Consider the following 60716-nt stretch of genomic DNA (forward strand, 5'->3'; position numbering starts at 1 on the left):
CCTAGGCTAGAAGGAAAAATCTTGCATAACAAAGTTTCATTCCCGGAATGCAATCGCCATTCTCTCGGCCGAAATGACTTACGTGCTCCACAGATCCGTCCGACCATTGTAAAGAGTGAAGGCCGGTTGTGTGAAGCGCCGAGGTAACCTCCCTTCCTCCACCGCACGCGAAGGGTGATCCGGAGATTTGGTGTAACGCTCTTCCCATTGTGTCATTCCCAAGCCCCTGTGGGGGTAGTCTCCGCCACGCCTTCCATGCATTGTCTTCCTGGAAGAGACATATTCACTGGGGGAGTTCTCGGATCTCCGCTCGTAATTGTCATCCTCGGATCCTTCCGAAGAGGGGTCGAGAGATCGAGGAGTTCTCCTTCTCCTCTCGTGACGCCAGCCTCCTCTTTAGGCCGTCAATCTCTTTACGCATGGCCACGGCATTCCTCTCATAAGGAACTCTACTTCCTCCTTGCGAATGACTAGCACTTCGATGGTGTGTGTAGTATGTACACTTCCTTCTCGGTTCTCGCATGATCGGGGACGTAAGGAGTGATCCTCACGCCGGGAGCCAACGGACTCCGCACTCGTGGTGGTTCCGATCCTACCATGATGCCCTAAACTTCCTTAAAAACTAAATTCCCTGATGGCGCCAATTGTAAGGACACAATTCAAATTCCCAAACCACGACTAGGAGGAAAATGGGCTTGAAAGGCCTTTCTTCACAATGAATTTGTAGAGGATGGGTTTCTAATTTAGATTTTAAGGATGGCTTTAGACAATCACAAAAAGAACGGGCTTTGGGCCCAATGGAACAAAACAAAGAATCGTTTGCAAAGAGTAATATTGAGAATTCCTCCTGAATTGCTTTCCGAGGACAGTTTCTAATAGTATTTCTCAAGTGTGGATACAAATAATGTTTATCATACACTTTTTCTTTCTCAAAAGGCCTCCCCTTTCTTCGTATGCCTTCCCTCCTATTAATACTCCTCTTCTTCTCTTCATCATCTTCCACTTTATGGCCGCGACCCTTATTTTTTGGATACTTGTCCCATCCATTCTTCCCTAAAGTCCGCTGGGACTTGGGACCAAGTTCCAAGCTCTATGCTCAGGTCCCATCCTTCCATCTCTATTGTCAGCGTATCAATTACAGGGTCTTTAATATATGGGCGGTGGTAGCAGCTTTACTTTAGACATTCCACCGCTCTTTCTGCTGTCCTCCACGTATACTGTGTATCCTCGGCTTAACATTCCGAGGACAAATCTACTCCTCGGACGGTATGGGACACTTAAACACTCCACGATCATTTTGATGTTTTCGGATTTGGGTTTCTAGCCCAAAAGACCTTGTTGGGCCGTCCATTATAAATTACTGGGCCCAAGACCCCTACAACCATCATTACCCATATATTGAGTAGAGAGCTTTTTAGAAGAGAAAACCCTAGCCTCAAACCCTTGAGAGTGTGAGATTGTCATACCCACAATTCTCTACACCATCCATTGTGATGTTCCTCTACTCCTACCTCTCTATTTCTAAATTCTTGGGAGATTGATAGCCCAAACACTTGCCATACCCATACTAAGTATCCAGTGAGGTTTTGGTGCTATTGGGAAGCATTGGGAGAAGCCAAACTTTGGCAGATGCAATCGGGCGCATTGCGGGATCCGGAAATTTAGACAAGACACGGTTCCGAGAAACCTTGTTGGAGTAGGAACTTGGAGGGCTTAGGTGCACTGGGTAGACTAGGCTTGGAGGGTCTTTTACTATTCGTGTATCCCAACTTATTGTATAGTAGATCGATTTACCGCTTGAAAGGTGGTGGAGAGGTTTTTCACCGAGTTCTTCGGTTTCCTCTTCAATAATACATCGGAGTGTTATCTTGTGTTTGCATCTCTCTTCCCAACTCTTTTAGCTTTCATTTTACTGCTGTGATTTGTTGAATATGACTTAGAGTAATTGTATTGTTTGTTTGCTCACATTTACTCTATTCCGCACTTAGTTTAAATTAGAGTAAAATCAACCGAGCTGTAATTTTTTATTTTGGGGTCTAAATAGCTCTTATGTTTTTAACACAAATTCAAGCTTTCAGAAAGAAAACTAAAGTCTAACTTTTACGGCAAGCATAAAACCCTTATATATGAATGATCGAACCAATTTAGGTCCCCCCCCCCCAAGCACTCTCAACCTCTTTGGTATATCTAGCGGCTATGGTTTCCCCTCGCATCCTAAACGTACACTTTCAAATGGCAATGGAAGTGTCTTATAAGCATCAAATATGTATTGTATTTTTGGGTTCCAATAGGGAAGAGTGGTTTCATGAAAGTGATTTATTACGGGTTCAAAAATGGGGCTAACTACTATGTCATAATTGCCCCAAACAACAATTATACCTCTTGGCTTTCTTAGAAGGCATGTCACAAGAGAGAGCAGAACTTGGGGAGGTCAAATTGTTAGGACATATGTGGAACTTGTTAGAACATATGTTACTGTATATTGGCTAATCCTTTGACAAGACGCACTTTACTTGTAATTAGGTAGATCTAAGATGGTTTAAGTCTTCAAAAAACATGTTCAAGTCAAGAGTTGAAGCCATGCAAATCTGTCTAAGAAATAAGTGAGGAAGTGCTATATTTTAAAACTCGACAGCTAGCTCGATAGATTGTATTTATCGAGGTTTAAAAGGCAGTTTTAGCCCAATACTCGACAGCAACTTGATAGATAACCTATCTATCGAGAATTACAAAAATCAGATTTCCAGATCTGCTTTTCACCATATCCAAGTTATTTGTGTAGAGTTTCTTTTCTCACAACCCTAGACATATACAAGAATTATTTTAAAGACCGTCACCAGGTTGTTGCACAAGGAATTAGAGCATCCCTTCGTGCATCATGTGACCGGAGACAAAAATTGACCTAGTTCATCTTTTCATTGAAGAAGCTACTGCGTCTTTGTGCCAAGGGTTTTGTAACCAATGAGTTTCTTGATCTTCATCGTTTAGATGAACTGAAGAGCTTTACAGCCAACATCTTCCTCAAGTTGGTGTGTTAGTCACGTACTTGGATTTGTGCAAAGGAGTAAATCGTGTACTGAGATCCGTGCATCAATTGGTTAGTTACATACTTGGAACCATGCATTAAAATAAGAGATTGTCACTACATTATAAGTCCAATTGTGTATTGGGATAAGGGTTCAACTGTAGGTTGGTATAAGGTATTGGGATTCCTTTACTTATAACCACTTATTTTGATAATAGTGGATCCTTGGGAGTGGTGACCTTAAATTCGCCTAGTTGGACTTTACCTCAGTAGTTTTTTCCATTCATAAACAAACCACCTGTGTCAAATTTATTTTTTGTTGCATTTAGTTATTTGGTGATTTGTTTGTGCTACCACGCTTATTACATGTAATTAAATCTAATTAATTAACTTGACATGCATTCTTAGCCTATCACAAACCAGTGGACAGCTTGGGCCACAGTCACCAAATCAACTAAATTTTCTCCTCCAATTAGTGCCACTAATTCATCATCCGTGATAACTAAAATTCATCATCCGTGATAGATGACGGAGTATGGAGATATCGAACACGAGGGTGTGGCATTGCAAGAGTCAATTGTGCCATTCTCACATCAGTTCGAACTACTTGCTCATAATGTTCAGCAACCTAACAATAAGAATGTCATTGCAATTCGAACCGTGTTAGTTATTACACAAACTTTTTCTTTTTTCTTTTTTACTGGAAAGGTAGATATTATACATACTTATTACAGTTTATTATTATATGTCTAATACTTTTCCTAGTCTTCTTACTAAAAACCAATTAAGATATGTTGTTAATTGGGAAAAACAAAATTGACAATTTTTTATGCAGAACCAGACAACAAAAAGTTTAACTTCGAATCCCCAAGTTAAAACTAGAAAACAAAACAAAACAAAACTGTAATAATGCCAAATACTTATTAGTCAAGGTGACCATTTTATTTTTTAAATTGATTAATAAAAACTGGCTAAGGTGGATCAAACTCCAATTTCATAACAAATATAAATAAAATAAAATAAAAAAGACTAGACTACAAAGTATGAGAGAGAGAGAGAGAGAGATATAGAGAGAGGAAAGAAGGGACTAATTGCAATAGCAGCTTGACCATTGCCAGTGCCAACATTCCAAGCTAGAGAGTGGTGACTGGTGAGGGATGAGAACAGCAGCCATAGAGTACAAGTCGCTTGGATAAGTTGGCCTAGCATCCAAGTAAATTTCAGTTTTCTTATCATACATGTTAAGGATAAGATTGCCAGCCAAAATAGTGGTGTCGTGTAGTTGTGTTTTACCTGCATAATAGCTGCTGCATAATGCTGCCGTGTAGCTGTAATGTAGCTGCATATAATTCAAATTTAGATCTGATCTGTGTGGCAGCTATAGATAGATATTTCAGTACTTGATTTGAATTTTAGATTGAGATATGATGAGATAGGATAGGGTAGAGATATTTATATTTTTGAACTTCTTGTATTTGAATCTCATACAATTGTACAACTCTATAAATGATAAGTCCCAAATCAGATTAGATTGGGTTTTGCAAATATATCAGATAATTACTATCTTTACAAAACAAACCAGCCATTCTCTGAATTAAGCTCGGTGTGGAGCCTATAGACCTTGTGAATATCGAATTTGCTAGTATTTTTTTTTCTTTTGTAGTAGTCGGTAATATATCCGAAATTTCTGACGCATGCGCTTATGCACTTGCATTTATCTCAAAATAAATGAATCAATGACTTTGGATTGGATGGATGACTAGTGAGACTATGAATTTGACACGAAACTTACATTTGTCGAAGATGGACAGACAGAGGTGTCGCATTCATATATGAGTCACAGAATATACATTCGTTTAAGATATAGAGTTAGCTGACAAAGTTTTGTTCTCATCTTTTCAAACTTTTTAATTTGGTGACTAAATAATTGTTTCTCATTAATTAAGATCAGTCCAATAGAATAATTAAAATAAAATATATATATATATATATATATATATATATATTTTACTTATTGGCCGCTTAATTAAAACTATTACAATAAATATATATATATATATATATATATATATATAAAATAAAAACTCTATTTGTTAAAATTTGGAAGCCTTTCAATTTAGGGGCCTTAGGTAACCGCCCTACTATCATTCCACCTTGTTTCCCTTGATAAATTCACTACTAAGTAGTGTGTAGCATTTTTGTTATTACAATGGACAAAGCCAAAGAGGCAAATCCTCAGCAGACTGGGACTTGCACAATTGTCCTCCAACAAATGACCCCAGGGATGAACCAGTGAAGTCTCATCAGCTTGCAAAGCCTTTTAATGACTATTTATGATCATCATTGATTATTACATATGTGAAGTATATTTAATGCATTAGCATTATTACTATTGTTGGTGTAGGGTCCTTGGGCCCAGAAATATATGTGGGGTGGTCCAAGGGTATTCTTCGAGCTAGAAGCCCAGTCTGAGGACACTAAATGGTCTGAGGATGTATAAATATTAACTCATAAGAAAATACAAAGTAAAAAAAGAGATAATGTCTGAATAAATATGTCCGAGGAAGATTGTGTCATCAGCTATGTGAAACCAAGGTAGGAGAAGGGTTGGTTAATATCCACAGGCTATGCTCTAGAATTTCCTATAGGTTAGGGTAGTCACAGTACACATGGAGGATAAGAAGAAGGAGGGTGGAATATCTAAGATAAAAGTTGTTACCACCGCCCCCGCATTGAATGCTCTGCAACTGATATTCTAGCCGCATTAATAAGGAAGTGAGACCTGAGCATCATAGTGGAACTTGGCTCCTATCTCCACAGACTTCAGGGGAGGTGGATGGAACAAGTATCTAAAGGAGCAATCTAACTGTGACGTGGAGGGTGAAGAGGAAATAAAGGAGGAAGTATAAAAGAAAAAAGGGATCTTAAGCAAAGGAAGAAGAAGGGGAGGACACGGTAGACCTTATGATCCATAATTGTAATCTATCTTGGGAAGCAGAAATACAAATTATCATCGGCTTATGTCTGAGGAGAAGATTTCTTTCGTATTCATATAAACAGTTCTTCATATATGCCACTGTGATCAAAGTCCATCATTCTTTGTTACCTAAACATCTTTAGAACCTAGATTTTAAGCCCACTTTCTCTACAAATTTCATTGTAAAAAGGCCTCTCAGGCCCATCCCCTTCTAATTGTGGGTCCGGGCCCGAATTGTGTCCTTACAGCTGAGTTATAAATATTAACTCCAATTAATTAACCAATTACCCAAATTGATTAATTAGATCAAATTACATACAAATCAAATTAGGAAAGATCAACATGTCTTTTTGGGACACCCAAAAATACAATGAACAATTATGGGAGCCTAATACAACTTTTTGGCACACTACTTAACAATAATTTTTGGACTATGATCGTTATCCTCTCACACTCATTTACTCTCAACAATTCAGTTGGGAGCAATTAGTCTTTTTTTTTTTCCTAGGAATATATATTATCACAGTTCACGAAAAACTTTTGTTGGGCACCTATAAAACTTTTAGTTAAGACATGAAATAATGTATGATTTTGAAATGGTAAAGATCCAATACACACCATAATAACCAATGGGTAAAATATAATAATTATCTTCCAGAGTTAAGTCATTTAACCTTTTTTTTTTTTTTTTTAAAAGAGTCATTTAACTACATTAAATGTTCTCCCTTTTTTTTTTTTTTTTGCAAAACACACATACACACACAAATTTTCTCCCTTTTAAAAAAGCTGTCATTCATTCATAGAATTTTTAATAGTATTCTGTGTAGTGTGCTCTTTCTTTTTGAAATATTAATTTTATTTTCAGACATATGTGAGTAATTATCTACGGTAATATTTTCATATAGATATGACAATAAAAATATTTTGATTTAGTTTGACATCCTTCAAGATGAGATTGCAAGAAGGATAACCAAGTGTCATACTTTAAAGAGGTCGGATGACTAATGGAGGAATTGGAAGCGTGCTTTGAAAGCAAAGCACTTTGATGAGTCAAAAACTGCAACACAAATAATGGCTGAGGTTACAAATATAGTCACTTGCCAAGATTATGCTAAGCTTGTTTACTCTTGGTATAGAGGAAATGCAATAAAAATAATGCATGTGAAAAGATATGTATTTGTCATTATTTTTTTTTCCAAGGACCATTTGATATATTCTCTCATATTTGCCCATATAGATAGTTTATACTAATGCAAATATATGGTTTATTGTATTCCAGGAAACTAAAACAATACATTGGAATATAAAAGGAGGCCAAGCTTTGTTGTTGGAGTGACGTTTAGCATGCCTCAAAGAGGGAATATTTAAAGTCTTAGTTTTTACTGTATGTCATTTACATTTATTTTATCTTTGTCTTGTCTTAAGTACCAAAAAATATTGTTTATACTGTTATTTGGCTATTTGAGATTTCAAACCTCAAATTGTAAGGCTTTATTTGGGATTTGGATCAATATTATTAATTGTTTACAAATACTTTATTACTTTGAGTTTTGAAATTGTGGATTTTAACAACATTTCAAACATGTTATATTACTAATTTTAAGGGAACAAATTAATAACCAAAAATATATTTTTGTAATATTCAATAATTTTTATACCTTTGGCAGCGGTTTTTATAAGTGCTCTTATATGAAACCTATAGTAGCAATTGTTTTCTCTATTGCAATAACTAATTTACAACAAAGTGTAAGAACGAGAGAGCTAGCAATTTTTTAACTTTATAGCAGCATTCTATAGAGCTGTTGCTAAAGAATCTCTAATAGCAATTCTCAAAACTACTATTAAAAATAATTTATGCCGGAGATAACAGGAGTATACTAGCATATCAAAAAAAATTTAGTAGCGGTTTACAAAACTGCCACTAAAGAATCCACTGGAATAGATAATTAATTCCAGAATAAAGAGATGAGTGTACTAGCGGCTTTTGATTTTCTAGCAATAATTCTAGGAATTGCTGCTATAGATATTTTCTATGCCAACAATTCTTAAAACCATTGTTATAACTTATAATGACGGAAACTTAACAGCGGTAATTTAGGTTATAGTAGCGGTTCTAAAAACCACTGGTATAGAACTATTTGACTTTTAGTAGCAGTTTTTAATAGTTTTAGTAGTGGTTATAACCACAGCTAAAAATCAAGTTTTTTTTTTTGTAGTGTCTCCACTTCTCTTTCTTAGAATCATTTGCTTTACCTTAAATAACCAATTTATTTTCCTTTCAAAAACATTATCAATTTATTTTTCTCACCAATTTATTTTCTCTTTTTTTTCATAGAATCATCAATTTATTTTCAAGATAAAAGAAAATTAGAAAATATCAACAGGACATAAAGAGAAGGCTATATTAATTTATTATGATTGACCATTACAATATATATATTATGCAACAATAATAAACAACATGCCCCACTTTCCCCAACACCTTACCTTGTCTTTACAATGAAATTCAAAGGAAGAAAACTAAAGTTTAACTTTTCCAACAAGCATAAAACCCTTATAAATGACTGATCTGATCAATTTAGGTCCTCCCCAAGCATTTTCAAACTCTTTAACTACACTTTCAGATAACAAATCAATACCTTGATCCTTGGCTGTAATTACTGCAGACCATGACATTAACATTCTCAAGAATCCCTCAAATGACAACTCTTTTGGCATATCTAGTAGTTGTGGTTTCCCCTCACATCCTAAACCTACACTTTCAAAAGGAAATGGAAGTGTCTTATAAGGATCAAATATGTATTGTATATTTGGGTTCCAATAGGGAAGAGTGGTGTCATGAAAGCGCTTCATTATGGGATCAAATAAGGGGCTAACTACTATGTCATTATAACCCCAAACAGCAATTACACCTCCTGGCTTTTTTAGAATGTGTGTCACAAGTGAGTAGAACTTTGAGAGGTCAAACCAATGGACAGCTTGAGCCACAGTCACTAGATCAACTGAATTTTCTCCTCCAATTAGGCCCACTAATTCATCATCTGCAATGGATAATGGAGTATGGAGATATTGAACATGAGGGTGTGGCAGTGCAAGTTTTAACTGTGCCTCACTCACATCGGTTCCAATTACCTGCTCATAATGCTCAGCAACCTATTAAGAACAAGGTCATGCAACTCTTATAGCCTTAGTGATTATGCATACTCAAAACAACATATTATTATGTCTAATATTCTTCTTACTAAAAACCAATTAAGGTTGTTAATTGAAAAAATAAAAACAAACACAGACAAGAATATAAATATAAAGCACCCAATGAATCCTTCATGTGAAATCAAATAACAGGACCTCAATTAAACCCCAATATTCCTAAAGTTAAACCTTGGGTCCCAAACATCAAGTAAGAAAATTGTAATGCCTAACGCATATTAATTAAGTCACCATTTTATTTTATTTTTTAGGTCAATTTTCAATTTTTGGAAATCAAATGCAAATTTTATGTAGCTAAACTTTCACAAGGCCTGTCTACGAATGATTCCATCCCTAACACCCACGTTAAAAAAAAAAAAATGTAAATTGCTCAATCGAAACTGGCTAAGATGGATCAAACTTCAATTGCCAAAAAAAAAATATTATGGGCCAAACTATAATGTATTAGAGAGAGGGAGAGAGAGAACAAAGGGACTAACAGCGATAGCAGCTTGACCATTGCCGGTGCCAACATCCCAAGCTAAAGAATGGTGAGGGGTGAGAGCAGCCAACATGGAGTACCAGTGGGTTGGATAAGTTGGCCTAGCATCCAGGTTCTCTGACCTGAGTTCTTTGGCTCGAGGTTCTCTGACCTGAGTTCTTTGGCTCGAGGTCTCTTCTATACCTTTTTCTATACCTTCTTTCTTCTACTCCCGTTTCATTTCTAACTTCCCTTATCCAACCTCCCTAATTAATCACTCTCTCTTGTATTAATCTATTTTAATTCCTAGAAGTTTTATTCTTTCTTGTCCCAAGACCTTCCCTCCCACTCTTAAACTCCTTCTCTTCTCCTTTCTCCTTGTCTTATCCCATAATCTTAAAAATCTTACAATCAATTTTGTTTGAACTCAGGAGAAGGGTTGATCTAACCCTCTATCTTTGAAGCCATAAACCAAAACCCAAATCTGGTAGAAGCACTAAGTGCTGAGACCAAGAAACTGTGTAGTCCTAATAAGTGCCCGTTTGGTTGGGCTTTTAGGACCCAAAACGTAGCTTTTTCATAAAGCTGGCAGTGGCTGGGCGTTTGGTGAAGCCTAAACGCAGATTTTAGATAAAAGCTGCGTTTTAAGGCAAAGGCAAAACTCAACTTTTCTGAAATGGTGGTCTGAGGTCCATATCTCAAACGCGCATCAAACGTTTTCAGCTCAACGGATAGGTGAGACCGAAAATTACCGAATCACCCTCATCTCTTCTCTGCTGATTCCTCTCAGACGCTGATTCCTCTCATCTCTTCTCTGCTCTGCCTTCTCCGTGCTGCTACCGATCTCCCTGTGGTAAGTCATCTGTTCTTCTTCTTCTTCCTCTTCTGCTTTCTTCTTCCTCTTCTTCTTCGTCCTCTTCTTCTTCGTCCTCTTCTTCTTCTTCCTCTTCTGCTTTCTTCGTTTTCTCTGATCTGTAATGTTTTTTGTTTTAATTTTTTTTTCTGATCTGAGACAGGAATCTTGAAGGTACGCATTTGATCAAAAAGGCACCAAGCAAGACTGATCTGCTACCAAAATCCACCATGTACCAACAGTGATCCGAAATTTTTTTTTTTTTTTTTTAAGATCTGAAACAGGGTGTATTTCATCTAAAAAAAAAATCAATATTGCAACTTCTGTCATGTTTTTATTATATTGTTTTACCATTGCATGTTTTAATTTAGACAAATTCCAAATTACACTATGCTTGTAGCAGTGACTTGAACGGTGCCTGCTACAAGTCTATGCTTATGGCCCCTTAGTCTCACACTCTAACCGAAACCTCTTCTTCTATTTTTTTTTTTTAAAAAAAAAAAACTATCTTTATTCTGTGATTTTGGATAAAACTTGGTAGCTTCATCAACTTTTGATTTCATGAAAGTATCTGTTTGTAAGCAATTAGCAAATTTGAAACAGTGTAGGGTTTTGATTAATCAAAATTTTGGATTTATGTTGTGTGTTTATTTGTTTATTGGTTATTGGATGTGGATGTGGATGTGGATAATTTGTTTAGTTTGGGTTTAGATCTCAGTTGGGTCCTGTTATTTTGCTATTTATTTGTTTCATTTCTTAAGACTGGTATTAGATGATAATTAAATGTTTAGGATTGCATAGCATGGTCGTTTAAATTATCATGTGAACATTTGCTAGGCTTATGGTTGTGCAGCAACTTGTTCTGCTTGTGAGTTTCATGAAGTGATGGAATTTGCGGTGTTAACTTTGTTACATGGTATAATGTAGTTTGTATATCATCTATATCTGTCATTTCTCTTTTTTCTTTTTCTTTTTTCAGTTTATTGGTGTCTGGTTGATTTAGCAATAGCAGCTGCAGCAGCAGCAGCAGCTGCAGCTGCTGGGGCATGCGTGTATTTGAGGGACATTCCCATGCCAATATTAGGTTTCTTTAATTAGGTACTCCTCCTGTTAGCCCTGAATATGAGTATATGACCCATATCTTCCTTGACTTTATTTCATTATATTTATTTGTACTTTGTTAATTTGTTTTGGGGACTTTAGTTTATTCTTACTTCTGAGATGTTGTCCCATGCTGCCCATTACCCCATTATCAAATAGCTCAGGTCATCTGTCTGCCAAAAGCATTTTCTCCTCCTAACTAAACAAGCAAAAGAGGATAAATATTAATAATGAATGAGAGAGGGAGAAAAAAAAATGGTTATATAGCTAGGGTTTAAAAATGAGTAATACGGTAAAAATGGTCTTTAAAAATTGGGGTTAGGCAAACTATTGTGAGTCAACCCCAATCGAAAATCATGCCTATTCGGTTCGATGAATTCGCTTGAATCTTTTAAAATTAGAATATGATCTATGTGTCGTATTTGTGTAGAGTTTAGGGATTAGGTCAAATCTGCCAATATGATTGCTTCATTATGAAGCTCATAACGGGACAATTGTACAATGTAAAATTTTGCTCTTTTTTTTTTTTTTGGTTTGAATGATGACGTGTAATCTTGAGAGTAAGTCACTTTTCATCATGACAACCCAACCAAGAGATCAATTTATGTGGCCATGAAATGCTAGCCAATTTAGGATTTGATTAATGTAGGATCTTGGGAGACTTGTTAGGAGGATTTGGGACTGGTTTTGGAAATGATGGGTGGTTGATTTAGCAATAGCAGCTGCAGCAGCAGCAGCAGCAGCTGCTGGGGCATGACAACCCAACCAAGAGATCAATTTATGTGGCCATGAAATGCTAGCCAATTTAGGATTTGATTAATGTAGGATCTTGGGAGACTTGTTAGGAGGATTTGGGACTGGTTTTGGAAATGATGGGTGGTTGATTTAGCGACGGCGGCAGCCAGCGGCTGATGCTGCTTCTTCTTGATGGGTCATGCCCAGCTGATGCATCAGCTGCTTCTTCCTGGGCATGCCCGGCTGCTTCTTCTTCTTCTTCTTGCAGAGGCTGGAACCAAGGCTGCAGCTTCTAAAATTTTTTTTCCCACATATTTAAAAAATATGAACTAGTTACTTGAGCAAATTGACACATATTTAATTATTTTCACTCATTTATGTGTAAACTTATTTTTTATGTTATTGATTGTGCGTTTTTTGCATTTTTTACAATCTTCTATTTTTTGCATTTCTTATGGTTGGTTAACTTTATAGATGGGAAAAAATACCACTTCCAACCCCGAGGTAAAAAAGGCTAGAGCAGATTGGGATATTAATCCATCGTGGACAACTACTTTTTGTAATCTTTGTGTGGAACAAATTCAAGCCGGGAATAGAACAAAAGGTGCTGCCTTTAGTTCCGAAGGTTGGTTCAATTTGGTGACCAAATTTTGTGAGGAGACCGGTCAAAACTATGATAAGGACCAATTAAAAAGTAGGTGGGATGTATTAAAAGGTGATTGGAAAGTGTGGGAAAAATTGAGGAATCTTGACACAGGTTTAGGTTGGGATGCAGTGAAGGGAACGATTGCCGCTCCTGATTGTTGGTGGAACCTGAAGTTGAAGGTGAGTTGAGTATTTTATTAATATGTAGTTACTTGGAGATAGTTTTTTTTTTTATATATTATTCTTATATGAGTGAAATTACAATTACATTTTGTAGGAATTACCCAAAGCTAAAAAATTCCGAGAGAAAGGTCCACAGAATCTAGAACAACTTGAGATAATGTTTAGGGATGTTGCAGCAACTGGGGTAGCTGCATGGACCCCTTCTTCAGGTACATTACCTCCAACAATGCCAAAAGAGGGTGCTGGTGATTCAGATGGTAGCTCCGAATTTAAGGATAACCAATGTGACATGAGTTTAGACATTGGTAGTTTGCAGCAAGGAAATACTAGTCAATCACGTAGTTCAGGACAAAAGCGAGCTAGTGAATCAATACCCTCACAGAAGAAAAAGAAGAAGATAGGAGGAGCTGCAATGTTGGACAATCGTATTAGTGAGTTAATAACTGTATGTCAGAATAGGTCTGAAGGTACTTCTCGAGAGTCACCAAGTTCAATTGATAATGTAATGGCGATTGTGAAAGCACTTCCTGGAGTGGATTTTGCGTTTGTCGTTGAAGCTTCCATTCTCTTTCTAAAAAAGTCACGTAGGGAGATGTTCCTAACTTTTAAGGACCCGAGTCACGGTGAAGTGGCTACAAGCAATAATTTATAGGCAGCGAAGTGACTAACACGATGTGGTATTAACTATGTTGTATTAGCTTTAAACTAAGTTAGCTATGTTGTATGAACTATGTTGTATTTGCTATGTTGTATTAACTTTAAACTAAGTTATGTGATATTTAGTATTAGCTTTGGACTAATATATGTGTAATGCAAACATATTTGAAATTTTCATTACAGTGTTATGTACTTGATGTTGTGAATTGTCTTGGTATGTTGTGAATTGTCTTGATTGAATATTTGTTATTTTGTTATGTAGCTGAAACCAATATGGATGATTATAATGGTACTCATGAGAGTGGCCATTTTATGGAACTATTAATGGATGGGGATTACAGAAATTATTGTGATGATCATGATGGTAGTGATTATAACAATGTTGACAATAATAATGATGGTGATAATAATGATGGTGATAACAATGATGGTGATGATGATGATGATGATGATGATGATGATGATGATGAAAGTAGTGACAGTGATGATGACAATGATAGTGATTCTGACAGTGATGATAGTAATGACAATTCTAACGAGGAGTTTTACCAGCTTGTGACAGTTACCTGTGAAGCAGTTGTGACATATTTCAATAAGTACATTAGTAAGACTCCTTGTCATGATTCTGAACAAACGGGGTGGGATTGGCTGAGACGCTGTATGGAAGGTAATGAGACTTTGTGTTACAATATGTTTAGAATGAGAAAGGAGGTGTTTCATAATTTGTGTCAAGTTTTACAACGTGACTTTGGACTTCAACATTCAAGGAATATAAGGTTAGAAGAGTTAGTGGCAATCGTTTGCGATACTTGGTCATGGAACATGTAACCGAATGGTTCAAGAATTATTTCAGCATTCGGCTGAAACCATAAGTAGACATTTTGAGAAGATGATCACTCTGTTAGGTGCTCGCTTTGCAGAAGCATATGTAAAGCCTTCGGATCCAACTTTTAGTGAAGTTCCAACCAAAATACAAGACCATCCAATTTATTGGCCACATTTCAAAGTATGTGTACTATTGTATATTTGAATAAGTGTTATTGTCTATAAGATAATACAATGCACGTGGAACTGAAAACTATTAATGTTTTTATTAGGATTGCATCGGTGCGATTGATGGCACACATGTGATAGCGATTGTACCTACTGAGAAGTCCATTCCATACTTTGGAAGAAAGGGATATCCAACCCAAAATGTGATGGCTGCATGTGACTTTGATATGTTATTCACATTTGTTTTGCCTGGATGGGAAGGTGCAGCACACGACACCCACATTTTTCTTGATACTATTCGTACACAAAGTAACAACTTTCCGCACCCACCACCAGGTTTGTAATTGGTTAATCAATTGTTCATTATAATGACATATTGTGTGTGTGTTTAATACAATTAAATTTCTTTGTTTAGGGAAATATTATGTAGTTGATTCTGGATACCCAATGATGCAAGGCTATTTGGCACCATACAAAGGGATATCATACCATCTTCAGGACTTTCGAAGGAGAGGTGGAGGCCCTAGAACTAGACATGAAAAATTTAATCATGCTCACTCATCTCTTCGATGTGTGATTGAGCGCACTTTTGGTGTGTGGAAGAATAAATGGAGAATTATTAGAAACATGCCATCTTTTCCATTCCATATCCAAATACTTATTGTATCTGCTACTATGGCTCTTCATAATTTTGTTAGACTAAATGATAGGGATGATAGGGAGTTCATAAATGCCAATGAAGATTCAATTTCTAGAAGAGAACGTAATAGTGAAGCATGTAGCAGTTATGAGCAAAACTCAGGAACTTTAACAGATCCTGCAATGGTGGTTCTTCGTGATTCCATTGCAAATTCTATTTGGGGGGGTAATAATTAGTAGTTGTATTTTTTTTGTATAATATCATGTAGTACAATTTATATTTGGATTATTGGTATGTATTTTATATCTTTTTACATTTTTATATAGCACAATTTAAACTTGGATTATTGGTGTATATTTTATCATCTTTTTACATTTTCATTTTGTGCTTCATGATGATGAAAATTGTTTAGATTTAATTAATATTAATAAGAAGTCATTAATGGTAATAACAAATAATTATGCCACTAAAAAAGAATAATTGCCCAAACATTATTAAAATAATACCAATAATATAAATTTATTATTATTATTATTATTTAGTAAGTATATGAAGTAGTTGAATTATAAGTATGAAATAAACTCCCTTATATATACATTGTCCTTTTTGGTAATTTGTCCCTCAAACTGCAACTTTTATAGTTTTAGCCAAACACTCAGCTTTTTCAAAAAGCACTTTTTAACAGCTTTTACCAAACACTCAGCTTTTTGAAAAATCACTTTTTCATTATGCACTTTTTTTAAAAAGCCCAACCAAACTCACCCTAAACCCATTAGACTCAAAGCTAATGAAAGGGTGGTTGTGGATTTGTTCAATACAGGATTGGTGGGCGTGTTATTGGTGGATAGAAGTGTAAACAAGAATGTGGTAAGGGCAATAATTCTTAAAGCGTGGAGGACTAGTAGAGGGGTGCAAATAATTGATCTGAAAGAGATTATTTTTCTATTTAAATTCGCCAGCAAAGGAGATCGAAGAAGAATTCTAGAGCTGAAGCCATGGAATACTGAAGGGTACCCACTAATATTGAAGTACTGGAATCAAAACCAGACAGATGAAGATGTAGATTTCTCAAGCCTCCATATATGGGTTCAGATACACGGCCTCCCAATTGAATACATGTCAAAGGAATATACTGAGGAAATAGGTGGTTTGGTGGGGAAAGTAGTGGAAGTTGATTTCACAGGTGATGGAAAAATATGTATAAGTCAATTTTTAAGGGTGAAGGTAGAGTTTGAAGTTGCAAAAACATTGAAAAGTGGCTTTTACTTGGATAGAAGGCCTCTTTCAGAATTATGGGTCAGGTTTAAATATGAAAGGATTGCAGATTTCTATTACAAATGCGGTAGGTTGGGGCATTTAAAGGCCAAATGTATATATATGGGAGCAAATTCAAAGAAAGCTTTAATGCAACCCATTTGGATATGGCCCCTGGCTGTAGGCAGATCCAATGACAAAAATAACTTCAAGATGGGTGCAGTTTATCTCTGAGGACGATCAAAAATCAGAGGAAAGGAATGCAAAAATCCAAAGGGCTGAAGTTCCAGGAATGGTGACGCATGAGTTCCACGCGAATGAGGGTCCAAGCAATGTAGAACGATCTGACAAGGTAGGTCAACTGCTGGAAGTCTCGAGAAATCACCCTACTGACTTTCAAAATCTATCAGAACACGTTACATCCAAAAAGATTTCTCTAGATAATTTTCACAGCCTTCCTTCTCAATCTCAACCAAAAGCCCTCCGTAGTCACAAAAACCAGGATCCACTCCACCAATTCCTAAAATTTACTACCATAAATACCATAACCCCAAAGGAAATGGAACCTAAACCAACATCCACAAGACTCAACCAACCCTCTGACAACTGATCATCCCCAAGAAAAAAATCTCACCCTTGTTACCAAAACCCAACAGTCTCCTTGCAATAATCTTGAAAAAAAAACAATCCTACTTCATTAATATCCCAAACCCCAGATGAACTAGTGGATTGAATCCCTGAATCGGACATCTTTTATATGGGCTCTCTAAAGCCCATAATAACATTTTGTCCCGGGTAGCATACTGCAATGCAAGGGCTAGTAAAGGCTCAATGGAAAAAAAAGCCACAAAAGGTTAGTGAAGCTATTAATGGGCTGGAATGCAGCCAAATAGAATTTTGTTGCCATTTACCATTAGATAACTAACATTTTCGTTAGTTGTCACTGTTTAAAAGAATGTAGGAAACTAGCATCTCGAGTTTTATAAACTCGAGATCCATGAAAAAATCGAGCTTTTAAAACTCGATTTGCAGTGGTCGGCAATACCATTACGTGGACAAACTTTCCACGTGTAGCCACGTAGAAATCGAGTTTATAAGACTCGAAATCTACACGGCCATTTTCAAACCCCCCGCTGAAACAATCACACTCTCTCAACCTCACTCAAACACTCACACTCTCTCAATCTCTCAAACGCTCTCTCTGAAACACTCTCACTAAAAATTCAAACACTCTCCCTCAAACACCCAGAGCAGTCACCCTCAACCCCTCGGCGCTCAACGGAAATCACCCTCACCCTCAAACGGTCTCCTCTTTCCTCACAACCGGCTTCAGGCGATCCTTCAACGGAAGTTTGCAGGTATGTTTTTGAGCTTTTTAAATAATTATTCCATCTGGGTTTTTCCAAGTGTTTGAGCTCAATCGCCAGGTGGGTTTTTCGGTTTTTTGTTGAAATTTTGTTCCTTTTTTGTTTTGGGTGTTCAATTGTGAAGAAATGTGATCTGGGTTTCTCTTATTTTAATTGGTGAAGGTTGATTTCCTGTCTAATGTTGGTGGTTTTGTTTGATCATATGGGGAATTGATGGTTAATTTCTGTTTTATTTGGCTGATTTTTTTCTGGGTTTTGGTTGGATTTATATGAGATTGGTTTTCGTATTTTTATTGGCAATATGTTTAAGCTCTGCTATGTGGACGAAGTTGGGTGTTTGATGGATATAAATTATCTATTATGTTCAGATTTTATTTTAATTTTTTGCTAATTAGCTCTGTAAATGACTCTGATTGTGGTTTTGTTTATGTCTCCTCTATACATTGGTTTTTTCTTTGTTCTTTTTTGGACACATTAGGGGATTTTTTTTTTTTTTTTTTAATCAGATGTTTGTCTGGGATTTCCTGGTTTTGTGGTTATTTTTATTCATTATCATTTAGGACGTGCGTGGCTATTTTTCATCCAAGAAGTCACTGTATAGCTTTGAAGTGTATTTGGATCCATTCCTCCATAGATGACAGGTTATTCGGATCCATTCCTCCATAGATGACAGGTTGAGCTCTTCAATTCTAAAAGGTCGTTGGGGGTGACCACAAATTCCGAGTCACTAGGCAGTTTGAGAATAGGTGCTCTATGGACTCTTGGGCTGCATTACACATCATGCAGTTTAGGTCTTCCATTGAAAATATCAGGTTTAGCATCACTTATTGTTATGGGATTTTTCCAATGACTTTTAATTGTCATGAATTTTGAGTCTCCACGACTTCTTCCATTTTACTTTAGGCATAGGACCACTCTCAATAGTTGTGTTGGCCAGTCCGATATACAGTTCTTGTTGAGAAGTCTCCACTCTAATTAGGGGTCTTGTAGTGCTTGAGTTAGCAGAATCTTCAGCATGTTTTTTTGTAGTTGCGATTCAAATAGCTAGTACACTTTGTCTATTCCATCTTCATGTTTTTGTCAAGATGAGCTCAAACACCCACTTAATCGCCTGGCTCGTGTTAAGGTTGAGGCAGTTTATATCCAGGTATGTAAAGAATCCACGAGGAGTTCCAAAAACATCCAATCCTACTCCAACATTAAGGTTATAGTTCTTACCCCATTTCTAGCTCTGTCAGTATGCTCCATTCAAATTTTCTATCATTGTTCTGTTGATGTACTCCATATGTCTAAGTCCCATGACAAGTTTAGGCTTGAAAATGCTATCCCAAGCTTTATGTAGAATCCTCTTATGTCTTCTTTCTTCCCCACCAGAAGTCCCCAATTATCTTGTCGATTTGTTTATAGGTTGTTTCAGGAAATCCTATTGTTGACATCGTATAGTTCAGAACTTCAGATAATGAATCTGATCAAGCTTGGGCTGTCTAGGAAATTTTTCTTCACTTACAATGCCGTACCTTTATTTGTATCTTTTTTGACACATGGGCTAGAGTATACTATAAACCTTCATTCTTGTGTCTTGTTTTCTCTATCTTTGTGTGAAGATTCATATGAATACCTGAACTAAATAGGAGCTGATGTTAACAGTGAAACAATAGGGAACTAACCGCGAAGAATGATGCTAATAAGCCTAATATTAACATCACTAGTCACAAACTGGCTCAATGCGCAAAAAAGTTTGACATAATTTTTTTTTTTGTTAAGTGAAAACTGAGAATAGTAGTTGAGACTCAAAAGTAATAGTCTTAAACCCATCTCAAAATAATGTGATTATATTGGAATATATAATATATATGATGTAAGTAAAGAATTCTACATCTTGATTTTTTGTAAGGTTTTTTTTTTTTTTTTTTTTTTTGCAAGGAAACATATTGCATTTTACTTTTAATTTATTATATATGGCAAGATATTTTTAATATGTTATAATATAGTGAGATATGCATCAAAGCAAAAAACAATAAAAAATTGGAGAAAGTATAATTTTTATTAGAACGTGAAAATGAATCTTGATTATTTTATATGAAAGCTAACATTATTTTGCTTTTTTGGAGAAGTTAATGAGCAATTTATAAAAGCTTTTTCTTCCATTTTATCACATAAGAACACTATTAAGCAAAGCTATAATGATTTATATTTTGATAATCACTAAACTCGTATATGAGAAGCAACCATTACAAATTTTTCCTCCCCAAAACATATATTGATTTCTTTTTTCTTTTTCTTTTTTTCCTTTCCACACAATTTTAAAAATGTGAAAAATTGAGGAAAATCTAAATGCGTGGTAGCTCTAGTCAATCATAAATAGCATAAGGGGGGGAGGGGGGGAAGGGGGAGACAAATCGTATACATGATAGAATTGCTTATACATATTCATATGTGTTTTTATATACCATGGAATCACTTCATTATGTTGAGTTACTAAAACATTTATACATTTTACAAACCACATGTACATTAATTGATTTTAAGAGAATAGTAATGGTTCTTCCAAATCAACTTTATACATTTTGCCCCCACACTATTAATGATCTCACAGTTAAGTATCTGAATGTTTGCAGTATGGAGCCTCGGATTGATGACGAGCCACAGGTCTTGCACCCTGGTCCACTTGACGAGTCATTGTTGACGCGACAACGATATCATCGATCAGAGGACATTTGGAATGGCGAGGTGAAATATCTAGTTCTAACAATTGCTTTAATTTTTACGTTGTCTTTGACTTTTAGTTAGCAAGTTCTTTCAAAACACAATTTGTAGTTGTAATAACCGCTATAATTTTTATGGATTTTGCAGGACCCGGGCCCACTTACGTGCCGTGGTCGCACTAAGGAGATGGCAAGCATTCAGATGGAAGATAATCGGGTGATTGACATTATCAAGTTGCTAAGGCTGGAAGGATTGTTTAGGGCCCCTTCCAGAGAGATAGATCATTGCCTAATTTCGGCCCTAGTTGAGCGATGGCGGCCGGAGACGCATACGTTCCATCTTCCACATGGTGAGATGTCAATCACCCTACAAGATGTGGAGGTCATTTTCGGACTTCCTATAGACGGTGAGGTCTTGGTTGGGCCGACTGCTGTGGTGGATGGGGATTGGCGAGATCTGTGCATGGAGTTGCTTGGTTTTACTCCGGCGAATGACAACAAAACTTTGGTGGGGCAAAGAATTCTCATCAGCCGCCTTGTTCACGCCATTGCAGTGCCACTGCCTCATGACGCAACGGAGATGCAGATACACCAGTATGCTCGGTGCTATATTTTAGCGCTGCTAGGGGATAAGCTTTTCATGGACAAGTCGGGAGATAGGGTGCATTTGATGTTCTTGGCGTTCCTGCGTGACCTTCGTGATCCGCCACAGTATAGTTGGGGTAGTGGTTGCTTGGCCTGGTTGTACAGAGAGTTGTGTCGGGCAAGCGAGAAAGGGGCATCGCAGATTGGTGGGGCGTGCACATTGGTCCAGTATTGGGCATGGGCAAGGTTGCCATTCTTGTGCCCGAGGATAGAGCCCCCACCTGGATGTGATTATGGCCCATGGCCATATGCTCCACTTGCATTTAAGTAAGTATTTTTCTAATATTGTGTGTGCAATGTACTCTTCTTAGTAACTATAACATGGGTATTATCTTATCTTATGTTATTCGCTTCTAACTGTAGGTGGGTGCGGGTGCCAAGCTCGAAGAGTAGGCCATCCGGCATGGCCTTGATCCACTATCGCGAGCAATTAGTTAGAATTCAGCCGGACCAAGTATGGCAAACAAAAATTCTGTTTGGTTATGTTAATTTTTGTTTTAATAAACTTGATGTTATGATAATTGTTTTTTGTTTCTATTGTAGATTGTGTGGCAGCCATACGAGGCAGATTTCGGCCACCTTCCTGACTTTTGCGTTGCAGGAAGGGATACGTGGACGGCAAGGGTGCCACTTGTGTGTTTTTGCATAGTAGAGATACACCACCCAGATCGTGTCCTTCGTCAGTTTGGGTTGGCGCAAGAGCGGCCCGACCATGTTATGTACGATGAAAGACTGCATAGAATAGACTTGCGTGGGAAGGTGGAGAAGAATTGGAGGGAGGAGCATGGACCGTATATCCTTACATGGGATGCGAGACAACAACGACTTTGCCATGCACCTCCTCAGACTGGTGAGATGCCTCGCGATCATGACTATTACCGCTGGTACCGTCCAGTCACTCGAAAGTATGTCGACCGCAACAGCGCAAAATTAGATATAGCGGTAATGTGTTCTAATTAGATATATCTTAGTTGAGTATTTGGGTAGATTAATAAGTACTATACTATATTATCCATTCTACAATTGATACGTAAATGTTTCAAATCTAATTGTACTGGTTCTTTTTCGGTTTCAGATTGAAAGCCATTTAGCGCTGTTGGAGATGCTTCCTGTAGGCAGCCGAGCCCACAACCATGTCCGACGCGTCCTAAATGATCTGGCTGGGCTTGGTGGTGGTCCTGCACCAAATGGAGAGGCAAACAATGGGCATGAGACTGAATCAGCAGATATTGCAATCCCAAGCACAAGCGCAGCACCTGTACGTACACCGACCCGTGCTACTGCAGCTAGGGGCCGTGGTGGGCCTGCTACAGCAAGCCCAAGCACAAGCGCAACTAGGGGCCATGGTCGGCCTGCTACAGCAAGCCGAAGGACAAGTGCAGCTAGGGGCCGTGGTCGGTGTGCAACAACCGCTCGGGTTGTAAGTAGTCCTGAGATACCTGCACCCATCCCGCACGCATCTCTCCAGCCTGAGGTCCCTCCACCCATAGTAGATGAATCTCCTCAGCCCGAGGTCCCTTCACCCACCCCACCTTCACAGCCCAGTTTCGATCTCGGTATTCATTCTCAGTTGACCCCTCCTATGCACCCCGAGACACCCTCAAACCCATCCACTAGCTCTACTGCACCCACTTTGCCCATAGACCCACCCCGTACTGAACCCATGACAATGATCCCCACTCCTAGCCTGTACACAGAGCATCATTACCCACCTACCTCATCCTCATCTGACTCTCTAGGACCTGCAGTTGGGATTGACACTCTTCAGCCAGATACTGATGTACCGGACGAGCATCCCCTTCATCAGCCCTCACCCCCACGAGGTCGACCGCAACGTGCTAGAAGAGCTCCCACTTGTGGGACAGGTGGACACAAAATAGGACACAAAGGCAGCTCTATGGTACGATACCATTAATTACGATGTATAGGCCTATTTTGCAGTTCATTTTATCTTATCATTACACCAAATATTGACTGTATGCATCTAATGTCTTTGTAGTACGATGATGAGCCTAAGGATGATGCCCCGCAGCCTCCTCCCCCGCCCAAACATTACACGAGGGTTAAAAAACGCAAAATTGGTGAACCTTGAAAAAGAGTTTTGTTACAGAGGTAATGTCTAATGTGATCTTTATAGCCTATTGTATAGGACACTTTGGAAAGAATATTTTTTTTACTCCTGTACATTAAGTCAAATCAAACTCTCACGCTCTGTAATGTTGGATGTGTTTATTATGCATTGCCAAACCATTTGAGATGTCCTTTTGTCATCCTATCCTTGATTAATGCCACCTCCACCTTCCAATGCATGCCTTTGTTTCTCATTCCATGTTCTCTCATTGCTACTCATTCTTCTTGACATGAATATGCTGACTACCTTCCTTTTATGGGCCTATTGCCCAGCATTTTACATTATGAAGCGGTAAATCATAACTCCTCTTTATCAGTTTACAACATTAAGTCAAATTTTATGTATGTTTGGCAAAATTCATATTTTTCCATTTTCGTGTTACACTACATGCTAATTTGAAACTTCAATCTTAGTATGCTATATCTTGGACAATTCTAAGGTGTTTGTGGTGATTGTTGGTTCTGCAGTTGTTTTTGTTTTTGTTTTTGTGGAGGATGAAGTTGAGGACATGTCATTGTCACTTCCAACAATGGGGTCTATGCAGATTGCTGGGAGTGCTGGTTTTGGTCACAACATTGAATTCATGGCTCAGGCATACCTTAGAAATAGGTATTCAGAGATTGATATAGAAGATGAGAGTTCTAATACCAACAAAGATCACCCTCTTCCAATATATCTCAAGGTAGTACTCTAACTGTCCCAAGTCCTTGATCTAAGCTAAACTCTTATCATGATTCAACTAAATTATTTAAAATTTCATTTGAAAAAACTATTATACTTTGCTTGTATTAACCCTGTTCAGGGGAAGACCCCAAAAAAAAAAAAAAATATATATATATATATATATATATATATATATATATATATATATATATATATATAAGTACCCGAGGTCCTGAACCAGCAGCTAAGTATTAACCTGTGTTTCTGAATAATTTTTCAAAATAGTGGTCATATCATAAATATTATCTTAGAAATTTAGAACCAAAATTTAAAAATATCAGTGCAATTTCATTTCGAGATTTGGCTCACTTTGCAATTTTTCTGAAATATAACAGCGAGCCGCTCATGTTTATTCTGAGGCCAAGCGGGTACATGCCTTTAAGGACACACGTATCATCAGATTTAAGGTGAGCCACATGAATTGATTGATAGTAGTTTTATTAGCATGCTTATACATGTGCATGCATTTCTTTTGGTTGAGATGAACATTGCTGATTGTTTATCAGATAGAGACTATGAGATGTGGTGAAACTAGAAGTTGGAAATGCGGGGCATTCTGTTGCTACTCTATGATTTCATGCATGTGCATGCTGCTACTTGTTTGGCCTTTGTATGTAACTCTGCCTTTGTTGTCACTTATGGCCTTAATCCTTTTATGAGGCTGGTCCAAGCCCCAAAAAGGAGGGAGGTGGTAAGTTGGCGTCCAGAATAAAACTTAATCACCATAGTTTATGCATTATATGTTCGTGTCATTTCTGTAATTGGGATATTCTTATATGCATTTCGATCCCTTATGAACTAGGTTAGGACTTGGGAATTATAATTTAGTCATTGGTTGAAGGTCTGATGGTAATAGAACTCTGTGATGTGGATTATACCCAACTTAATTATGGCTGATTTTATTTTTCATTATTGTTTTCTGTTGTGTCCTTTTAAATTTCAATGTTAAATAAATTACATGATGTAAAACCTGTTCATGCTATTATCCAAGTTCAACTTAAAAAAAAAAAAACGAAGTTCAAGTTTATTCAATTCTAATTTTCTACTAATTCTTGCAGTGAGGAGGACAAGCTAAAGAAGCTTGGTGACCTTATGAATGAGAGCCATCACAGTTGTAGTGTTTTATATGAGTGCAGGTATAAATGTTCAAGTCCAGCTTCTAGAATGTGAAAGCACACACTTCCAATTATTTCTCATCATTAGTGAAAAAACCTCGTACAAAAATTGGAATAATTTCTCATATAAATTTGCAGCTTATATGTACTCAATTACATGTTTTTGGTGTTGACAATTTTTCCTTTTTTTTTGTTCTTTAAAAAATTTGAGCATGCCACAAAGGCTCTTCACAAACATCTTCTTAGCAGTTGGCATTCTCTACTTAGAGAGAGAGCGATGTGTCTTTGTTGCTTTTGCAGGACTTGATTGAAAGCATGCATCTTTATTACATTAAAAAATGTTGTATTTAATCTACTACTATTATGATGATGATTTTGTCCCCTATTGTGCACTCTGCAATCTGCATTAATCATTCTTTTATGAAATATGCTCCTTTATTTCACAGCATCTTGCTGTATTTACTTTTGTCTTATTTTTGTTGTAACTAGCTGTCCGGAGTTGGAAGAACTTGTACATACATGTCGGGAACATGGTGCACTTGGGGCAAGGCTTACAGGAGCTGGATGGGGTGGTTGTGCGGTTGCTTTGGTGAAAGAGAGCATTGTTCCACAGTTTATCCTCAATTTGAAGGTAAGTATTCTATGTCCTAAATGGAAATTTCTCCCTGTATAGTTAGACGAAGCAATTGTTGAGAATGTGATTTGTTACGTGTATCAGGAACGCTTCTATCAATCAAGGATTGACAAAGGGGATATTAACAAGAATGATATTGGCCTCTATGTTTTTGCTTCAAAGCCATCAAGTGGTGCTGCTATTTTCAAGTTTTAGTATGAAATTTGGGGATTATAAGAACAGCCAGGTCTGCTATTAACTTAATTTATGTTGAGAAACCTCATGAAATTCTTGTCTAGTTGATTAAACTCTGATCTTATCATTTTAAAAATTGTTCTTGGAATGGAATTATATGGACCTCCTTTACAAAGAGACAGATTAATCTTTTCAGAAAATAATTACGATCTGGCCTACAAAGTTTGTTCACTAAAAGAAATATCTTTCATATAAAAATGTATCCATTTAAGCAGCTAGTCAATTTCAATACTCAGTTTTATAAAGCTTCACTTTTCTAAGTACAATTATACTTAGGGAAATCAGCAAAAGCTAAACCCAAATGCATGGACTAAGCTTATTGTTGTTGAATTAATTCAGTGATTGTGACGGAACACTGGAAAACGATACATACCATGTTAGCCTTGCGGCAATGCATTAGTAGTGTCAAAGAATTGCTGGTGCGATCTCACTAGAGACAAACCAAATCAAGATATTTCCTTTATCTTTTTTGGTGGTCCATTAACTGAATAACTGGTTTTGATCCAAAAAAACGTTGTATGTATGTATATTGATGGGGGGTGTAGGGCCGTTGTGTTGTAGTTTTGTTTATTAACTTTTAATATTAGTGTTTTGTGTATTGTTGTTGTGTATGTATTTGAAGCAAATGGTGGAGGAGGAGAGGAGGAATTGGAGCAAAACGATGGCAGGCCAGCATTCAAGGAGTTCGAGCTGGCAGACCTGAGAGCAGTGGCAAATGGGTTCAGTAGTGAATTGATAGTCTCTGAGAGTGGAGAGAAAGCTCCCAATGTGGTTTACAAAGGGAAGCTTCGAAACAATGGCCTTGTTGCCATTAAGCGCTTCTCCAAGCTCTCTTGGCCTGACCCACATCAGTTTGTGGTATTGTTTGTGTTTTTATGTTTTGTGTTTTTTGAAAACAAGCTTCAAAGTTCATTTGTTGAAATGGGAAATGGGTTGTTGTTGTTGTTGTTGTCATTGTAGACAGAGGCTTGTGGAGTAGGGAAGGTTCGGCATAAGAGAATGGTGAATTTAATAGGATGTTGTGCTGAGGGAGATGAGCGGCTTTTGGTGGCAGAGTTCATGCCTAATGATACTCTCTCCAAGCATCTCTTTCACTGTATGCCTTTTTCTCCTTCACTTCAATCTATTTTGTTTATTCATTTATTTGGAAAAATCTTAGTTTACATTTTTACCATTTGAGTGTCACTATAAAACTAAAGAAGTTCCATTTTGCTCATCCTCATGCTTGAAAGTGGTATGCTAGAGAAATATTAAGTCAAATGGTATCTTATTGCTCTTAGCAAATGGTAGGCATTCAAAATTTTTTTTGGGCTTGGAACTGGTACTGCAATTTGCTATAAGGAAGTTTAGCTGTCGGAGATGTCTTCTGGTCATTTAATTTTTGCCTTTTCTTTTTGTATTCTTTCTATATAGATGATGGAGAACATGCTCTTACAAGAGGGGGATATTGTGCGAGTGAAAAATGTTACTCTTCCAAAGGGAACATATGTCAAATTGCAACCACACACAAAGGACTTTTTGGATATTTCTAACCCAAAAGCTATGTGAGTTAGTTATTTTTATGTCATTAGTTCTTATTTAGTGTTAGATGTGGTATATCTTGATTCTTAAGTCATTGTTGTCCTTGTTTGGCAAAGAAGGGGATTCATGTGGTTGTAATCCTTCTTCTTCCTGTATTCATCATGAATGTAATGTGTCATGTCATGTACACATCTATGATAGGTGCTGTCATCTTAATTCAGTCCATGCTGTGAATTAGGAAGCCCACTGTTGATTCTATATGGAAGAAAGTAATTAAAATGAGTGGCTCTTATAAAGAGGACAAAGAAACAACTTAATAATAAATATTACTTTATTGTTCTGTTCTTGTGATGTCCTCCCCTTGTTTCCTGTGATATGTCCACGGTCTATTCGTGTAGTGCTGATTTCCTCTTCCATATCATTCAATCAACTACCTATAAAGCTATTTCCTAATTATTTTATGGTTTCTGCGAGCTATAAAGATGTTTTTCATGCTGCCATTGTACGTTTTGTTTATTGCATATGCAAGGGTAGATGTTATTATATATGATTTTGCTTTCTTTTGTCATGCGGCTTAGAGACAACATTAAGGAACTTTTCTTGCTTAACCTGCGGGGATAGTATTATGGTGGCATATAACAACAAAAAGTATTACATAGATATTATAGAAACAAAACCTGCTAATGCAATAAGTATCATTGAGACGTACCGTGAGGTGGACTTTGCACCTCCCCTCGATTACAAGGAACCCGAAAAGCCTATTGCACCTGTTCCTCTAGGCAAGGCACCAGGTGAATATTTTTCTTTCTACTTTACCATGTCTTTCTCGTTACTTTGTGGCTTCTTTTACACTTTAATTGAGAGTGAATGTGCAATGTGGTTTCCCTCTTTTCTCATGTCATACAGATAGGAGGTATTCAACATATCATAGGGGACAGATAAAAATCATCTTGAATTCTTGATTGGGTTTCGCCTATTATTGGTTTTTAAAGTTTCTCTTACTTGATAGTAATCACATCATGTCCAATCTTTTATGATCACTTGATAGATACAGAGAAGGCACTTCGCACTTGATGTTGAATCTTTTGTATTTAAGAATACTCCATAGCAATAATGGGAATGCTCCATAGCAATAAATTATTCTTTAAAAAAAATAGTTACATAGTAATACAATGTCTATTTCTTATTATACAACTCTTTTAAATTTTTATTTATTACGCAAGACGAATAACATCTTTTGTTCCCGCAGGTGAAGAGGCTCCACTGAAACCGAACCTAAATTCAGCCCTTTCACCGGATCGGGGAGACGCTTGGATGGGAAACCTTTGAATTACCAGCCTCCATCAGTTGCTCCCTCACAATCCAAAGACAAGCAACCTAATGTTGCAAATGGTAATGCAAAGCCTTCTCGGGATCTAGTTCACAAAGCACCAATTGTCAGGCTCAGGGAAAGCTTGTGTTTGGATCAAATGTAAGCCGCAGTCCTAAAGATACACCAAAGGTATACTTTTATTCTTATGTCTTCTCATTCATACTTAACCGGCTCTAAAAAAACATAAAAAGCCAAACAAAAAGCTGCTGAACTACATGTTCTCCTTAATGTTGCAGGAACCTGCAAAAGAGACTAAACAAGAGCAGTCATCAAAGAGTGAAGAGCCAAAGTTCAAGGCTTTTTCTGGGAAAAAGTACTCATTGAGGGGTTGATGAACTTTCAAACAATCAAATGCTCTTAAGTTATTTTATTCTCCTGTCACCTGTCCTATATGGATTAGGGATACAACGGGAGTTCTGTATTTATCTGAGATGTATTATCAAAAGATGAAACAGTAGGTTCTCATTTTGAATGAAGAAATGAAAAGCATGACTTATTTCATTTGTTTGTGAGACTTTTAGAGCAGGCTTGCAACTGGTGTTTACAGAACTTTTAAACAGGCAGAAGTCGTCCTTGAAAAATCTCCCCCCTCCCATCCCCCCTGCCATCCCTGCACTTTAGCCATTGGTGGCCCAAAGTTACCCCTGATAGGCATTGTCGTGAGCTATTGCAAGTCTCATGAGTTTGTTCTCATGAGAGAGAGTGATGGGATTGCAAGTCTCATGAGTTTGTTCTCATGAGAGAGAGTGATGGGAAGGCGTTCGAGGGAGAGAAAGGGAGGATATAATCCATTATCGGGCGATGGTAGCCTGTCTTGAACTCTTATGATTGACAGTCGTCCACAGAAGCACCTTCTCCTAGGACTGCTTTGATTGCAATGTCAGGTACAGGCAGCCATGAGGGCCTGCCCATGGCTTTTCCCAAATGCTCACACATTTCAGCTAATCTAACTGGGTTTGGTGCAGTTCCATTGATAACACCTGGCATTTTGGTTTGGAAAAATAAGTTCCATTATTGAAGAGCCTCAAAACCTAGTGTTGATGCCTAGAATACAATAACCTAGTGTTTTTCTTTTGGAGATGTTTTTTCCACTTTATCATTTGGTGCATTGCCAATTTGTGGTTAATAATCACAATCTTGCGGAAGACAAAATTGAGATAAATTGATAATTAATCAATAATTTCGGTGGATTTTCAACTAGACCAAATTAGACCAAAATAGACCAAATCAGACCAAGTTAGACCAAATTAGACCAAAATAGACCAAATCAGACCAAATCAGACCAAGTTCGACCAAATCAGACCAAATTAGACCAAATTAGACCAAAATAGACCAAATCAGACCAAATTAGACCAAATCAGACCAAATGGACCGATTTAAATAATCGAGATACCTAAGGAACTCGAGTCTCTAAAACTCGAGTTCCACTGGGCAAATATTTCTCCAACTGCTCTGTTTCAGGCAGAGAGGCAGAGAGGCATGCCCTGTTTCAAAAAAATTTGCCCAGTGGAACTCGAGTTTCTAAAACTCGATTTTCACTGGGCAAATTTTTTTTTTCCCAAGGAACTCGAGTGTCTAAAACTCGATTTTCACTGGGCAAATTTTTTTCCCCAACAGCATGCTCTGTTTCAGGCAGAGAGGCAGAGAGGCATGCCCTGTTTCAAAAAAATTTGCCCAGTGGAACTCGAGTTTCTAAAACTCGATTTTCACTGGGCAAATTTTTTTCCCCAACAGCATGCTCTGTTTCAGGCAGAGAGGCAGAGAGGCATGCCCTGTTTCAAAAAAATTTGCCCAGTGAAACTCGAGTTTCTAAAACTCGATTTTCACTGGGCAAATTTTTTTTTTCCCAAGAAACTCGAGTGTCTAAAACTCGATTTTTACTGGGCAAATTTTTTTTTCCCAGCAGAAAATGCTCTGTTTCAGGCATTGTTTTACAATGTAAATGCACTCAAATCACAACAAAAGTCATTCTCAATATATCACCATTCTAAACATGTCCAACCACACTTAATTTGCAATTCTAACCATACTACTCAAATCACAATCTTCATAGAGGTACATTGGATAGAGAATTACAAGTACATTCAACAACAATCAAAAAGTTCACATAGAGCCAATACAACGTCGTCCATGGAAGGATGCCTGAAAAACGTAGAGTATTTACGTTAGGAGACAAGATAGTAAACATTAGGTAAATATCGAATGAACAACAATTATTTAACCGATGCATAAATTTTTGCCAACCTACCTAGTGTGGAACATGGCCGCTTGTGGAAGCACCGCGGGACTGCGGACATTTTCTGCGGTTATGCCCGGAAGCATGACACAGTCCACATGTCTGCTTCGGTTGACTCTCTATCAAATCTGCGTCCTCCCTCCGCCATCCCGGTTCTTGATCCTTATTCCTCACTCCATCCATCTCATTTCTTATTCGTGACTTCACCGGTCGACCTTTGGCCCGCAACAATGCCGGATTAGGCAACCACTTTGGCCCCATGGGATCCCTCCATAATGACTGTGACTTAGGAACCACAAATGCATGCTCATAAGTGTTAAGGGCATGGTTCAAACCATAACATGGGTTCATATACGTGGTCAAATCAATATGTAAATAGTCACATACTCTAATTGCATGTGAACACGGGATCCCTATATTTTGTCATTTCCCACAACTGCATGTTTTTTCCCGTAACCGAACTTCATAATTGTGGTTTCCCCCTCCTGCGCTAGACACGTTGAGTTGGGTAACTACTTGAAATATTAGCTCTACATTGCTAAATGGCTTGAGATAGTGTTTCTCAGATTTACGCTTATTTCCATCCCACGTGGATAAGGCATATTCACTCCATTTCTTACCCTCTGACAACTCATAATGGTATTCTTTGCGCCGGTCGTGGAAATATTGAACAAGTTTGCTCCAAGTGAACTCAACCAACGCGGCAATAGGAAGGCCCCGTGCACCTTTCAGCACACCATTGAAACACTCTGATATATTGGTTGTCATTGCTCCAAAACGTCTCCCACCATCGTATGACTGGGTCCACATGTCCACATCCTCGCTCATTAGGTATGTGTATGGAAGATAATCTTGATTCTTTTCCTTACCATCCCTCCCCGTCACCTTCTTCTTCTTCCTAATGGCCTCAATTTCCACCTACTTAATGGAGTCCATTATGGTAGCAAATTTAACTACCTGACTAGCATATCCCGCTTTCAACGCCGCTGACTTTAGAGTCGAGTTCTGAAAATGGGTGTTGAAGTTGCTAGCAACATGTCGAAGACAATATCTATGAAATACCCTTGCTTTTCCATCATCCCTTCTAGGCCAGTTTGCAATGTCGTTTTTGATACCGAGATGTCGGTCAGAAATTATGCAAATGTCGTCGTCAGGTATCAAGTGGCCAATCGTTTCTCTGAGGCATCGTAAAAACCACCTCCAACTGGACCCTGACTCACAATCCACAACAGCAAAGGCGAGAGGGAATACCTTGTTGTTAGCATCGGTTGCCATTGCGACCAACAACTTTCCCTGATATTTACCATACAGGATGGGTCCCATCAATACCGATAACCGGCTTGCGGTATTTAAATCCCGATATGCATGGACCGAAAGACCAAAACACATAATGCAACAATACGGTGTGATCTTCATCGGTGGGTGTGACACGATAGCAAACCGGGGTAGTCGGGTCCTCGATCAATATACGCCATTAGCAACTTTTGCAGCCTTTGGTAAGATTCTTCCCAATCTCCAAACATAAGCGCAATCGCCTTTTGTTTCGCATCCCATACCTTGTAGTAAGAAGGCTTATGGCCATTATATTTCGCCTCTATCAGAGATCTGAGATGCTTAATTTGAGTGGTGTGATCCTCAAGTAACTTGTTATGGATTTCTGCTGCAATAACAACTCATCATTCTACCATCATTTCGCACCCCAGTTGGTATACACGTGTGAGGACCCACATACACGGTGACCATCCATAGATTTTGGAGCTCGGGCTTCATAACTGCGTAGACATACCACTTGCATGACTCATGCACGCATTTCGCACAAAAATTTTTCCTCGTCGACCTAGTGATCTTAAAGTTTTTGTTTTCCTTGAGGGCACAAATTGTTAATACGCGCTTCACCTCCACTTTACTCGCAAAAGTCAACCCTTTGCACAAATTCATCCCCTCTCTCCAAGTAGACACAAATGGCATCTCAATATGCGAAGGATCAACCATATTTTCCCAAGTATTTGCAGAGAATGACAACGCAGGAGGTGCGTAGGCAGGGATTGTGTTTGTAATGTTTTGGACACTAATAACATTGTCTGCATCAGGTTCACCGCCGTCCAATGTCTCATCGTCATCAATGTCCCTCTCAAAGTCCCCAAAGTCCCGAAAGTCCCCTCTCTCAATCATGTCTTCATAGTCATCTTTATCGGCAAAATCTTCACCGTTAATGGCAAGATTCTCATCAACATAGTCGTCATCATCATCATCATCATCATCATCGTCATCATCATTGTTAACGACAGTAGTCTCATCAACATAGTCGTCGTCGTCATCATCATCGTCATCATCATTGTTAACGGCAGTAGTCTCATCAACATAGTCGTCGTCGTCATCATCATCATCATCTCCATCGGCATGAACATCATCATCCTCTACATGTGTAGAATACTCATATTGAGCATCCGGAAGCGCAACTTGTAAGCTTTTAGTTGTTTGTTGGATATCCTCTTGCCATCCTGCACGCGGCTCCAACTGTATGTACAACTCAATGTTACTTACTTCAGCTATACTCTCCAACTTGTCAAACATGATCTTCACATGTTTGTCTTTTTCTATCAGCATATACTTGTAATTAATCCGGTGCTTCATGATTTCATTTGGCATACGATAAGTAATTTGCATGTTGTACGCATCAGGATTCTTACCCAACTCTTCCATGACAAATATCTTCAATTCATCAAGGGTTTTCAACCTACGATCAACTTCGGCATAATAAGTTTTCATACCCGGCCCCTCAAATGGCAATCCCTTGTTCGCATTGGGATTCTTAAGCGGACCACCATGGTATATGATTATAACAATATCGTGCATTGTGAACTGTTCAAGTCAAGTCCTATGTTAGTTAAATCACATAGTCGTAAAGTGAGGGAAAAAAGTAATGCAATCTTACCAATGAACATATTCAAGCCAGGTTATAGAGTGCCCATTAATATCTAAAGGCCAAGACGTAAACCTTCTAATCCTAGTGGATGGAGAGACGGAATTATCTATTACTCCATTGTGTGGTGACCTATAATGCCTAAAAGGGTTCTGAAAGAACTAGGTGGGTAGAGGAGCATGATTACATACCCATTCACTACATTCATTCACTACCCATTTCATACCCAAACCAATGATAAATAAAGTCAAAAAAACTTGAAAGATCATGATAAAAATAAAAGCCTAGAAATGATGAATAAAATTTTGATAATTACATACCCATTCCCATTCATTACATTCATTCACTACCCATTTCATACCCAAACCAATGATAAATAAAGTCAAAGAAATTTGTAAAATCATGATAAAAATAAAAACCTAGAAATGATGAATAAAATTTTGATAATTACATACTCATTCCCATTCATTACATTCATTCACTACCCATTTCATACCCAAACTAATGATAAATAAAGTCAAAGAAATTTGTAAGATCATGATCAAAATAAAATGATGAATAAAATTTTGATAACAAAAACTATACAAATAAATACTCAAAAAATTAACACTAACAAAACAAAGTTCTATAATTCACAATATTGATAAATTAACTAAGTTATGTTAACTATCTACAAAATAAATGGTAAAACTCTTTAACCCACACCCATAGACAACATACCCAACTATAATGACAATCAAATTATGCAAACCCTTACCTTAGATATGAATTTGCCGAGAGGGAAGAGCGTGAGAGTGGAGAATGTGGTTTTGTGAGAGTGAGTGGTGTGAGAGAGTTATGGGTGAGTGAGTTAGTGAGGGTGAGTGAGTGAGAGAGTTAGTGAGGCTGAGATTTTAGGTTTTCTCTGTGTGTTGAGCAGTGAGAGTGGAGAATGTGAGAGAGTTAAATGCCACGGGCTGAGTTTTAAATAAACATGCCCAGAGGAAATCGAGTCTATGAGACTCGAGTTACTGCATAAAACTCGAGTCTCTAAGACTCGAGTTATATGCGTATAAACTACATAATTTATAATAAGATATAGTCAAACTCGAGTTTATAAAACTCGAGTTTAGGTAGACTTAAAACGAGTTTTAGAAACTCGAGATCCAGGTGGCATTTTCTCCACCTCAGCAAGCCCAAAGTGAACATAAAGCGAGTTTTTGAAACTCGATTTATTATGTAAATCTCGAGTTTCAAAAACTCGAGTTGCTATTTTCCTACATAGTTTCAAACTATGCCTAACTTACTATATTCATGCCATCCACATGCCTAATCTGCACATTCCCCCCAGCCAAATATGTAAGATTAGTGGAAACAAAAGGAAATTGGATATTGAAGAAGACCCATTCTTGGAGAAGCCAATGAAACTAATCAAAGTAGGATCTGGCCTACTTAAAATCAATTCTCAATCTCAATCTCAATCTCCAAGATCCTATGGAAATGAAAGACCAATAAGAAAGAGAAAAGCTCAAGGTGCTGGCTAGAGAAATACATGACGGAGACAATCAAAGCTTGACATAGGAGGTAAGATCTCTTGATGATGTTATTGTGTATTCTATTTCCTCCCTTGAATCCAAAATGGCTGAGGAGGCAGGTCTTACCATGCCCCCACCCCAGCCATGATTGTCTTAGCTTGGAATTGTCGAGGTTTGGCTCGGGCCTCGACAAAAAGATCTTTATGAGCTATAATAAGGGATATTTCCCTAGATGTGATTTTCTTGTCTGAAACAAAAATTCCTACTAGTAAAGCTAGGAAATTTTTGGAGAGAATGGGGTTCTATAATCTAGATTTTGTGGATCCAAAATGAAAAAAAGGTGGATTGATTGTTGGCTGGAAATTAGGAGTAAATATGGAAGTGGCGTTGAAAGCAAGAACTTAATCAACAGCCTTGCATTTTCTGACCTAGTAAATGAACCATGGCTTCTTTCTCTAGTTTATGGGCCCTCAATTTATAGTGAAAAATGTCAGTTCTGGGTATCTATAAGTAAAATGGGGGAGGTTTTCAATGGAGCTTGGCTTTGTATGGGCGATTTTAATCAAGTCTTGTCCCAAGCAGATAAAGTGGGAGGAAAGCCAGCTGCTAATCTTCTAGTGGAGGCCCTTGGTCAGTAATAGAGGAAAATGGGCTCATTGATATGATATTCTCAGGCAATCCATTTACGGGATCAAATAAGAGGGAAGTCTAGCTAATATCAAAGAAAGGCTGGATAGAGCCTTCGCAAACGACAGATGGAGATTTTTGTTCCTAAGAGCGATTGTCTATCACTTTCCTGCCTCAACTTCAAGGAACCCCTATGTATAAAGTTTGTAGAAAAATCAAGGAGACAAAAGAAGAATTCAAAAGGTGGAACTGTGAATGGTTTGGTAATATACAAACCAGAATCCGTGAAAGCTGAGATCAATTAAAAGAATTCCAGAATGTTGAGCCCACTATAGAAAACCTGAGAGCTGAAGCTAGTGTTTGTGCAGACCTCCAAGAATGGCTTAGAAGGGAGGAGATATTGTGGAAGAATAAATCTAGGAATAATTGGCTTACCACAACTGATCTGAACATTAAATATTTTCACTTGTCCACAATTATCAGAAGAAGAAGGAACGTCATTGATTTTCTCAAAAAGCAACAAGGCCGATGGATAATAGGGAAAGAAGAAATTGGCCAATGCTTTGTGGATTACTTTATCAACCTGTTCTCTACTTCCAACCCCCATGTTCCAAACAATTTGGAAAATCTCATCTCTCCAAGTCTGTCAGAAGAGGAGGTGGAGATGTTAGCCTGTATGGAGATGTTAGCCTGTATGCCATCAGTAGAAGAGATTAAGGATGTTGTTTTCAGTCTAGGCTCTCACATGGCCCCAGGCCCTGATGGTATGTCAGCTCATTTTTATAAATGTTACTGGAATGTTATAGGGGGTGAAATTGTAGAAGCAGTAAGCAGTTTCTTCAGTAACATTCTTAAGGAAATCAACCACACTTTTATAGCCTTGATCCCTAAAGGTAGTAATGTAGCATCGGTGAACCAATTTAGGCCAATAAGTTTGTGCAATGTTCTTTATAAGATTATTTCAAAGCTTTTAGCGAATAGACTCAAAAAGGTTTTGCACAAATTGATCTCCCCTTGGTAAACGGCCTTTCTTCCTGGGAGGAAAATTCAAAAAAACACTTTCTTGGCTCAAGAAATTATCCATGAGATGAAGAAGAAAAAAGGGAAAACAGGTTAGATGGGACTTAAAATTGATATGGAGAAGGAGTATGATAGAATAGAGTGGTCTTTTCTCAAGAAGGTGATGACAAAATTTGACTTTTCTCAAATCTGGATTCAATGGGTGATGCAATGTGTTACTACTACTTCTTTCTCTATCTTAATCAATGGGAGTCCATTTGGGCATTTCAAACCTCAAAAATGACTGAGACAAGGTAATCCTCTCCCACCTTTTCTTTTTGTTCTTGCATCTGAGGTGCTATCAAAACTTATAGAAAGGGAGGCCATTTCCAACAAAATCAGTGGGTTCAAATTGGCGAGTGACTTAACCCCTATTACCCACCTGCAATTTGTAGATGATCTATTCATCTTTGCCCAAGCAAATGAGGAGAATATGAACCAGATCAAAGTCTGTCTGGACACTTTTGAAAAGTAGTCTAGACAAAAAGTGAATTTCTTCAAATTTGTAATTATTTTCAGCAAAAATATGTCACAAGCTTACAAAAGGTGGTTGGCCAATTTGATAGGCATAAATGCCTCAAACAAAAAAGAGAAATATCTTGGCCTTGTAATGGTTTCGAGTAGAGAAAAGAAGGCTGCAGTAGAGGAAATCATAGAAAATGTGAAATAGAGGCTTCAAGGCTGTAAAATGAAAACTCTTTCCCAAGCAGGAAGAACCACCCTTCTATCCTCAGTAGCTACAGCTATGCCCTCCTATCAAGCATCGTCTCTACTCCTCCCCAAAAAGGTATGTGAAAAACATGACTCCCTTAACCAGAATTTTTGGTGGGGTTGTAGTGATGAGAAAAAACATGGGCTCTATCTCAAAAGTTGGGACTCTATATGCACTCCAAAAGCATTAGGTGGTCTTAGTATAAAGAAAACTAAGGATATAAACTGACCTCTTGTAGCTAAATTAACTTGGGAGGTGGCTAGTAATGCAAAGAAGCCATGGGTAAAGATGTTTCAGAAGAAATATGTGAGGGGTAAGAATTGCATGAAGATGCCTATGCCCAAATCCATCTCTTGGTCATCTCAGAGTATCTTTGGCTGCAAAGATGTGGTAAAAAAGGGCTTTGTCATAAAATTGGAAGTGGGTGGAATACTTGGATCTTGGATGATGAAGAATCAGATTTCACTCCTAAAGTTAAAAGTGGAGTTGTTCTAAGTGAGCATTTGGTGGCCAATCTCATAGACCAAGACAGTCACCAATGGGATAGGGGTAAGTTAGTTGAACTCTTTATTCCAAAATCAGTTAGTAGAATTCTTGGAATTCATCTATCACACCAAATCTCCCAAGATCAAATATTTTGGTGCCTCTCTCCATCAGGGGAATTTACAGTTAAATCAAGCTACAATATTCTAAGATCAATAGCTAAAGTCCCCCATCAACATCTGAATAGTAAAGACTGGAAAGATATTTGGAAGCTGAAAGCAAATGCAAGACTCAAACACTTGTTATGGAAACTATCTTGGGGAGTTCTTCCAACTTGTGTAGTTATAAACAACAGGTTCCCCATTCCTTCCGTTGATTGTTGTTTGTGCAAAAATGCCCCGAAAACTCTTGATCACATTTTCGTTCAATGTGACTAGGCATCCCAAATCTGGCTCCTTGCTCCATGGCCACTCAATCTTCAGGATATGGGTAATATTTCCATCTTTGACTAGATAAAGATAATTCTAATTCCTAAAGATCTGCTTGGTGTAGATGATTTTGATGGAAAGTATTTCCAGATCTATGCTCTAATAGTCTTAGACCAAATTTGGGTGACAAGGAACAAAACCAGGTTTAAAGGAAAGAGTTCCAATCCTTTAGAGCTTTCTAGACAAATTTTGAGATCCTATGAAGAACATAAACAAGCCTGGAAAGACAATCTACACAGCCATCTATGGAAAGCAATATGGAAGCCTCCTCCAAATGGGTGGGTCAAATTAAATTTTGATGTTGCTGAAAGAGAAGAAAAAACTTCTCTAGCTATAGTGGGCAGGGGTGACAAAGGAGATCTGATTTTTGCTTGGGCTGAACAAGTTGAACCGGCTCTGGTGGGCGAAGCAAAGGCAGCACTTTATGCCATTAAGAGAGCCATTGAAAATGGGTTTTCTAAAATCATTGTGGACGAAGATGCTTGGAATGTGATAGATCCATTGAGTAATGCTGAAATGAAACCTCATTGGAGTATTGTACAGGTGATTACAGCTATTTTGGATTTTGTAAGGTGTTTTGATGCTATTTCCTTTTCTTTTATGTACAGAAAGGGCAATGTTCCAGCCCATCTTTTAGCCCAATGGGTAGCTTTTGTTAACTGGGTAGGGTCAGTTCCCATCTCTAGGGTCCCTCTCCTAGATATTGAGGCTGTGGAAAGAGATGGTTCCAAGCCCTCCCTTCTTTTGTACTCTGATATCAATAAATAAAATTTTTATTCAACAAAAAAAAAATACCTATTTTAGGAGGAGGGAAATAGATGTAGGCTAGTTGATTATCTCTATTTTTGGGATTTCTTTGGACTTGTTAATTCTTACTAGTTTGGGTGGCACGTGCAAGGCCCGTGCAAACTATTAAATGATAAAATTAAGATAGACTTTGTATCTGAAAAAGTATGAAATCATGCAAATAAAAGTGTATATCATACAATGTTAATCTCATTTGTATAAAAAAATATACTACAAAAATTTAGGGTATGTGTTTAACAATATATGAATATCTATTTTACTATAATAGTTTCTTAGTATCTATTTCACTAAAGGAAATATTTTTACACTAAAAATTTCTATGAATGATAACGAATATTATCATCTTCCAACAATAATTAACTGGGTTTTGCTAAAACATTGTCACAATATTTAAATTTTCGCAATGAATAATGTCATGTGCTCTTCATCCAATACCTACAACCATCTACAATGAAAATTTTGTGTTATATTCATACTTCCTTCTTTATCGCCTTACATTTTATGAGTCTAGGTATGATGTGTAGCTTACTTAGTTTTTAATGAACACCCATTTTAAGCAAGAAGAAGAAAAAAAAATCACAAAAGATTGTTTCATCGAATTTTCCATTAGATAAAATTATATCTCTAAAAGATTTAAACCTAGCGAATCAATGTTCTTTAGGTAACAAATAAAACACCCTACATCACCATTCCAATTTTCAAGGTATTATTACCACCTAAAACTCAAAATACTTAAAGAAAATTTTTGGGATATCAAAATTTAGTCGAGGTGTTTTAGACGCTACATTTTATTTTATGAATCATAAGATTTCAATAGGGTTTAACTAAGATAGTAAAGTATGGGGGTATTTTCTAGTTTCCCAAAGATTAAGGAGAAATTGTTTGATTTTAAAGTTTAGGGGGGAATTATGAACTATCTCAAACATAAATGATGGAAAGTGTTTTTATATTTAGTTTTTACTTTTTTGTGTTAAACTATGTATTTTTTTATACTTAAAATAGTGCATTAAAAAAAAATACAAAAAGTCAACTCAAGAAAATTGTGCGTAAAACAGTGAATTTTAACTCAACAAAACGTCACAACACTTTAACAATACCTTCATTGTTTTATTACAATATGAATCTATTTCGACTTATAAAGAACTGATAGCTTAATAGTTATGAAAATATTGTTTAACATGTCACAACATTTCACAATGCCTTTATTTTTTATTGTGGTTGGTTTCAATATGATATTTTATTATTTTATTTTAACTTTAAAAAAATGACACCTCAATAATTGTGAAAATATTGTGATAAGCTCCTCGCTATTTTTATATATAGAAATTAACACAAACCATACAAAAATGAGGGCTTAAAGGCATCCTGTGGGAGTGAATGAGTAAATGACAGAAAGACAATATCTATTGATTCTGCTATGAACTTAAAAAAAATATATTAAAATGCAAAACTCACCGTTTATATTTCACCAAAATTCATTTTACTTTTGTTCATTCTAGTCCTCTAGTTTTCAAGTTTATTAAATTAATACTTTTTCATTAACTTTTGTCATAGGTTGCTGCCAATTAAAGTGTAAAAGACAAAAATACCCCGAAATACTTAGAGCATCCACAGCAGTGGAGCTAAAATTTTAGCAATTTAGCTCTATAAAAAGTTACTTTATCTATTTTACCTATACACTTTACAAAAAATGCTGCAGCAGTGGATCTATTTTAGCTTTCAACACAATAAAATAATATAAACATCACAATAAAATAATATTTCTATTACAATAAAATAATACACCCCACAAAACAAAAAAAACACCACAAACCAATCCACCACCACTGCCAACCAACCAAGATCAACTGCCCACAACCATCCAACAACAACTAGCAAGCCAAAAACCACCCACAACCACTGCCAAAAATCCAAATTAGCCAAAAACCACCGCACAAATCATAGAGAAACCCACACCAACAAACCCACACAAATCATAGAGAAAAACCATCACAAACCACCACACCAACACAGCCACAGAGAAACCCACGAAATCCAGCCACGCCACGAAATCCGCGGCGTTCTTGAGTTCGATGAAGGCGGTGCCGATGGAGCTTGGATCGGCAATGGAGCTTGGATCGGCGGTGAGATGGAGGACTAGGCGAGATGGGTCAGCGGCATGGGACAGTGACGTGGGCGATGAAGATGAGGATCGGCGGTGAAATGGAGGATTGGTCGGCGAAGATCAACGATCCAGAGCAGATCGGCGATGAAGAAAGAAGAGAAGCAGAGAAGAACAGGTCGGCGAAGTAGAGAGTAGATGAAAAAAAAAAAAAAAAAAGAGAGAGAGAGAAAGAAGGAAAACGAAGAAAGAAGAGAAGCCGGAAAGAGTGAGAAAAAGAAAGAAAGAGAAAATATTTTTTAAATGAAAGAGAGAAAGAAATTTAATAAAATATATATATATATTTTTTTTTTTTTTACCTTTGAGCTACAGTGCACATCTATTAGATGTGCACTGTAGCTGGAAGCAAAAAAAATTTTGCTATAGCTCCACTGCTGGAGCATCATTTTTTGTGTTTGAGAAGTTAAAAAATAGCAATATACCTATATAGCACCACTGCTGTGAGTGCTCTTAAGGCCACCTAACTACTTTTCAAAAACAAAAAAGTCATTAAATTTAATACAAGCATCTACACTTTTATATTTATATATATATAGAAAAAGACAAAACAAACCATCAAATACATTCAGCCTACTTGTATTTTAAGGGTAAAAGGGTTATTGCAATTATTAAACAAACAATAAACAAAAAGCAAGCAAGGTGCTTGGCAAAGCACTGTTCACAGGCTCATTCGCACTTTATATAGGTAATAGAAAAGGTAATTGTATGGGGAATGGTCCCAGGCCCATTGAGCCTTGGGCCCAAGCCTTATGGTACAGCTCATGATCCCATTCCTGCTGGATCCCTGATCTTGGGTCAGACGCACTTTAAGGCCCAAGCTGAGCTCAAGTATCATAATAGGTCCATCCTACCCTAAACGTATTAGAAGCAAACCCATGCCGATCAATTATACTTCGATCGGGAATGTGCTCGCCGAGAACAGCCTACGTTCTCGAAAGCCCGGTATTGCCTTGGAGAGTATTGCTGTCGAGCAGTCTTTTAGAGGATGGAACTAGTTCCAATGTCATTACCACCATTCCCAATAGAGCATCTTTTTATTAGAAATGATGAAATTGGACCCCATCCACACGAGTAAGATCAGGAAGTAATCATAACACGTCCACCCATCTCAAGCTATAAATAGGGGAATAGAATGATAAGTGGAGGTTGGCAATTCTAGAGAGAAGAGAGAGAAAAAAAGAATGATAGTATCAGCATCATCAAGAAGGAGAGCAACCCGGAGGGAAAAAGAGAGGAGTTCAAGAAAACTGGAGAGAGTCATTGGGTCGCCTGGTATGGGACTACCTATAGTAGGAAACACTAAGCTCACTATATAAGTAAGTTGTGAGCCCAATTTTAGGCCTAGCTGTTAAAGATATTTTGGGGATACACAATTGGCGCCGTCTATGGGAATCTCCTACATAGTTGTAGTTTTGCCGAGACTCACATACAAGGAGAATGTCCGAGAGACAGATAGGAAGTTATGCTAAGAGTGACTCTAGAGGATCTTCTCAGGGATCCGGTTGGAGGGAAATGAGGCAAAAAAGGCGCGAAGACAAGGAATATGAACAGGGGGAAGAACAGTCTGGTCTTGGAGAAGGTTCATTTCAAACACAGCGGACATTATCAGGTGCCTTAGGGCATGAGCGTTTTGACAGAAGGGACGAGCAGCTCGAACACTTGCGAAGGTTGGTAAGGGATTTGGAGTTAGAAGCAAGAGGTAGGTGCCGAAGAAGAGACCACAAAGAGCGTGCAGAGGGGTTGGCTTGTATGAGAGGTGGCTATGCAAAGGCGTCCCATCAATTTGGTTCCCATCGACGCCAAGATTAGTCTCGGGAGTATGCCGACTGGGACTTATTATCTCTTGAAGGGCGACAACCCCGCAATGCTGCCATGGATGCTATGACTCGAGCATTGCATAGAGCTGCTCGATCACCGTTCTCAGGACATATCAAGCATGCACCAATGTCGAGTAGATTCGCTAGGCCTCCATTTAACTCCTATGATGGGAAAAAAATTTGGTAATGCATGTAAGCCATTATATCCAAATGATGTCTTTGCACAGTCATAACGACACGTTGATGTGTAAGGTGTTTCCTTCAAGTCTCGGGCCCACCGCTTTGAAGCGGTTCAATGGGTAGAGGAAAGGCTCGATTCATAGTTTTGCTAAGCTGATTCAGGAATTCGGTGTCCAGTTTATGACCTGCAGCCAAGTGCCACAGCCCATAGACACACTGCGGTCAATGAAGATGGGAGCTGGGGAAACTCTTCACAGCTATACTAACCGGTACTGGGAACTATACAACGAGATCGGATGGGGTAATGAGAAAATCGTAGCGAGCACTTTCCGGTTAGGATTGCCAGAGGACTTCGAATTACGAGATTCGTTGACAAGAAGACCTCCCGAGGATATGAGGCAGTTAATGAGGCGTATAGAAGAGTATAAAATATTAGAGAATGTTTGGCAGCAGAACAAAGGCAAGGCCTCGGTCACGAGCTAGACTCAGCAAGAGGGCTTTCAGTCAAGGTCTCGGAAAGATTTAAGAATTGAGAAACTGGGCGCGCAAGCGAGGGAAGTAAACATAACGTTTAGGGAGCCAGTTTACAAAATTGTGGACCAAATTAAGAACGAGCCATACTTCCGGTGGCCAAACAAGATAGGGGTGACCCATCAAAGAGAAATTAGAACTTGTACTACACTTATCATAAGGACAAAGGGCATACCACTAAGCAATGTAAGGTGTTAAAAGATCATTTCGAGCAATTAGTAAAGGTGGGGTACTTAAAAGAGTTTGTTATCGACCCAAGAAATCAGGAGACCACGCAAAGTACTTGGCCTCAAGGGAATCCCCTTCTGCCTCCTTTAGAAGTGATAGAGGTCATCCATGCAGCTTCAAAGGGAACCCTAGTGACTAGGAGGAGGGGGTACTAGCAGTGGTTCCGATAGAGAGTTGTCCAGATGATCAACCCTCTAAGAAGAAGTTGAAGTTTACTCGGGAGCCCATTGCCGTCAATGATGACACTTGGAAGGGACAATCTAGCCGCACGATGACACTCTAGTGGTTACAGCTCAGATAAATGGTTTTATAGTGAAGAAGGTATTGGTGGACCAAGGAAGTGGTGTTGAAGTGATGTATCCCGACTTGTTTAGGGGACTGGGATTGAAGAAATAGGATATGTCTAATACGACACACCCCTGGTGGGATTTGATGGCCAGATGGTGATCCTAGAGGGACAGATTTCGCACCACGTCAACATGGAAGGCAAGGAGGTAATGATAACCTTTATAGTGGTCAATTCGTTTTCTCTATATACGGAGATTCTTAGAAGGCCATGGATTTATACGATGGGGGCAGTTCCGTCTACCCCTCATGTTAAGGTCAAATTCCGCACCGAGCACGGTATTGCTATAGTGAGGGGAAATTAACAAGTATCTAGGCAATGCTTGGTGGCAGCTGTTAACCGGGAGATTAAACAAAAGGAACTAGCCGAAGAGGTACCCTTATAGCAATTACAGGAATCCTAGAGGGGATGGGGGCTAGCTATGCTGAGTATTTAATAAGAGTAAGGATACTATAGAACGAGGATAGGAGTTTCCAAATTGGAGACAGTATGAAGGACAAAGATAGGGTGGAGATGTTGTTATTGCTTATACAAAATGTTGATGTATTTGCTTGGAGTCCATACGAAGTACCTAGGGTAGACCCCGAGTGTATAGTTCACAAGCTTAACGTAGATCCATTATTTCCCCCAAGAAGCAAAAGCCGAGGAAGTTGGCTAAGGAACACATCGAAGCAGTTAAGTAAGAAGTCAAGAGGCTAAAAGAGGCAGGGGCAATAAAGGAGGCTTTCTTCCTAGAATGGTTGGCAAATACTGTGGTTTTGAAGAAGAAGATTGGGAAATGGAGGGTTTGTGTAGATTTTCCCGATTTGAACCGGGCATGTCCAAAAGACCCTTTCCCTATGCCAAAAAGAAATCAACTAGTAGATGCAACGTACGGGCACCCGAGGATGAGTTTTCTGAATGCTTTCCAAGGTTATCATCAAATTGCCCTGGCTGCTGATGATTAGAAAAAGACAGCGTTCATCTCCCTTAAGGCCAATTATCACTATATCGTGATGCCGTTTGGGCTAAAGAATGCTGGAGCCACTTATCAATGGATGATGACAAGGATGTTTAGGAATAAGATTGGGCATACAGTGGAGGTGTAAATTGACGATATGGTGGTTAAAAGCAAATAGGAGAAGGAGCACATTGATGATCTTAAAGAAGTGTTCGAAGTACTTAGGCGGCATAAGCTACACCTCAATGCTGACAAATATGCTTTCGGAGTGGGGGCTAGCAAGTTCCTAGGGTATATGATCATGTACTAGAGAATAGAGGTCAACCCCGATCAGATTAAAGTTGTAGAGCACCTTAAGTCGCAGAGCAACCCAAAGGAAGTCCAGGTGCTGACCGGCATCCTAGCTGCCTAAACTGGTTCATTTCCAAATTTGCAGATTAGTGCCGTCCATTTTATCAGCTACTGAAAAAGTGGAAGGGTTTTTAGTGGAACGAGGAGTGTGAAAGGGCTTTTCAGGACTTAAAGGAATATTTGGTATGGGCACCTATGTTGTCAGCCCTAGAGCCCGGTAGGGATTTATTCATGTATCTTTTGGTATCCGAGCATGCCGTGAGTACCATGTTGCTGAGGGATAAAAGTGTGCAGCAACCAATATACTATATCAGCAAAACATTGGTCGATGCCGAGATGAGGTATTTGCCTCTAGAGAAGTTGGTGTTAGCATTAGTACATGCTACAAGGAATTTGTCAGGCTCATATCATCTATGTATTAACCGAGTATCCCTTGCAGTTGTTGTTGAAGAGATCTGATTTCATGGGCATAATAGCCAAGTGGGGTACTCGGCTGGGCTCTTTTGACATTAGGTACAGACCGAGGAGTTCGGTGAAAGGTCAGGTTCTCGCTGATTTCGTTGTAGAGTTTTCCCCAAGAAGGGAGATGGAGATAATTTGCCATGTGGAGGTCCAACCGTTGAAGGTATTCATGGACGGTGCGTATAACGCACTATGGGCTGGGACTGGAATTGTCATCATCACCCTAGAAGGGATAAAGCCGGAGTATTCTTTTAGATTAGGTTTTAGGGCTTCCAACAACGAAGCTGAGTATGAAACCCTACTTGCCAGATTGAGAGCTGCCCTGAACTTAGGAGCCCGGGATGTGGAAGTTTACTCGGATTCTCAGCTAGTGATCAATCAAGTGCAGGGCAACTTTGAGGCCAAAGACGTACGGATGATGGAGTACTTAAAATTGGTAAAGCATACTATAAACCAATTCCAGAAGGTGAAGGTGGTTGAAATAACCAAAAGGCAAAATCGACATGCCGACTCACTGGCAATGTTGGCATCTTCTCTGATCGAGGAGGTACCCCAACTGATCAAGGAAGAGGTGGTGGCAGAGCCGAGTATTGATGCGAAGACAAATGTTTCAATGATAACAAAGCCTGAGCCATGTTAGATGAATCCAATCATAGACTTTTTGGCTGAAGATCGGCTACCAGCGGATGGGAAGGAAATGGACAGAGTGCGTCACATGGCTTCACAGTACTAGTTGTCAGCAGATCACAAGTTATACCGGAGATGCCGACTCACTGGCAACGTTGGCATCTTCTCTGATCGAGGAGGTACCCCAACTGATCAAGGAAGAGGTGGTGGGAAAGCCGAGTATTGATGTGAAGACAAATGTTTCAATGATAACGAAGCCTGAGCCATGTTAGATGAATCCAATCATAGACTTTTTGGTTGAAGATCAGCTACCAGCGGATGGGAAGGAAATAAACAGAGTGTGTCGCATGGCTGCACGGTACTAGTTGTCAGCAGATCACAAGTTATACCAGAGATCTTTTAGGGGACCTTATTTACGGTGCCTACCCCCGAGCGAGGTTGGAGAGCTCTTGACTAAGCTCTATTAGGGGGTATGCAGTAGCCATGTAGGAGGACGTACGTTAGCCCACCGAGCGATGACTCAAGGATTCTGGTGGCCACAAATGTACAAGGATGCCACCGAGTATGTTCAGAAATGTGAGCAATGTCAGAAACATGCCCCTCTGATCCATCAGCCTGCAGGGAGTTTGAATCCTATCAGTAGCCCATGGCCCTTCGCGTAGTAAAGGATAGACATTGTGGGCCCGTTCCCTTAAGCTACAGGGAACCGAAGATTTGTCCTAGTAGCCATGGACTACTTCACTAAATGGGCTGTGGCGGAGGCATTAGCTAATATTCGGGATGTATATGTTAAAAAGTTTGTGTGGAGAAATATAGTAACAAGGTTTGGAGTACTAGAGTCTCTAGTATCTGATAACGGATTGCAATTTGATAGAAAGGCCTTCCGCAAGTTCTGTAGCGATCTTGGTATCACGAACAAGTATTCCACACCGGCATACCCATAGAGTAACGATCAAGCTGAAGCCACTAACAAAACAATTGTGAACGGGTTGAAGAAACTACTAAAGGGTGCTAAGGGTAAGTGGGCCGAGGAATTGCCCAACGTTCTGTGGGCATACCAGACGACTCCCAGAAGGTCCACGAGAGAAACTCTTTTTTCTCTAACGTATGGAGTGAAAGCAGTTATACCGGCCGAGGTTAATTTGTGTAGTGCTCGGGTTTCAAGATTCACCCTTACCAAGAATGATGAGTTAATGGTGAAGTAGTTGGATTTATTACAAGAATGCCGGGAGTCTGCAACCATTCGGCTAGTAGAATATCAATAGAACTTGCCCGGCAGTACGACATAGATGTGAAAAGGAGAGAGTTTAGCACTGGAGACTTGGTACTATGAAAGGCAGTGGGGAACACATGTGACCTCAACGCGGGAAAGCTAGCCCCAACTTGGGAAAGGCCATATAGAATTACCGCCACTGTTGGAGCAGGAGCATACTACCTAGAAGATTTGGACGAGAGACCACTTCCCCAACCATGGAATGTTCACAACTTGAAAGAGTTTTACCACTGATGGTTATTATGTAGAAACTTGGGTGGAGCATAATGTCGTGTGTCTATAACGTTATGCAATATGTGATCAATGTTTATGCGTACAAGTGCATTCATACTCTTAACTGCATCGTTATTAATTGTCTCTAAGGACAGAAGCCTGTTCCCGGTTCGACCCTACTCATCGAACAAGTGGAAACCTCATATTAAATTTCCCTAAGGACAGAAGTCTGCTCCCAGTTCGATCCTACTCACTGAACAAGTGGAAACCTTATATTAAATTTCCCTAAGGACGGAAGCATATTCCCGGTTTGATTCTCGATTCGATCCTACCCACCGAATAGGTTGAAACCTTATATTAAATTTCCCTAAGGACGAAAGCCTATTCCCCGTTCAATCCTACTCACCAAACAGGTGGAAACCTTATATTAATATTCTCTAAGGATGGAAGCCTGCTCCCAGTTCAATCCTACTCACTGAACAAGTGGAAACCTTATATTAATTTTCTCTAAGGATGAAAGCCTATTCCCGATTTAATCCTACTCACAGAACAATTGGAAACCTTATATTAAATTTCCCTAAGGACGGAAGCCTATTCCCGGTTCGATCCTACTCACCAAATAGGTGGAAACCTTATATTAATTTTCTCTAAGGACAGAAGTCTATTCCCGGTTCGATCCTACTCACCGAACAGGTGGAAACCTTATATTAATTTTCTCTAAGGACAAAAGCTTGTTTCTAGTTCAATCTTACTCATCGAAAAGTTGGAAACCTTATGTTAAATTTCCCCAAGGACGGAGGCCTGCTCCTGGTTTGATCCTACTCACCGAACATGTGGAAACCTTATCTTATTTTCTTTAAGGACAGAAGCTTGTGCTCAGTTCGATCCTAATCACCGAATAGGCGGAACCCAGGCATTTATTAAGGAAAAAGTACACAATCAAGTGATTGGTTCAATTCTAATTACCAAGTAGGTGCGAACTTAATGTTTATTTCTTCTAAGTGCAGAAACTAGTTTTCAGTTCGGTCTCGGTTGCCAAATGGGTAAAGACATAGTCAATCCTTTCTAAGGACAAATGAAAGAGTGATCTTTTATTACCGATCTGAGGTAAACTTCAATTTGGCTACCCGATCATTACAAATGGAAAAGTAATTTGACAACAATACAACAACTAATTATAAATATGGATAAAATAAATGTCCAGTCACCATCTTAAGATGACTAATCAAACAAAATTTAACCAGTGTTTTGTCACCACATCCCGGTGACCATAGGCAAAACCAAATAAAGGAAAAGTAAATGACGGGAAAGAAAAATAATAATAATAGGCGAGTACGGCATGGTAAGCAATTTTCTTCAGACTTGAGCAGCGGGGTCAGCATACTAAGACAGGGCGGCATTGTCGGCAGTTTGCACTGGCGCATCTTTGGCAGGCCAATCAGTGAGAAATAGTTGTGCTTGAATGTCCTCGGCTGGTAGGGTACCGGGCAGCGCAACATTGAGGTTACTGGTGATTTCGAGATCAATTAACTCCACATGAGTGTTAATCTCGCACAGCAGCTCCCTCATGCTGGGGGTATCCTCCTCGTCAACAGCGCTGGATTGACTTTGAACGGGGGGAGGAGGTGGCGGGAAGGGAATCTACTCAGGATTCCTTAATGGAGAATCGTCTGGCACTCCCATGGCCTGCAGGGCGGCCATCCATCCTTCCTCAAATCCATGTCATCAGGCTTGATAGACAATGGGTTCCACAGAATTCTCTACGTCCGCGAAGCCCTCATTGTACCATTTCTCCTCGCAAGCTCTAAGGACCGCCTTAAGGTCGGCAATCTCATCAACCTATGCCAGGTTTAAAATTTTTGCCTCGACCAATTTAAGCTCCATCCCCCCCTTCCCCAGCTTCACATCCATCTCTGTCCGGGCCTTCTTAGACACCTAAGCCTTCTTCTCAGCGCTCTTAGCAACCTGGCTCTTATCCTTTGCAGTGGCGACGGCAACGTCTTTTAGAGCCTTCTCTTGTTCAGCATCCTCGGTGACCTCCTTTAACCGTTCATCAATAACATAAGCTAGTTGCGCAGCTTGATAACACTACAACGACAAGCATGAAAAGAAAGAAAGTACAAGTGCATTTATATAATGAGGGAAAGGTAGGATAGTGTACTACCGCTATAGTATGCCACTACAGCCGGTTAGCTAGTAATTCATCAGCTCTGCCTAAGAAGAAGTGCACGTCCTCAGGTAGGAGGAGACCTTGTGCCAAGCTCCAAGCAACTTGCCCACCTTCGCCCTTCGCCCAGGTTCTGACACTGGCTATCACTGGAAGGGGATCATTACCGAGCCTAAAGGTGGCCTACCGGCCCACTTCTGGCCGAAAAGAGGATGCTACATGAGAACCAACCTAGGCCGTTGGCCAAGCATCACCGGTAGGCTCTCAAATCGTAATCCCGCCAAACACTCGGGGAGGTGGGTTTCTCGAGGGAATATCATCTGAGACCCTGGGTTGCTATTTTGTAGTATGCTGCCTCTTTCGTGAATGACTAAGAGAAGGGGGGAGTTGGGCTTCTGCCTTGGGGTTGTTGCTGTTACACTACAGGACGAGCGTCGAGCAAGAAGTGCTCAAGGGTTAGCATCCATTTTAACACCATTTCTTCTTTGCCTTGATCGGCCTCTGCTTCAGATGAATTTATGGACTCGGCTACTTCCTGCTCAATCGGCTGAACTAGGGTTTAAGGCTCACCAACGGGTCTGTGAACGGTATGGTTTTGGGAGACGAGATGCGCTGATTTGTCCCTCACAGGCACTAGTGATTCTGTTCTCACTATCCGAGGACCGAGGTCTCGAGCTTCACCTACAATAAGATTGAGGGGGGGGGAAGAAATTAGGATGTCGTACATCGATGTACGACAGTAAGGGGCTATCTACTAACAGGGCTTGTCCAAAAGGCTGCCACATGAAGTAGACCGAATTGCAGCCAAGTATAAGATGGGATGCACGAAGCTACTCGACAAAATTCACGAATATCTTTGACCGGAGCAAAAATTTCAAATCTCTCATGTGCACAACTTTGAGGTCCGGTTTAAACCTCTTACCATCTACATCAAAACAAGACGAAGCAGGTTAATATTTGTTTTAACAAAAACAAGAGCAAGCCAAATACTAGAAATAACACAGTTAAATATATAGGGTACCAACCAACATCACTCAGCGAAGTTGGGCAAGTAAGCTCGCTGGCGAGTCAGTTGCCTCTCACCAGGACATACTCTCCCGCCAATTTTCTGTTAGAGTCGGGAAGGCACGATATGAGCTGTACCCATACATCTCTAACCTTAAGGTAGTAGTCAGATTTAATGTTACCGCACAAACTGTACATGAAGTTTATGTCATAGTGGTCTAGTTGTAACCCATATATTTGGTTTAAGCAGCTGACACAACTCACTAGTTCGTAAAAATTAGGGGGAAGCTGGTCAAGACATAAACCATAAATCATAAGGGTATTGAGTATAAAGGGATCTACAAGGAACCTAACCCCTCCTTCCAAAATGGCCATTAAAGGGAAAACACTACATGAGGGCGTCGCTAAAGAGCAATGTCACCCTCATGGCAGTAGGCTATATTTACATCCTCAGGAATATTGTAAGTTGCCCTAAAACTAGGTTGAGTTGCCTCAATGTCAAGAAGGTGTGAATAACCCATTCCTAATACTAGAGTGAGGAAAAGAAATTGAAGAAAAGAAAGAGGAAAAGAGGAAAACTTACTGGGGCTTTAGAAGGTAATGCTCTTGGTTGAAGGATCTATGCACAGGAGGAGTATGCTCGACAAAGAGAAATTTGAAGGAGCAGGGAAGCAAAAAATAATCTAAAGAAGCAAAAGGAACTATTTACAGGGTGGAAGCATTTGATGGAATAGGAGGCGGGAAAACCTTTCTGAATTCTTTTTATAACACCCACACGTGTAGCCTCAGTTCACGAACCGACAGGTTGTGATTGAGGTTAGACATGACAGCCTAGCATAATGCTCCTTTTGAGAGAGCATTAATGGCCATCTTGTCTATTTAATAACTGACGAATAGGCTCCCCGAAGAGTCTCTTGCGCCTATCAGATTGTCCTTGATTTGTTCACGGAGGCCGGACACAAATCAAAGGGGGGCTATTATACGAGGAATGGTCCCAAGCCCATTGACCCTTAGGCCCAAGCCTTATGGTACAATGCATAATCTCATTCCCGTTGGATCCTTGATCTTAGGCCGGGTGCACTTTAAGGCCTAAGCTGAGCTCAAGTATCATAATAGGTCCATCCTCCCCTAAATGTATCAGAAGCAAGCCCATGCCGATCAATTATAGTTCAATCGGGAATGCGCTCGCCGAGAACAGCCTACGTTCTCGGCAGCCCGGTATTGCCTTGGGGAGTATTACTGCCGAGCAATCTTTTGGAGGCTGGAACCAGATCTAATGCCATTACCACCATTCCCAACAGAGCATCTTTTTATTAAAAATGATGGAATTGGACCCCATCCACATGAGTGAGATCAGGAAGTAATCATAACACCTCCACCCATCTCAAGCTATAGATAGGGGAATAGAATGAGAAGTGGGGGTTGGCAATTCTAGAGAGAAGAGAGAGAGAGAGAAAGAGTGATAGTATTAGCATCATCAGGAAGGAAAGCAACCTAAAGAGAAAAAGAGAGGAGTTCACGAAAACTAGAGAGAGCCATTGGGTCACTTGGCAAGGGACTACCCATAGTAGAAAACACTAAGCCCACTATATAAGTAAGTTGTGAACCCAATTTCAGGCCTAGCCCGTTAAAGATATTTTGGGCACACACAGTAATGAAATGCAATTTGTAGATGCCTAAACTTTAAATTTAAATTTTGTATGATATAAAAAAATTTTATTATATATACTTAGAGCAATACCATAAGCTCTTCTATCTCAAATGCCATTTTCACACATAAAATCCTACTTTTTCTATTTTAACACACCACTTTACAATACCTCATTCATCAAATATTCTATTTTTTCCTTCAACACATTAAAATAATATATCCAACACATTAAAATAATCTAAAAAAAACTTTTACAAATATATATATATAGACATAAAATCCTCCACCACCCACACCCGCAGATCAACCACCACAGCCCACAACCACCGACCACCCCCACAAAATCAACCACTGACCACCAATATTAGCCACCGTACCAAAAAAAAAAACACCACAATATCAACCACCATAACCAATATCGGCAGCGGCACTGGTGAGACTCATCCACAACCACAAAAACAACACATCTGAGCCCATCCCAAATCTCACACCCATAACCCAATCAACCCACCACCATTAACCAAAATCAACCAACCACCAACAATCAAAACAACCAACCACCATCAGAAACACTGCCACAACCACCAAGAGAGAGAGAGAGAGAGAGAAAGAGAGATCAGCGTGGTGTGGAGAGAGGAGAGATCGATAGCTCCAGGCAAAATCGACGAGCGGCACGATAGCGACTTAAAGTCGGCAGAGTAGAGTGAGGATGAGAGAGGAAGAGAGTGAGAGATAAAAAAAAAATGAGAGTGCAAAAGAAATAGGGAGCAATGGGGGAGATGGAGACCAGTGAGGAGAGAGAAGACCGATTAAGAAAAGAAAATAAAAATCTTTTTCAACAGCTAGCCGGGCCCACATTGAATATAAAAGTATTGAACATTTTGAGATTTTGTTACAATGGTGTTTTATAATTAGAATGGTACTGTAGCATGTCTCAAAAAAAATTTTGAGATATAAAACACTTCATGAAGCAATGATATTGGTGTTTGGTGTGCCAAATGCCAAAATTTTGGCATTTGACACACTTGATGGTAGTATTCTTAGAAAGACTTTCTCAAAAAATATATATATACTTAGAAAGATTTACTATTTTATATGTTATTAATAAAACCAACTTGTGGGGCCCGGTGGGCCATTGCCACCCATTGTCTCACTGTGGTTCCGTCTGTGCACACGATTCCTTGCACAGGAGAACTACCTTTAATACAACCCTACTTTGGACTAAGGCCCATTTGCTTATTGATTTTTAGTATCGTTATTTATGTATTGTGTAAATATGTGTCGGTTAAAAAGTATTACAAAAATATGTGTTTCAGTATTTAAATACTGAAAACTGTTGATTAAGTACATGCACCAAACACCCCCTAAACCTTTCAAACTCTTCACAACAATTTTTATTTTTAAGCCTGTAATTTTATTCTGTAATGAACAAGTAATATCTAACTATTTCTTCGTTAAGGATTTTTTTCCCTTTTATATCAAAGAAAATTCTTAATTGTCACACCAAGGAAAAACCTTTCTTTCCGCGCTATAACAAAGGTTGCTTCTTACATACGAGGAAACTTTTTTTGATGAACAAGAAAAATTGTCGAGAAAAAAATAGCTTTATCAATTCCAAACCTTTGCTATGGGAAATTGTATGTCAAATATTGAAACAATATTTTTACTGTTGGAAATACTTGTATTTTTTTTGTCGAAAACTTGATTTGTTTTGGATGGCAGTGTTCCTGCAATACCTTTTTTCCTGACGGACTTCAAATGTTACTCACTAATAAAATATTATTTACTTCAGACAAAAATAAATTGCCAGAAATATTCACTAGTGACAGCTTTCTTCTCGTCAAATATAGAAATATACCTTTTTTGTTTTATTGGGTTGGCATTTGCAACAAATTTTCTTCCGTCCTAATAGGTAAGTCCTTAAAAAAATTAGGGTATGGCTTACCTCTAATATTTTTTAACTGTCTATCTTTTCAATCAAAAAATATTTTTTAACTGAACACGTTCTTTTGTTTTCAATATACAATGACAAGTGATTGTTAATTTTAATCTCTACTTTTTTATTTAGTTAGTAGATGATGTGGCAGTTTCTTATTGAAACAAAGAAAATTCCAGTTAAAAAAGTACTCAAGGTAAGCCAAATCCAAAAAGTTATTATCTACAAATCTAGAAATCCATGGTAATAAATATTATGTTCGATGGTCAAATGGTAATCTTTTGGAGGGAAAATTCTTGTCTTTACTTTTGATATGTTTGATGGCTTTAATATATATATATACATATATATATATATATATATATATATATATATATTATTGTTATTTATGATAATGATAAATATATTTTGGTGCTGTAAATAGTTAAAATTCTCTTAAAAGAAAAGAATTAAGGTAAATAAAAGAGATGTAACTGTCAAAAAAGATTATTTTTCTTATTGATTTGTTAGTTTCTAGAGGATTTTTTAGGTGTTAAAATGTACTATTTTTTAATGGTTAGTAGCAATGAAATTTTTGTACCTAACTAAATAAAAAAAGATAAGTAGAAAATGAACTTATATAAATAGAGCCTAATCCAACACAATCCGAAATATCCCAAAATAGGCCGGAATTTAGAGGCCGGAATAATTGGAATTTGTCAAGAACACCGAAATAGTCTGAAACAAGGAATTTAGATTGAAACTGAACAAAGAGGTTAGTGCATCGAATTAAGCACCGGAACAAAATATTTTGGCTAGAACGGAACAGAATTTATAATATTAAGTAGAGGGATATGAAGGAGGCAAGTGGTGGTGGGGTTTGGCAAGGGTTTTGATGTGGGTGAGGAAGGTGAGTTAGACTAGTGTTATTGTTTTACGTACCAGTGGGTATTAGGACAAAAGATGGAGGGTTATTTATTTTTTGATAAGAAATTATGGAATTGGATCTCCAAGGTAGGGCTGGCAATGGGGCGGGGCGAGGCAGGGCCAAAGGATGGGTCTTCATCCCCGCCTCGCATGGTTTTGTCTTACCCCATCCCCGCCCCGTCCCGCATGACGAGAAAAACTTTATCACCCATCCCGCCCCTTGGGGCCCCGCAAAGCCCCACCCTACCCCCGTAAAACTCTACTTTTTGTTAATTTGCCCTACAACTAGTACAATTTTTTTCATGAAACATATTTCATTAATAAAAATATACTTGAAATTAAAATTAAATTTATCCCATCAAATCAAATCAATTTTTAGAAAAAATTGAATAATATATCCAAGTGTTTAACAAGACAATCACCAAAAAAAAATCTCATAGTATAACACATAACAAAATAAAGGCGAAAAACCACATTAGGTAGAATAAAATAAGCTAATATTGATATGTTTATTTACATACTAGGGTTTTAGGATATGAAAAAATTATGATTATAATTCTTAGCAACACAGGGCGAGGCGGGGACAGGGAAGGGTGAGGCAGGTTGGGTTTAAGAAGTCTAAACCCACCCCACCCTGCCCTGTGGTGCAGGGCTAAAATCTTGCCCTAACCCTGCCCCAACACCTTCGCAGGGCGGGGAAAACCCGTGCAGGTCAAAGCGGAGAGGGGTGGGACAAAATTGTCATCCCTATTCCAAGGGTTTTGTGCTATGGTTATTTCTTTTAATTATTAATTTCATTATATTTTCATAATAAATCAATAATAAATAATAGGAGAAAGCATATTGTCAATGCCATATTTCATTATATATAACTTTGTTATGTTGCAAAATTCTACCTCACATACACACCCACTTTATTTCTCTCATCTTCTTCTCTTTCTTTTTTCGTTCATTTTCACATTTCTCTTCCATAATAAACTCTAGCTAATCTCTTTAAGATTTTATTATTATTCCTACTGTATGTAAACATCTAATTTAAGATCCTGAGATGTTTTTATTTTTAGAATGATAAAATTTCAATCATTCTAATAAATAATATAGTATTTATAATTATTTTTAACAAAAATTGCAATTTTTTCTTTCCTTTTTTTATTTAAGGGAAGAAACTATTATCCAATTTAATTGAACTAATTTCAATTAGCTAATTGCATTTGTCAAACTGCCCAACCCACTTAACCCGATGACTTAAAACCGTTAAGATTTGGAACCAATCCGCTAGATTTATAGATTGGTGGGTTAAAGGTGGATTGGAATTTTCCCAATCCACCATTGGTGGGTTGGTTAAAAATATTGCCTCCACCCACCCAATCTGACCCGTGCACACCCCTGCAAGCAACCTCTATGCAGACAACAACATCTAATGACATGGCTGTTGGGGTTTATGCTCTAAAATCCAATTTATTGACATGTCATAAATAATTAAATTGTTTAATTATATGAGACTATTTATAAATGAACTAATGGGACATTATCTTAGTCCATGAGATGCATTGTATGTGATTTATGTGATTTAGTCATAGAAGATGTAAATCACAAGTTCCTTGTAAACTCAAAATGTAGTTCGTAGTCGGTGATGAAATTGGACGTTTCATCTGCGAAGACTATAACATATCAACTAAGATAATTTGTCTTGATCATGGAAATGGAGATTTCCAGTTAGTATGTTGATATGTTTTAAGAGTTAAGATATATTGAACTGGACCACTGTGAAATTTATTATTCTCCTAATGACTGTCAAATGAATAATAAATCTCACGACTTCTATTTACATGAACTCTAAATCCTGAGAGAATAATGGACCTAATCATGAGATGTAGGTTACTTTGATATATCAGGAGTGAGATCTATTAGTTACGGTCAAAACCTCAGTATGTTGGGCAGCCACATTTAGTGTTGATGGAACATATATTTTCAAGATGGAATTCATAGTCTCTTAACGGAGATACAAAATATTCCCTTGAGATAAGTTTAATGGGTTTAGTTATTCAGAAAGTTGGGTCCAACCACTTTAGTAAGGAGTTACTAAAGTATATATTTGTGGAATTGGATTTCATAAATATATAATGAATAACATAAAGGATTAAATCAGGTACTCAAGGATAAGATGTAGTAATTTACAAAGTGGCAGTTTACATTAATGACTTTGTGTTACTACGAATATTTTAATAAAGGGGTTGCATGTATAATAAAATCTTGGGATATAATTTATAGATAAAGCCTAGAGTGCAACTATATTTATATAATGGTATTAAATATAGTTAATGGTAACTTTGGACTTGTCAAGAGTTGACAGAAAAACCCAAGGCCCATTGGAGCTAGTATCCTATTGGTCCCTTTTGGTCCCACTCCAAGCCACACACAAGAGCCCAATTAGAATGACTCAAAAAGCTAGCCTAATTAGATAATCAGTTACATATAAGGAGAGAAACATACAGAATTTTATTATAAAAAAAAAAAAGGTTTTTCATGAGAACTTTTCAGTTTGTTTTTTCATACAAGGAATGAAATGGTGTGTATGTGAGTGTTGGACACTCTCCTATTCTCTCCTTGGAAACTGATTGAGAGACCATACATCTTGGGCATTAAGTGGAATTGGAGTGAAGATTAAAGGTCTTCCCAAGTGCTTCTGATCTTCAGTTTTGAATTTCACTGCACCAAGGTACGCTTTCTTGTTCTCTAATTCTGAAACTTACATAGTACATGTTATCAATTGCGAATGAAGTAGATCCGTTAATTTTTCTGCTGCGCATCTTTGCATGAGATACAAACAAGTATTTTCCCTTTATTTTTCCAACAATGGCTTAAGCTAATTAGTCCTCATTAGATCCCAAAATCAAGGTCTGATCCAGCATTATATGCTAGTTAATCATGATTCACTAGCAACCAACAATCATACCTAAAGAAGGAAAGATATGTTAAAAGGAGATCATTCCAAGCAAAGATATTCTTAAATATCCTTGCTTATTGGACCTAACCCTTTTCCTCTTTTCCTAGTCACCCCCTAAACACCCACTATAAAAAGAATGCATTAGAATAAATCCAAAATCAACTATCCATCAACCACTCTATCTACCCATCTATTATCATTATCAGGCAATTGTCCTTGCAATCAGAAACTCCCAGCCCATATTACAGCAAGTATCTCACTTATAGTATCACATACCCCTCTCCAAAAATCAAAAGTAGAGCAAAGAAACCTTAGCCACCTTATACGGCTGAAAACAGCTCCAAACACTTCACCATTCTTACATACTTATCCATAAATAAGCACTTTTACTCAAAAACAACTCTCATTACAATCTTATGGTATTTTACTCCATATTCATCTCTCTTAGCCATGTCATGACAAAGAGGGATCCTGCTTGAGACATTACTATATACAGCTGGACACTTTTTCTCTCCCTTCAACTACACTAAGTTTTCCTCTTCAGTTATTATTACTATGGAATCAATAGTGTTTGTTCTTTGCTTTTTCTATTTAAGGATATAATGTATTTGTTACTATGTAATTATTCTCTCATATTGAATTGATAATAGAAGAAGAACACGTGATTTGTCAGAAGTGAACACATTTCTGAGTCTGTCTGATATCTGGATGCTTCTCATATTTTACTGCTAGATTGATATTCAAGCACATATTTGTGGTAGATCATCTCTTGTGCCAACTCATTATTTCAGGAGGTATTTTGAGGCCTTATCATAACCCTTGACAAGCATGGTTTGGGCCTTAAGCTGAAGTGCATCTATAACAATACACTGATAGCTATTGGGTTATAACATTGAGTTTCAAATGGCTTCCCAAAATTATCCTTGCAATAAAAACCACCTCGACA

At 38.3% G+C, this 60716-nt stretch overlaps 4 protein-coding genes, 1 long non-coding RNA gene and 2 pseudogenes across 5 annotated transcripts; 4 read left to right on the plus strand and 3 right to left on the minus strand.

The window, feature by feature from the left end:
* Positions 1-2086: 2086 nt before the first annotated feature.
* LOC142632496 (uncharacterized) lies at positions 2087-4462 on the minus strand (annotated as a pseudogene).
* Positions 4463-8470: 4008 nt separating this feature from the next.
* On the minus strand, positions 8471-9820 carry LOC142632295 (uncharacterized). Its single transcript, XM_075806732.1, has 2 exons — positions 9692-9820; positions 8471-9155 (listed from the first exon to the last, which is right to left on the minus strand). Exons 1-2 carry the CDS (start codon positions 9764-9766, stop codon positions 8523-8525), a joined length of 708 nt encoding a protein of 235 aa, XP_075662847.1. The 5' UTR covers positions 9767-9820; the 3' UTR covers positions 8471-8522.
* Positions 9821-12820: 3000 nt separating this feature from the next.
* On the plus strand, positions 12821-13841 carry LOC142632497 (uncharacterized). Its single transcript, XM_075806884.1, has 2 exons — positions 12821-13186; positions 13284-13841. The coding sequence occupies exons 1-2, from the start codon at positions 12836-12838 to the stop codon at positions 13839-13841; spliced, it is 909 nt and encodes a 302-aa protein (XP_075662999.1). The 5' UTR covers positions 12821-12835.
* Positions 13842-20716: 6875 nt separating this feature from the next.
* Positions 20717-26532, plus strand: LOC142630954 (galactokinase-like). Its single transcript, XM_075805012.1, has 5 exons — positions 20717-20830; positions 20954-21022; positions 25363-25440; positions 25909-26050; positions 26138-26532. The coding sequence occupies exons 1-5, from the start codon at positions 20823-20825 to the stop codon at positions 26246-26248; spliced, it is 408 nt and encodes a 135-aa protein (XP_075661127.1). The 5' UTR covers positions 20717-20822; the 3' UTR covers positions 26249-26532.
* Positions 26533-28067: 1535 nt separating this feature from the next.
* Positions 28068-29687, plus strand: LOC142632498 (uncharacterized; annotated as a pseudogene).
* A 1446-nt stretch (positions 29688-31133) lies between these two features.
* LOC142630736 (uncharacterized) lies at positions 31134-31747 on the minus strand. Its single transcript, XR_012843428.1, has 2 exons — positions 31429-31747; positions 31134-31322 (listed from the first exon to the last, which is right to left on the minus strand). It is a non-coding gene; the product is annotated as an uncharacterized LOC142630736 (long non-coding RNA).
* Positions 31748-46962: 15215 nt separating this feature from the next.
* On the plus strand, positions 46963-47685 carry LOC142632499 (uncharacterized). The gene has a single exon (XM_075806886.1). The coding sequence runs from the start codon at positions 46963-46965 to the stop codon at positions 47683-47685; it is 723 nt and encodes a 240-aa protein (XP_075663001.1).
* The last annotated feature ends 13031 nt before the right edge of the window (positions 47686-60716 follow it).

Source organism: Castanea sativa, chromosome 4 (assembly GCF_040712315.1).
Source record: "Castanea sativa cultivar Marrone di Chiusa Pesio chromosome 4, ASM4071231v1".
In the NCBI taxonomy this organism is placed as follows: Eukaryota; Viridiplantae; Streptophyta; class Magnoliopsida; order Fagales; family Fagaceae; genus Castanea; species Castanea sativa.

Coding starts and splice junctions, on each gene's coding strand:
- LOC142632295 (XM_075806732.1), bottom strand. CDS start 9,766: ATGTTGGCTGCTCTCACCCCTCACCATTCTTTAGCTTGGGATGTTGGC. Junction 9,156..9,691: donor ATGGTCAAGCTGCTATCGCT/GTTAGTCCCTTT, acceptor TGTTCTTAATAG/GTTGCTGAGCATTATGAGCA.
- LOC142630954 (XM_075805012.1), top strand. Junction 21,023..25,362: donor TTCAGATGGAAGATAATCGG/GTGATTGACATT, acceptor TAATTCTTGCAG/TGAGGAGGACAAGCTAAAGA. Junction 26,051..26,137: donor AGTTTATCCTCAATTTGAAG/GTAAGTATTCTA, acceptor TACGTGTATCAG/GAACGCTTCTATCAATCAAG.
- LOC142632499 (XM_075806886.1), top strand. CDS start 46,963: ATGCTACAAGGAATTTGTCAGGCTCATATCATCTATGTATTAACCGAG.
- LOC142632497 (XM_075806884.1), top strand. CDS start 12,836: ATGGGAAAAAATACCACTTCCAACCCCGAGGTAAAAAAGGCTAGAGCA. Junction 13,187..13,283: donor GGTGGAACCTGAAGTTGAAG/GTGAGTTGAGTA, acceptor TACATTTTGTAG/GAATTACCCAAAGCTAAAAA.